This window comes from Eubalaena glacialis, chromosome X, assembly GCF_028564815.1.
Source record: "Eubalaena glacialis isolate mEubGla1 chromosome X, mEubGla1.1.hap2.+ XY, whole genome shotgun sequence".
NCBI classification, from domain to species: Eukaryota; Metazoa; Chordata; class Mammalia; order Artiodactyla; family Balaenidae; genus Eubalaena; species Eubalaena glacialis.
The window spans coordinates 118,212,792-118,284,880 of NC_083736.1; the positions used below are offsets into that span (position 1 = coordinate 118,212,792).

The window sequence follows — 72,089 nt, forward strand, 5'->3', positions numbered from 1 at the left end:
TAACTGCCTATAATAAGCTTAGTACTGACTGAGATGTTTTATTTAAATGAAGTAAAAAAATGATGCTATGGGACACAGAATTTTAAGAGCATTATACTTTAAGAAAATGAACCTAATATATACTGTAAGAAATAGAATCCTATGGAAGAACACAAAGGTTCACCCCTGCCTAAAATATTCCTATAGCAAGAATGTGGTTTATCGTATTTGTGAACTATGACAGAGGCAGAGAAAATATCGGTATATAAAAAGAGAACCTATGTTAAAACCACAAAGAAGTTATTTCTGGGCAAAAGTTTAAAGCTTGGTGCAATTAATACTGATGAATTATTCACCTGAAAATGGTTAAAATGGTAAATTTTATGTTATATATTTTTACCACAATTTTTGAAAAGTAAAAAAAAATGGATAGAAAGATGGTGAATGAAAAAACATCTTAGAGACAGATATGGAAATAAAGACTAGAAATATCGCCAAGTCCACTACTAAGAAACAAGCAACTTTTGGAAATTTTGGAAAATCATTTACAGCAGAAATCAGTCTGGAAAATTAAAACTAATAAATTCAACTCTTTTGACTATGAGTTACAAGTAGACTACATAACAAGTGGTCCTTGAAATTGGCTTTCAATATCTTTCTGCTATAGGCTGAGTATTTGTTTCCCCCTCCTCCCAGCCAAATTCAAATGCTGAAACCTAATCCCCAATGTGATGGTATTTGGAGGTGAGGCATCATTAGGTGATTAGGTCATGAGGGTGGAGCCCTCATGAATGAGATTAATGCCCTTGTAAAAGAGACCACAGAGAACTCTCTTGCCCTTTCCACCATGTGAGGACACAGAGAGAAGACGACTGTCTATGAACCAGGAAGCAGGTCCTCAACAGACAATGAATCTGCCAGCACCTTGATCATGGACTTCCAGCCTCCAGAACAATGAAGAATAAATTTCTATTGTTTATAAGCCATCCAATTCTGTTATAGCAGCCCAAACGGACTAAGTTTCAAAGTACAATTCAAGAAGTTCTAATGTTAAGAGGAAAAAAACCACTCATGATTGAGCCAAACAACTTCTGAGCCTGCCCACCTTTATGGTTATTAGGATTACAAAGGGACTCTTGCCACCCTTTAAAGTTCTAAAAATTAGTAAACTATACATAGTGAGCTTTTAACTGTGCTGAAGGAAAAACCAGAAGATGGATTCAACAGATAAAGCTCTCAGTCTATAGGCCAAGTAATCAGGCTTCCATGTAAGAAGCAAAGCAATGCTCCTAGTTGTATGGCAAAATCTACAGCTTTTATTCGAAGTTATTTATTAGAAAATAATTCCGGAGGCACTTTAACAATACAACTTTTATTAAAAAAATAAGTAATAACATCAAAACTGTTCAGCAAATCTATATTCAATGTAACCAAAATAAACAAACACCAAATAAAAAAAAAATATACATCTATATATATATGGGCAAGAAACAAGTGCAGTTTTTGGTCCCAATATTTTCTGGATATATTATCTTTAACCAAAGGAATTACATTAATGGCTAAGAAGACATTATGTGTTAGATGTACAGAAAATGTAACTCTAAAATTTGTTTTAAGGTCTGTAGGAAGTGTTTTTTGCCAATTCTTTATGTCTTTGACCTCACAATCACTAAGATAATGTTAATGATAGTCCCAAGATAGACAGAGGATATAATAATGTCTAAGGGTCTGAACAATTACCAAATTAAGAAGCTACCAATAGGTAGCTACATAAAATCTTGGAGAATTGTAAGGACTTTTTGGGGAGTTATTAATGAAACAAAACAAACACGAAACAAGTTTTAAAGACAAGAAATAAAAGAGGACATAACAAAATGGACGTTAATAAATTTGGTGAAGACAACATAAAACCAAGACAACAAAATTAAATTAGACTTAAAAAAAATTGAATATTAGTATTGCTGAAAACTCCTAGGGTTTAACACTGGATAAAACTTTAAATGACAGTAAAAATAACTAATTTTAGAACTGTAATTTCAGAAATTTGTTTTCCAAGAACATGAAAGTAACCTTGGTTCCCTACATAACCAGTTTTTATATTCCTTGGACTGCATGCATGCTAGAGAAAGATTAAAGGGCAGCAGCCAAAATGATTAAACTTCAACTTGGATGTTGAAGCATTGATTTGATGGGCTTTTTTCTTGGTCAGAATCGACCCATAAGCTTAAGATCAAGAACCAAAGCCCCCAGTGGGAAGTTGTGCTCAATTTGGTGGGCCTTGAGGTCATCTCTGGCCACATTAGCATCAGTCTTATGGGAGGCCAGGCATGAAGGAACGGACTCTCCCTAAGATCTGATTTCTTAAGGCCACAACCTAGAGGAGGTCTCACAGTCAAACAATTTACATTCCTTGGAAAGAGAGAACAGGCATCAGATGTGTCCATCGAAGGGGGACACTGACCAGGAGTACCCTGGACTTTTTTTGAAATTTCTGTGTTGCTTCTGCATCTGAAAAATATGAAAAATAGAACAATGACAGCCAAGGAATGAGGAAAAAGACAGCTATCTGACCTAAAATTTTAAGACTTATAAGAAATTAACTAAGAAACCAGACAAAACAGACAAAAAACGATGAACAGTCACATCTTTTGGAATGCAATATTCTGAAAGCAAGTATAGCAGAGAAAAACACAAATTATTTTAAGCAAAGCAAGAAAAGACCATAGCAACAAAAGTTATTTTTGAAGAGAGCCAACTGGAGAGAAAAGCATATGTTAAGATATGTTAACCTGACACAAAGATAAGGTGGAATAAGACTCTAGTGCCATCTGAAAGCTGAAAAGAGCTGAAAAATGAGAACTAGTGTCATGAACTTGGCTGTTTAACCGCCTTCGTATGAGAAAACACTTCAGAACTTTGAACTTAGGAAACTGCCTTTGTGTAAGAAAACACTTCAGAACTTTGAACTTAGGAAATTCCAACTTGTCTTGCACCAGGTTGCACGAGCTCCATAGAGCAGGAATCTATTTCAACAAGCGGCTTTAAAAACAAAAACAAAAACAAAATACTTTAATATTTTTCATTTCTATTAATGATACATTTAAAAAATGCAACAGTGCTAAAATCCATCAAAGAAAAATGCGCTGAATGAATATTAAACTTACGCAGAAGTGGGTCCAGAAGCTGATATACTTCCAGGAACTGAAATTAGAAGAGTTTTACATTTAAAATAGAATATATGAGGAGTGAAAAGGGGAAAGGGGGGAAGGGATAAATTAGGAGTTTGGGATTAGCAGATACAAACTACTATATATAAAACAGATAAACAACAAGGTCCTACTGTATAGCACAGGGAACTATATTCAATATCTTGTAATAAACTATAGTGGAAAAGAATCCGAAAAAGAATCTATGTATATGTGTATAACTGAATCACTTTGCTGTACACCAGAGACTAACACAACATTGTAAATCAACTATACTTCAATAAAAAAAATTTTTTAAAGAATATATGAGGAATGAAACTATCATTTTAATACGTAAGAGCCGTATTGTGGCTGATCAAAAACACTGGAATAAGTATCAGAAATCCAAAGTAACACAATTATATACGTACCATTCTCCACTATAACTTGGCAAGTATGAGTTTTACGTTGACTTAAGTGTTTAGCCATAAGATCTAAACCAGAAGAATCAGTTAGGAAATCACATTTAAGGCACACCAGAGTAATGCCCCTATGAAAAAAAGAAGACAGAAAGGTTTTTATCTTTTATGAAAATCCATATACAAGTTCAAGCATTAGTTTTCCATGTAATAACTTGATTTGTTTTTCATGTGTCATGATCACCATTTGCAAATTTTGTTATATAAGCCCGATATATATGAAACGGTATAACCATGTCTCTAGAAAATGGCATAGCCATGTCTAAATTATGCTAGCATTTAGTGCTCTATAAGCTGTTCCCTCTCATGCCGGTTTCCAAAAGATATGAGTGAAGAGAACGAAAGCCCAGTCATGACTCCACTAACTTATATAACTTGTGCAAGGTACAATCTTTCCATGCCTTTGCCCATCTGCAAAGCAAGGCTACAATATTCATCCATTCAATACACATTTTCTGAGAACCTTCGTTACATACTCTGTACTACTAGGTCTTATGGATACAAGAGTGAACAAAAAAGGATACACTCTGTGAAGCCTACAATCTAATGTCTTATTTAATTGATGATAAAATCAGAAAAGAAAGGAAGCCTTAAAAATAAATCATGCAGGGAGTTTCAGGAGGCGGAAGAGTAAGAAGTGGAGATCACCTTTCTCCCCACAAATACATCAGAAATACATCTACATGTGGAACAACTCCTACAGAACACCTACTGAACGCTGGCAGAAGACCTCAGACCTGCCAAAAGGCAAGAAACTCCCCATGTACTTGGGTAGCGCAAAAGAAAAAAGAAAAAACAGAGACAAAAGAATAGGGACGGGACCTGCACCAGTGGGAAGGAGCTGTGAAGGAGGAAAGGTTTCCACCCACTAGAAGCCCCTTCGCGGGCGGAGACTGCGGGTGGCGGAGGGGGGAAGCTTCGGAGCCATGGAGGAGAGCGCAGCCACAGGGGTGCGGAGGGCACAGCGGAGAGATTCCCGCACGGAGGATCGGTGCCGACCAGCACTCACCAGCCCAAGAGGCTTGTCTGCTCACCCGCCGGGACGGGCGGGGGCTGGGAGCTGAGGCTCCGGCTTCGGTTGGATCCCAGGGAGAGGACTGGGGTTGGCTGCGTAAACACAGCCTCAAGGGGGCTAGTGCGCCACAGCTAGCCGGGAGGGAGTCCGGGAAAAAGTCTGGAGCAGTCTCTTTTTGAATTATGGTTTTCTCAGGGTATATGCCCAGTAGTGGGATTGCTGGGTCGTATGGTAGTTCTATTTTTAGTTTTTTAAGGAGCCTTCATACTGTTCTCCATAATGGTTGTATCAATTTACATTCCCACCAACAGTTCAAGAGGATTCCCTTTCAGAGCCCATATTCTTAAATGTGACATGACACCACCTCGCCACCTTAACCCAGGTTATCTTATTAAATCAGTGTTAACTACTGTAATAGTCTTAACCAGTCTATGTGCCTCATGTAGCTACAAGTCACCTTGTATACCCCTCCAAACTGATCTTCTTTCAGTACCCTTGATTCTACACAAAACCCCAATGGCTTTCCCAACATCCTCAAATTAAAATTAAGTCCAAGTTCCCCAGCCTTTTTCAAGGATTCTGCAATCTGGATCTCAGCTCAAAACGATTTCCCCAGACTCTGAACTTAATGCTATGTTACATGAACTTCATGCTCCATTCAAACTGTACTACTTGTCATTCATTGTGTATGTCTTCTGCTTTTTTCCTGTCTGCATTTTTATTCATGCTATTTCTTCCAACTAAAATGCCCCGTGCCTCTTCTTATAAGTAGAAACCTTTCTTTCTTTTGAAATTAGTAACTCTCATTGCACTTATTACAAACCTCCTTGCATTAATTTCTGTAGTTATTTATGTTCACACCTTACTGTAAATGGTACATTCCTTGAAGGTTGGTACCAAGCCTTCTTCATCACTGTCATCTTTATAGGACTTGCTACATTGTGTTATACATAATAGATGTACAATAAATAAAGAATGAACACTGCATTTTAACAAAATATTAATTACAAAATTTATTGCTTTGTAAAATTACAAGTATGAAAACTCCCATACACAGAAAATAACCAATTTTCTGTTTAAATTTGAGATCCACCCAAGGTAAGAAAAAAGCACCTCGGATCTTTAAAGTCATACAGTTAATTTAAGAACCAAACACAAAACTGTGTTTGACAATAGTGAGGTAAAAATCACATTAAATTCTCATCTTTACAAATCCTTTTCATTACTATAAAAATTTTTAGTACAGGTTAATACCTAAATATAGTTTATCAGAAACTTCTAATGCCTTGAATTTAGTAATATTTTAAAAATAGCACTAATATATTTTAAAAATGGAATCAAACTTTCCTCTGCCTATGAGCTATTTGTCTATCATCCACAGACTCTACATATGTCACTTTCAATATTAATTTACTCAACAAATATTTATGGAATGCCTATCATGTGCCAGGCACTATTCAATGCCCAGCAAATGTCTGGCATAGCTCAGTATCTGAACTACACACATTCTAGTGAGAAGATATAGACAATAAACAAGAGGGTGAAATATACAATGTACAATACATTGAACAGTAAAAAGCTGCCATGAAGTAAAAACAAAACAAGAAAGGGAGATAGGGAGTGCTGGGGGTGGGGCCCGGGGAAAGGATGCTACTTTAAATGGGGCGGTCCAGGAAAGGCTCACTCATTGGAGGAGAGACCTAAAGGAGCTACCTAAAGGTAGCTACCATGGGAGCTAGCTACCCATGCAGATATCTGGGGAAGAGGAAATGAGGCAAAAGGAATAATAAATACAAAGGTCCTGAGACACAGCATCCCCTCTTCTACTTTTCCACTAACCCAAAGCATCAAAACAAGTATTGGCTAAACTTAAAGTCTATGTCTTAGCCTCCTGCTACAAAGATCTTGACACTGGTATTTTAAATAGCAATGAGAACTTAAACAAAGGAATATGGAGTGAAAATGAATTAGAAGAATGTGAAAAAAAATGGTGCTTAGTGGATTCTGAGCTAAGTGTGTGTGGTATAACCAAAATGAATTATCAATGCCTTTAGAAATGTTCACAACAATTCCTCTGAACAGTAAACAAGTTGTGTACTTTTATTTCAAAAATAAAAAAGCCCCAAGGATTATGAAGGCTATATATTGATCACAACCAAAGTAGTGTTAGTCACTTTACTAGGCATCTTAAAAGTCTTTTAAATTTTCAAATATTGCTGGAGAGCCTTATTTTTTTAATTTTATAATGCAAATTCATGAAAGTTTCACCTTAATGCCTGACATCACTGAAACAAGTTTAGCTAGAGAATATAGGCAATCCCCTCTTTGAGCTAAGGATATAAAGTACAGAACTCTATTATGTCTAGTAGCAATCATTTCATTTTCCAAACTAGGCACTCCAGCATCAGGTTAAAAAGCTACTATAATTTTTCAATAGAGAGAATGAAAAAAGATCGAGCAGTTACCTGAGAGTTCCAGAATGCTTCTTAAAAATATAAAACCGTTTAGTTGGCTGGTTGCTATGAGAGCTGGAGAGACAAAAGACAAATGAGATTTTATTATACAATAAGTCATTAATTAATTTTATGACCAGTTTTCAAGCCTATGCTTAGTTTCTTAGTTTTGAATAAAAGACCATGATTTAAATTATAAAACTCTATTAGCATCTCTGTTTAATTCAAGATTTTTATCTTACGTTTCATTTTCCCTGTGTGTTTTCGAACAACATATTTCCCTGAGAATAATCTTAAATGATCATACCTCACCATTATAAAAAAAAAACCTTTAGAGTTAAAAATGCAAAGAGCATCAAATTAATTTTTTCAACTGTTAAGAGTTGAGAACAACTTAAAAGGTATTGGCTAATGTGTTTTGCTGTAATATAAATTGTTATGAATAATAATTATTACTTTCTAATCTTGATATACTTAGCCCAGGGGACCAATCTGAATGATCCTGGAAGTAAATGTTTCTTGGGCTAAATGACATTACTTACCATCAGTAAAATGAAACATTTAAAGAATCTTTTGCAATTACTAGGAGAGCTTTTAAAGAACGCAAATTAAAAGCAGAGCTCATGAGTTAAAACAATACTTTCTCTATGCACAGAACATAAAACCGCTAACCAAATTTTGCAGCCAATGCTAACAGCTTTTATACCCCCTTTTAAACTGATAAGGAAAGCTTTCCTGTATTAGAAAGTCAGGCAGAATTAGCTGGGATTAGTGTAGCACAGTATTACTTAAACTGTGGTCCATAGACCAGCAGCATCCGTATCACCTGGGAGCTTATTAGGAATACAAAGTCTCAGCTCCCACTCCAGACCTACTGAATTAATCTCTGGTGGTGGAGCCCAGAAATCAGTTTCAACAAGTTTTTCAGACGATTCTTATGCAAGATAAAGTTTGAAAAGTACTAGCCCTAGCTTGCACTGACAGATCCAAACCAGACAACACATCAAGTCAATGGTTACCCTTAGACACACAGTAACTATCATCAGCATACCATGTATACATGGGAAAAGAATGGCTACCTATAATCCCAAGAAAAAATCCTCAGAATAGGTGCTATGGTGAATACAAAGAACTACTCTCTCAAGTAGGTAAGACATAGACACATATTTAATATGAGGCAGAATAGCTGAGTAGTACAGAACTCAAAGAAACAACTGATTCCTACGAGTGGCTGTGGTGATCAGATACTTCACAGAAGGTAAAATGAAAGGGAAGGAGAAGGGCATTCCAAAGAATAAGGAAAAGTCACTTTAGATATTGAATATGGGACAAACTATACATTGGGGAAGATTAATTAATCTGGGAGGCTTGACTTCTGTATGATTACAGAGTTGGTATGGGCTGAGAATAAAGATACTCAACCTCTGAGAAAAATGAAGCTTCTGTATGTACAGAGCTTAATCCTATGACAAAAGTCCACATGGGTCGGAGTGAGGGTATCCAATTAACGTGGAGGTACTTGAGGCAACCAGGAAAGCAAGGCACCAATGAAGTAGGGGAAACACAGAGAGAGCTTCAAGGCCCTTAGAAGAGCAGAAGTGGAAGATTTCAGTTCTATATGAGGCTGACGATGAGTAAGCAATCAGTGTGCATGATGACAATGCAGTGCAGGGTTGGGGCTAACTGGAAATTAGAAAAAGGCTACGAAGGAAGCCTGGAGCCAATTGGGAATATTTTGGCATAGAATGGGGTTAGAGGTCCTACAGGACAGTTGAGGAGCCTATGGAAAATGGGAAAGGAGAGGACAGAATGATCCATGGGTTTAAGAAACACCAAAGATAATTTCCAATTTAATCTCTTGGAAATTAGGGGCAGAATTAAAGCCCCATCGGGGCAGCCATGTGCTTGGCACAGAATAAGAGACCAGCATTCTCCCCAGCAGTATACTGAGAGAAAGGTTGGCTGTGGTCTGGTGTGGAACAACTGAGGTATGGGTGCAGAACCACTGCAGTAGTTGTGAGGCAGAGTGGTAAATTACAGAAGATGGACTTTCAGGAAGCCATGATGAATGGTGGCAGATCAAGAGAACTCCACAGGCTTCAGAAACTTAAAGTGTATTATTTCCAGGTGATGCTCCACATTTATGGAAATAATGCATGGAGACAGACTGAGCTTAAAGGGTATTGAGGTGATAAGAGTTTGGATCCCAGACAGACAAAAATGTTTGACTTATTTGTGTCCTGTATAAATGCCACTGAGTTAAAGGTGAAAATATCTATCAAATAGTTAGAGATGAAGAGTTGGATCTCAGGAAAACTCAGCATTGAAATTGGAGGATTTACAGTTGAAAGGTAAAAGATAAAACTCTGAGAGTGGTTGAAGTACCAAGAAAAGAAACGTAAAGAGGCAAGAAGAGCTGAAGAAAGAAAAGGTAATGAAACAGAGGAGTAGCAAACAAGAAAAAAATGGTGGTAATAGTTTAAGAGAAGTTGAGAAGAGTTTCAAAAGTGAGTGATCGAAAGTATCAAATACTCTAAAGAAGTCATGGAGGAGTAAGAATGAAAAGCAGTGAGTACACTGAGTGATTAGGACATGACTGATAACCTTCAAAGGGGCAGCTTGAACTGATAGATGGGGGTGATACTCAAATTACAAAGGGTAAAGAAATGACAAACAAGATAGTAAAGAATACTCTTTACAAATGTTGACAGTAAAAGGAAGATAAGAAAATATGCAAAGTAAAGGCAAATCTCCCTCATCCTAAAAAAAAAAAAAAATACCTGAAAATATTTGCAGGCAGAAGGAATGTGGTAGAGAGAAAAAGATGAAATGAAGGTGCATAAGATTATGGAGGAAATGGAGGAGATGAGGGGCAGGATTAACTTTGAAAAAGAGGACATATCTTTTTCTGAGATTAATGTCTGGATAAAGGGAAAAAAAACGAGGTAGAAAGAGGTTAACCTTGGGAAAAATGAAAAGGATGACCTCTGAGTAACTAGTAGGCAAGGTTAACAACTGAGAGACTAGAATAAAATCTTGAAGGTACTGAAAAGGATTTAAACATGTTGTAGATAAAAACAAAGGGGTATTTTTAAAAAGACAGGACCACATTAAAGTTAAAGATCAGGAATTCAGAGCTGACTGAATCAAGCACAGTTTGGTGGTCTAGAATTGAGCATAGAGAAAGATCAAAAAGGATAAGAGAGTCAAGGATAGCAAGGTTAAGCATGATTGAAGATGTAAAGGATTCTAGAACAAAAAACAAAGCAACATTCAAAACAGATGAACTTGAGGGTGAAGTTGACTATACGATTGGATTGGTGATGCTGGACTGGAAAGAGGGGTCAAGACTGAAAGTCCTGGGGTAATGAGATTTCAAAACGAATGAATATTGTATATGATGAGGTAAAATTGGATGGTGGTAAAGAAGGGGGTACAACACATCAGAGGTGGATGTGAAGTGCTGGCATTAAAGAAGTCAAGGCAACATGATGACAGGCTGATCATCAAGGGGAAAAAAAACAACAACTGAGAGCTAAGTTCTGAAGGCATTAAAAAATGTGGGCAAATCCTTGAAAGTGGTAGTTAACTATGACCATAAAGTAATGTAGAGGTCTTGTTATGATTTGCAAGAAAACCACTTTTATTGGTTATACCTTATTTCTGACTGAAAATAAATGGAACTACCTCAATCCGAATAATCAACTTAGTATATTTATATCTGAATAATTTTTGTCTATTAAAAAAAATCTATCCCGGAGGCATAAAGTACCAATGAGGTTCAAATGAAAGTAATGTGGCCTCTGAAGTCTTTCTCTAGCAATAGAGTACATGGTAGGTGCTCAAATAATGTAAATAGAATTGATATATGAAAAGAAATTCCAACAGTAGCGTCATGACCGGAATATCCCTGTACTCCCTCATTTCACATTCATCAAATGAATGCAAAGATAGATGGCTTGAAAGACAAATGGACAGATGGATGAGAGAGAGAGCGAGCGCGAGAGAGCGAGCACGAGAGAGCGAGCATGTGAGCACCGATGACGTTCCTGGCGTCTCTGACAAAGCTGAAGTCTCTAAAAGTTGACTGCTTTGAAGTGCATAACACTCACGTGGTTACATGTATTTATTTGATAAATATTTTGGAAACATTTAAAATTTTATGGACCACTTTTTGAAAGACTTCGAAAAATAATTTCCCTAACAAACCTATTCTAATTTCATTAGTCTAACTGTTCTTGAAATTTTTGTTCCACTAATTTCATGAGTTATTATGCTGGAAAACAGTATTGGGTAATATCCTAGAAGTTCCCTGTTGCTAGATCTTTTTAGATCCTTGATGTGACAAACTGGCTTTGTTTTCAAAAACCAAATATCTTGAATGGCAGTTTTGACTGGCAGTGTACATGTTTAACTCACCTCACCATATGGTTTACAAAGGCTTTGTTACAGTTTGTTTTGTATCTGCAAAAATTACAGTGCATATATATTGAAAAGTGGCTTGCAAAATCTTTTATTCTGGAACGACACTCAATGCACTTGTGAACTCCCCGAAGACACCTTATGGAGACAGAAAAAAATGATAAAAATATATTGTAAAACAAAAAAATAAAGTAAAGCCTTATTAATGTTTTATTAATTGAAGCCAAGGTGTTTAAATTAAATCTTTAAATAGAGACTTATAATTTGAAAATTTGCTTGGAAACAACAGGCTAGAATAAGTAAAAAAGTCTAATACCAGTTAATGTTTCCTTGGAATAAAAAGGATCACATTAACAATTCAACTATCACAAGATATAAGCATAAAATATAAGATTAGTGTAAAAGATGACAATTATACAATAAACTCAGTAATTCAAGTTCTGTTCAGCAGTTGTAAAAAGTACCTTTTTATTATCTTCTTGGCCTTCATGCCAGATAAGTGATTATCATGTAAACGTGCATACCTAGTGATATGCTAAGCTATATTAAAATAACCTTTAATATTTAATATTAAATTAGGATTGTATATCAGGAATAAAAGATATTACCTTAAGTTCTTCAAAGCTATGCTGATTTTATTCTTCCTGTTGCGCTCTTTCTTTTGCTTGTAATAGGTTTTTGCTTTATATTCAAATGCACCTCTACCTTGCTTACTTGCAGTGGACGTAGCTGCACAAGGCTTTCTTGTCTTATATTTACTTTCATTAGCTCTTGTAGGATTTTCAGCAGTTGTACTTGTAGACTTTGGAGGTGAGACCTGAAGAGAAGAAGTGCCTGGAGTATTCTTGGAAGATGTAGTTGATGACCCTGAATGAAGAGGTCCAACTGAAGCTCGAATAGTAACCTATAAAAATGAAGGCAATATACATTTTTAGAAAATTAAGCATCACATTAATATTAAAAAGATCACACATTATGCAGGCCATAATTGGTTTTTGACAAGGATGCCAAAACAATTCAGTGAGGGAAACAACAGTATTATCAACAAATGGTGCTGGGACAACTGGATATCTACATGCAAAAGAATGAATTTGGACCCCTACCTCATACTAAATACAAAAATTAACTCAAAATGTATCAAAGACCAGACTGTAAGAGCTAAAACTCTAAAACTCTTAGAAGAAAACATAGGAGTAAATCTTCATGACCTTGGGTTAGGCAATGATTTCTTAAATATGATACTGAAAGCACAAGCAACCAAAGAAAGAATAGATAAATGGACTTGGTAAAAATTAAAATTTTTGTGCTTCGAAGGACACTATTAAGAAAGTTAAAAGATAACCACAGAATGAGAGAAAATATTTGCAAATCATATCTCTAATAAGGGACTTGTATACAGAATATATAAAGAACTCTTACAACTCAATAAAAAGACAAATAACCCAATTAACAAATGGGCAAATGATCTGAATAGACATTTCTTCAAAGAAGATATACACATGAAATAAGCACATGAAAAGATGCTCAACATCATTAGTCATTAAGGAAATGCAAATCAAAACTCCAGTAATGTATCACCTCAGACCAACTAAATGACTATAATGAAAAAGACAGGTAGCAGCATGTGCTGACAGGATGTGGAGAAATTGCAGCCCTCATATATTGCTGGTGGGAACGTACAGTGGTGCAGTAGCTTTGGAAAACAGTTTGGCAGTTCTTCAAAATGTTAAACATAAGAGTTATTATATAATCCTAGGTGTTCCACTCCTAGCAATTCCACTCAAGAGAAATGTACACACAAAAACTTGTACATGAATTTTCATGAGAGCATTATTCATTACAGCCAAAAAGTGGAAACAATCCAAATGCTCATCAACTTATGAGTGAATAAATAAAATATGGTATATCCATACAATGGAATAATATTCAGCCATAAAAAAGAATAAAGTACTGATACACAAGTACTAATACAGCCTTAAAAAGGAACAAAGTACTGATACAAGCTACAATATGGATGAACCTCAGAAACATTATGCTAAGTGAAAGAAACCAGTCATAAAAGACCACATATTGTATGATTCCATTTGTATGAAATGTCCAGAATAGGAAAACCAACAGGGATGGAAAACAGATTAAAGTTTGCCTGTTGCTGGTGGAGGGGAAATTGGGAGTGACTACTAATGGATATGGGGTCTCTTTAGGGGGTGATAAAATGTTCTAAAATAGATTGTAGTGATGTTTTCACAACTCTGTGAATATGCTAAAAACCACTGAATTGTATACTTTAAATGGGTGAATCGTATGGTATATGAATTACATGTCAATAAAGCTGTTACCAAAAAAAAAATCACTGCAATACAAAAAGTTAAACATCAGAGTATAAACTACAATCAGGTAAGTCTCGCATTTATTCTAAATGGTCATACCAATTAAATGAAATTTACCTCAGTATTTATTTACTGTTGTAATACTAGTTTTGTATTGATAGCATTTATATGTTAACACAGATAGTAATGGGTCAAAAGAGCACATTCCATGGCTATTTTATGCTCTGATATAACTAAACAGCTTTGGCAAATATAGAGGTCAAAATTTAAATCTCAAATCCTGAAATAACTCTGGAAAGGCATGCATTACTCTTTGGTAACTATAAGACAGATCTCCAGAATCACTGTTAACACCTGAAACTTATATAATATTGTACATCAACTATACCTCAATTAAAAACAACAATGCACCCCCCCAAAAAAACCAGATCTCCAGTAAATGTGACCTTCTCTCTCTGGGGGTTCTTCAGGCAAAGGTTACTACTGTGGAGGTTACATCAATTCATCATACAGCATGGAGAATTTAATAATATTCAGAATTTTCTTAGAGGGAACTAATATAAAATTTCTCATTTAATATTCAGAAAAAGAAATGTCTGATTATACCCATTGCTTGATAATGAAAAACAGTCACCTATATATTTGGTATCATACAAAAAGCACTGAACTAGGAGTCAAAAGACCTGAGGTTAAATTTCAGTACTACCTCTTCCTAGCCATGTGACCTTGAGTAAGTAACTTATCCTCTCTAAGTCTCATCTGTAATATGGGAATAATACCTGCCTTCTCTACCTCACTGGTTTGCTACAGGGATTAAATAATAGAATGTATGAAAAAGCACATGGAAAGCTTAATTCTGAAGTGCTAAGAAGACATTTAGTATCATTTATTAATAATATCATAATTATAGTATACTAATTATTACTATTATTATTAATAAGGGAAGATACGAGAGAGGATTGCACTGCTTATGTTAGTATTCTGCGTGTCTTGTTCCAGCATGGAATGAATGGACTACAGGGAAGGATACTGGATAGCTTCTCTCCCTCTAGACCTTCAGAGCATTGCTTTACATTATTTTAATGAACTCAAATAGCAGACATACTCACATCAAAGTTTAGTACTCAAATATAAGTACTAAATGCTTGGGAATTATTTCACTTTGGATTGTGCATCCCTCTACTGGAGCAAATAGCCAAAAGCTGACTTTACATAAAAGAAGTCAAAGAAAACAGATGTACATAAGGCAGAGGGAAAATGAAATTTGTAGTCAGATGTGTGTTTGCTCACTTAACACTGCAATGCTAATCAAGAGAATTTGCTTCTCTAAGAGTAGACTCAGTAATACCAACTTCAACAAACTACGGCATTCAAGGCATTATGACAGATGTTGGAGACACAAAGATAAATTAAACATGATTCCTCACCAGCTGAAGCAGACATGTACGCTGCCAACTGGAAAAGCTAAAAAACAGACTATAGAATATTTTTTTTTAAAGTTAAGTTTTTTTTAAAATTAATTAATTAATTAATTTATTTTTGCTGCGTTGGGTCTTTGCTTCTGTGCGGGCTTTCTCTAGTTGCGGCGAGCGGGGGCTACTCTTCGTTGCGGTGCGTGGGCTTCTCATCGCAGTGGCTTCCCTTGTTGTGGAGCACGGGCTCTTAGGTGTGTGGGCTTCAGTAATTGTGGCTCACGGGCTCTAGAGCGTGGGGTCAGTAGCTGTGGTGCATAGGCTTAGCTGCTCCGCGGCATGTGGGATCTTCCCGGACCAGGGCTTGAACCCGTGTCCCCTGCATTGGCAGGCAGATTCTTAACCACTGCACCACCAGGCAAGTCCCCAGACTATAGAATATTGAAACAGGGCTTCCCTGGTGGCACAGTGGTTGAGAATCTGCCTGCCAATGCAGGGGACACGAGTTCGAGCCCTGGTCTGGGAAGATCCCACATGCCGCGGAGCGACTAAGCCTGTGAGCCACAACTACTGAGCCTGCGCATCTGGAGCCTGTGCTCTGCAACGGGAGAGGCCGCGACGGTGAGAGGCCCGCGCACCGCAATGAAGAGTGGCCCCCGCTCGCTGCAACTGGAGAAAGCCCTCGCACAGAAACGAAGACCCAACACAGCCAAAAATAAATAAATAAATAAATAAATTTATTTAAAAAAAAAAGACTATTGAAACAACACAATGACTCAGTCTACAGTTAATATAGTTGCACTCACTGCAAAGGAATATGCTCCAATATAGCACATTTCAATCAACTCAAAAAACAATGGATAAAAAATTTTCTTTCCAAGCATAAGAATGATAAAACCTAAAATTAAAATTTTAATGACAACCAGAAGTCAATTTTTAATATTATATTGAATAGATAAAAACAGGCAGGGGTTTATTTCTATTATCATACAATGTTAAAATACAACATATTTAAAACTCACTTTTGTACCAGGAGGCAATCCTTCTAGCTCTTTAGGCTTTATAAATGTCCGATGCTGGGTCTTGTGATCCAGTTTCTCTTTGTAGGTCAAAAATTGTAGTCTGCATTTTGTACAACGATGAACTCCTTTCTTCTGTTTACAATAAATATTAGAAATAATATTAGAAAATAATTTCTACCACCACAAATCCCGAGACCTGAAATTGCTCTTTTTTTTTTTTTTTTAAACATCTTTATTGAAGTATAATTGCTTTACAATGGTGTGCTAGCTTCTGCTTTACAACAAAGTGAATCAGTTACACATATACATATGTTGCCATATCTCTTCCCTCTTGCATCTCCCTCCCTCCCACCCTCCCTATCCCACCCCTCTAGGTGGTCACAAAGCACCGAGCTGATCTCCCTGTGCTATGCGGCTGCTTCCCACTAGTTATCTATTTTACATTTGGTAGTGTATATATGTCCATGACACTCTCTCACCCTGTCACATCTCACCCCTCCCCCTCCCCATATCCTCAAGTCCATTCTCTAGTAGGTCTGTGTCTTTATTCCCATCTTGCTGAAATTGCTCTTAATTCTAATAGCTAAAGAATTTTAAAACCAGAATTTTACCACATCCTATCATAAATAATTCCAAACTATTTCATTTTTTACAAGTACTTCTTGCATTAGTATTTGAGTTTCAAAAGTATTTGTTATCATACAGGCAATCAATATAATTATATCAATTAGATTACAATGGGACAAGTCCTATACTATTTGTAGTGTGAGTTTATCTAATTATTAATTTGAAGTATAAACTATTCAAACATATGATACCATGAAAATGAGCTATATTTTTATTCTTGGAAAGATCAAATAATTTTTGTTATTTCCATTTGTTTCACAAGTTAGTAAACTGAACTTTCTAAAACCAAACAAATTTAACCAGACACTCCCAAGAAAGTTATGTTATAGAAATGGTTGTATATGTCAGTGTTTGTCCAATAGAACTTTAAACAGTGATGATAATGTGCTATACTGCACTGTCTGATATGGTATCCACTGCCACATGTGGTTATTGAGTTCTTCAAATGTGGCAAGTGCAACAGAGAAATCGATTTTTAAATTTTATTTAATTTTAATTTTAAATTAATTTAAATTTAAATAGATGCATGTGGCTAGTGACTGATATTGGACGGCATGGTTACAGAAGCATAAATCAGAACAACTGATCTGAATTTACTATTTGAGAACCCCTTGACTATGTTCCTTCTGAAACCTGGTCATATTATTACTTTACCAATAGGAAACAGGACCGAAGAGAGATGTAAGGCACTTGCTCACAGCTAGTTAGTGTTCTTTCTACTACATATTAGCAACTGCAGTTTTTTTGTATATGCTGTCATCAATTAAAATATGTATTGTACATTCATCTGTAAATTTGGAACAACGTACAAATATAAAAATGTTTTATCTAAAGCTGTATCTCCACAGGTTCATCACTATTTGCATTTAAAACACAAATAAACATTTAGGAAAAATCAAATGAGGTAACATACATTAAAGTACCTAGCCATTACTGGTGCACAGCAGGCATTTGATAAATAAAAATTCCTTACAAAGTTCAAAGCAATAGGTAAACATAATGTACTTGTATTACTATTTTAGTTTCATCTTAAGAAGTATGGTTAATGGGATCATATCATAGGTACAGCCAACATAAACAGATTCACCCAAATGAACTCGAGAGGGGAAAGAGGGGGAAAAAAAAACTCAGTCAAGAAGCTGACAGCAAGGTAACATGACAGAAAGTTCCCCAGATATAGTTCCCAGAAATCTTTTCTCTACCTGTACCTATATCTCATCCAGTTTCATGACTTTAAATAGTATTCATCCAACTGCCTACTCAACATCACTACTTGATATCTAACATGCACTTCAAATCAACATGGACAAAATTAAACTCTAGATTTTCCCCCATCCACCCTGAAAAAAAATCTGTTCCTTCCCTAATCTTCCCAATATCTCAATAGATGGGAACGTCATTCTTGCAGCTGCTCAGAAAGAAAGAACTTGGTCACTCTTAACTCTTTCTCTCACACCCCACTGATAAAACCTTTTAGCTCTACCTTCAAAAGCATAATCTTTCCACTTGTCATCACCTCCGACCACTGCCACCAGATCAGTCCAAGCCACTCACCCGCACTCTCACAATAGCCTCCTACCTTCTTGTTTCCACTCTTTCCTCCCAACAGTCTATTCTCTCCATAGCAGCCAGAATAATCTCTCACATGCCTAAACACTCCAATGGCTTCCCATAACACTCCAAAATCCTGACTCTGGCTTACAAGGCCATATACTATCTTCCCCGCATTCTATTGATACAACCTCATTTCCTACTACTCTTCCTCCCACTTGTTTACCATGCTCCAGCCACACTGGCCTCCTTGTTGCTTCTTGAACATCTAGATATATGCTCACCTCACTGCCTACTTACTGTTCCCTCTGCCTGGAACATTCGCTCCCAGATAGCCACATGGCTTAATCCCTTATTTCCTCTGGAGAGGCTTCTTTGACCACCCCATATAAAAAAACGGAAGCTACTCTTTCACCTCCTAAGCCCTGGCATTCCCTATCCTCATGTATTTCCTTCCTATGGTACTTATTACCAGCTGGCATACAGATATATTCAGACATAATACACATTCTCATTCTCTCTCCCCCCTGCCACCATAATGCAAATTCCAGAGGGCACAAACTTTGTTTTGCTCACTTCTGTAAAACAGTCCCTGGCATATATTAAACAGTAAATAAATATTTGTTAAATAACCAGTAAGGCAGGCAGCAAGAGACTGACAGAGAGTGCACATGAGAAGCAAGCACAACTCAACTAGTTCAAAATGTCTGCCATTCCATTCAATGAGCATTTGCCCAGAGCCCTGAGATGGGGACATTAACTTACTGTTCCCTTAGATGGACTCAAGTCTTTCATATCTCTCTTATGCATGTATACCTGTGATGTGCTGAGAATAATACAGTACGTTTTTTATTTTTATTTTTTTATTTTATTTATTTATTTTTTAATTTTTTTTTGGCTGTGTTGGGTCTTCGTTTCTGTGCGAGGGCTTTCTCTAGTTGCGGCAAGCGGGGGCCACTCTTCATTGCGGTGCGCGGGCCTCTCACTATCGCGGCCTCTCTTCTTGCGGAGCACAGGCTCCAGACGCGCAGGCTCAGTTGTGGCTCACGGGCCTAATTGCTCCGCGGCATGTGGGATCTTCCCAGACCAGGGCTCGAACCCGTGTCCCCTGCATTGGCAGGCAGATTCTCAACCACTGCGCCACCAGGGAAGCCCCCAGTACGTTTTTTAAATAACATGATGTTCAACCAAAAAAATGGTGACCTATTCCAAGGATAGAGAAAAAAATTGTGTTGAACTTTTTGACAAGGATACTATATCTTTTGGGTGATTTGAGGGTTTTCAAGGCTAATTCTGACTCTCCGTAATATCTGCCTTTAGACCTAATGTCAGTGAAGAATGACTCTGTGGTAAAAGCTTGGGCCCTAGGTCAATTTTTGGCTCTGCCAACTATTAGAGAATGTGACACTGGGCAAGGTAACTTACTTACTTTCTATAAAGCTTTGTTTCCTTATCTATGAAATGGAAATGATCGCATACCTGCTTTGTAGAGTGGTTGTAAGGATCAGACAAGATAATGCAAGTAAAAGCACTAGTGGCTGTCATACAGCAAGTGATTAGTATATGTTAACTGCTTGTTATTACTATAAAGATCTAATGAGGTTATTTAACACATCTGAAATCCTTCATCCTTTCTTAAAAGTTGTACAAACTGCATTGTTAGCTCTGAAATCACTCAATACATAATAATCTATTCTTTTAAGGAAAAGGTTACAACCAAAGTCTTTAAAAAGAATAAAATGAGCCACAGACTCAACAATTCTTATGGTCTAAAATTGCCCTAGTATCATCTCAATTACAAGCTTATAATCTTGCTCAGCTATGGTTTTTCAGTCTTTTGTGAACAATTATATACAAACTGAAATACTTTGAAGGATGCCTGACGACGCTTCTTATTGATAGAGTCTTTCCTCTATTGATTGCTGACTGCCTACCTCTTAGGTACTCCAAACTTACAAAAAAATTGGGCACCCATGGTGTGTCAGTAGTCCCAAGACTACTCCCCGGTTTGATGATTCAATATAAGGACTTATAGGGCTTAAAAGCTGTTATACTCACAGCTATGATTTATTACAGTGACAGGATACAGAACAGGATTAATAAAGGAAACAAGTGCATCGGGTGAAGTCTGGAGGATACTGGCGCCAGTCTCCAAGTGCCCTCTCCCAGTGGAGCTGCATAGGACATGCTCATCAATCCCCCAGCAACTAACTGCAGCAACAGGTATGAAGTTTTTTGGTTTTGTTTTGTGTTGTTTTATTTTGTTTTCCAGGGAAGCTCTCTTTGAGTCTAAGAGCCCAGGTTTTTCATGGGGTTCAGTCACCAAATCTTCAGACTCCAGAAGAAAAGCAGGCGTTCACCATAAGCATATTTTTGCACAAGATCTAGAAAAGCTGGTACCACATGGCTCAAGGTTCCAGGCGTGTAAAACACTCATCAATTAATAACAAAGGCTCAGTTTCCAGAGTTAGCCAAGGGCTAGTTATGCAAGTAGACTCTTCTGAAAATGTGCATGATTTGAGCAACTCAGACCTGCTGGGTTAACGCTTTCCTATATATGTGGCAAGTTAAGACATACAACTCACGGTAGCAAGAGTGACTACAGATCAGGTTAAACCATTTAGGAGACACAGTCCACATAGCAAGCCCATCCGTCTCTTTCTTACCTTTCTAAGCATCTATTACTCCCTCCACATCTACACCTCACTCTGGAGCTTAGTAAAGCACAAGAGAAAGAATTATGTTAAAAGCTTCATAATAAAATAGAGCTACTGCTTTGTATCTCGTTCTTTCTTTCAAAATCAAAGGTCAAAAGATGAAATATAGAGCACCAAGATCAGTGTTTCAAAAACTCTATTCCTCAAGAAATCTTAATATGTACTGTGCAAATAAAGGATTCAATGGTCAAATAAGTTTTGGGAACAACATATACAATATCACTTGCTTGGAGATTTATGATCTTTTAAGCATGTTTTAGCATGTTAAAAGCTCTGAAAAATCCTATTAAAAAATAAACAAAAAACTATTCATTTTGTAAGTGCAGCCATTTACTGAATTTCTTTTTCCAGGAACAATTTTAGAGTAGAACATCTATTTGACATCTGATGGAACACGGGGGAAACTCTAGAATAGAAAGATTTTTGCCAGAGTTTAACAGTGAGGTGACATACCAGGATAAAAAAATAAGCATGTTGCCATAACACAGGTGATCTTGAATGTATTTGGATATTCTATATTTATGATTTTTTCCAAGTAACAACTATAAGTTGATTTCATGATTATCTAATGACTGGAACTGAAAGCAATGTTAGCACAAGTGCTGAATAAAATGGCGATGATAACGCATTCAATAATAAGGAAATGTAATGAGCTGATCAGTGAGGAGGCAAAACTTGATTACATAATCAGATTCAGTAAATTCACTGACTTCTGATTTTGGCAAATGCATGACTGCTCTTTCAAGCACTCAAGAATAGGCTCACTGTTTTATCAAGTTTTCAGCCCAAATAAAGGATGGTCTAATTGTGTCAGGAAAAGAACCAGCAAGCATAAAATGAAAATTCAAGGGAAAGGTGCAAGCACTAGTACTGATATTCCAGAAATTACAAAAGCAGAACTGGTAAAAGTCATCTAAGAAACAAGTTATAACCTAAACACTGTTCTTTGGCATAGTTCACATATCTAGAAATGTGTCATTGCTGTTTCCTTTGTCACTGCACTGGCTGCTACAAGAGACCATCCTGGATCACTGATGACAACCACATGTCTTCTCATAATAAAAAGTGGGCTAGGGAATTCCCTGGCGGGCCAGTGGTTAGGACTCTGTGCTTCCACTGCAGGGGCCCCTGGTTTGATCCCTGGTCAGGGAACTAGGATCCACAAGCCGTGGGGCCAAAAAAAAAAAAAAAAAAAGGTGGACTAGAAAGTGGAGATAAAGTTTGAAGAGAGAGGAAAACAGAAGATTGTGAATCCTCAATCTTATCTTCCTTAGTTCAAACTTATCCTTTCCCCTGCTCTTTAAAATCATTCCCATTCTCACCACTCTTAAACCCTTGAAATGTCCAATGTAAATATTCCACTCATCTTTCCTCTTCCCCTCCACACTAGGCTCCTATTTGTACCTACCTTTCAGAATTTTCACTATCCATGAGCCTCATCATCACCAGGAAGCAGACAAGGAAAAGAAGTGGAAGTTTCACAAGTATTTCAGCATAAATTATAAATTAATGGTGTCATTTGGAAAACTTTGCTTTCCTTCTAGAACAAATCTAACCAATGTTCTAAGTTTATATATATAACCTTTACACTAAGACAAAATGAACAAATAAGAACTGCTAAATCTCACCTGATGCTTCATGTAATGATTCATGTAGGGGGTTGCCATTCTACTAACTTTGAGGCAAAATGGACACAGCAAGTTCTTAGTATTTTCATGGGATGCTCTAAAATGAGTTTCTACATCAGAAAATGTTGATGATCTAAACTGGCAAACCTAGAAACATAAAGAAGATTTAATTTAACTTGAAAATTTATAAACGGTATGCAATTATATCAAAGTAGCAACAATAAGTCATTTGCTTAGAGTAACATGATGTACTACTAATTCAGCTCTGCTGCCTATACAACCAAGGATTCTGATACTGCAAGTAATACAGATAATCTCTGTAGCAGAAAAGCTGTCTTTCAAAGTTTAGGGATATATTCCTAAACATCAGTAGATTTCCTTCTTTTCAGATCTACTATCCCCCATCCTGACTTGAATTTTCAAAGTCTGACACCTCTTGACCTATAAAGTTTTTCCTGTTACATCAAATGAGGATTCTCTTCTTTGGATTTTAAATAGCATCCAGGCTGTAACAGAGGCAATTTATCTTTATCTTGCTATCTTACTGGGAACCACTTGAAATTCGGGAAAAATACTGGCCCCAAAGCCTTTAGTTGAGTTCCCCGTAACTAACAGTATTTCTTATTCTCTAACACGTCTATATTCTTCCCTACAGGGTAAGAAAGTCAGTATGTTTGTCTTTCTCCAGCAGGGCTTTTTGTTTGTCTAGTAGAGGGGTCAGCAAACTATGGCCCACAGGTCAAATCCAACCCACCACCCACACATACATGAGTTAAACCAAGAGTTTCAACTATTGAAGAGGGTCTTCATTTTAGTAACTCATTTTTATTTAAAAAAAAATCAAAAGAACAATACTATTTCATGGCATGTGAAAATTAAACACCTAAATACACAATAAAATGTGTACCTGGCAAACATATGGCATTTCACCGGGTTTATGAGTGTCCTTCATATGTTGTAAAAGAGTATGCTCTGTTTCAAATGATAATTCACAGATTTTACAAATAGCTGAAAGTGGAAAAAAACACATTACATCATTTTAAGGATGTATAAATCAAAGATTCAGTTTGCACATCCATAACAACAGCAACAACAAGTAATAATAATAATAATAATAACAGTGGTGATGGTGGTTCCAACAATTCTACAGTGGTTAATTTTGTAACGCTGTTCTAAGGACTTTACTTAGTATTAGCTTGTTTCATTCTCATACCATTACTGAGAGCTGTACTGTTAATTTTTATCCCCATTTTTCAGATGAGGAACCTGAGGCACAGAAAGATTAATTAACTTGACTGACATCTCACAGCTGTATTAAGAGGCAGAGCTGGGATTTGAATCCAAGCTAACTCCAGACTCTGTGATTTTAACTATCACTGCAGTTACTTTTCTTATTAGAGTGTAAATGAAGACCATTAATTTTATATTTGCAAACCAGGGAATCTGAGTTTTATAATTTACTTCCTACATACAATGCATAAGTTATGCCAAGGAAGCTTCAATTTACAAGAGGGACTTCAATTTTAGTAAGTAATTTTATTGAAAAGTTTATACAAGTTAAAATATGCTTTCAACTTTGCCCCCAAATTACAAAATCTATTTCTTATTCTTATTTTCCCATCAGAATTCTTAAGGATTCTTCATAGGTTAGATAATCAAAATCATTAATGTTCAGGATTTTAATAAAATTGTGACTTACTAGAAAACTCATGGGGAGTGTGTGTGCTCTCAATGTGACACTGCAGCTGGAATGGTGTGGGATACTGACGGTAGCAGTGCTGGCAGGTGGTGTGGTTTTCCCAGCTCTCAGTGTTCTGTTTCTCAAGTTCCAAATGATGTTTCATGTGGTTCATAAACCTATAAATGATTGTTAACAGATGCAAATATTCAAATTTATAACCAAAGACAAATCTCACAAATAAGTATCTGAACCTAAATGCTAAAAACGCAGTTGTATTACTCAAAATAACACCTCCAAAGCCATATAGTCCTCTGGAAAAGTGTGCACTTCAAATGATCACTTTCATTAAGTGCATCAGCAAACATTCTTCTTTGCATCTTTGTTTTAAAATAATCCATTAATATAGTTAATACGAAATACTGCTAATTTGCTTCTTCACCATTATTTCAGATTAAAATTTTTTTGTAAAGAAAAACAGCAGGCTTCTTTACCATACATGAAATACTATTTACATTTTAAAATAAAATACTTAAAGGAAACTCTACCACCAAGAGCAGCTACAGAATCATGACAGAAATCTTTTGACGGCCTTGCGATATACAATAGCTTTCAGCTGCTCAAAAGACAAATTGTTAGCATTTTTATTTGTGCCTTGGTTTCTACATGCATGTAATAGCAATTTTAATACCTATAATTACAAGAATCTTTTGTTTTATTTAATGATACAGGTTTACTGTTAGCACAAACAGTTCATTTTAACTCGCAGACTGCGCCCTTTGTAGCACAGTCCATTTTTCAGTTCTACATTCTGCTATGTCAGATTCCCTAAAAGGCTTCTTATGAGAAGGAACTATGACCTTTAATGGCAGAGAGTACAATATAAACAGGCATATCTATTTCAAACGGCTTACTGAAATGTTCTACTGAATTTCAAAGTAAAGTTATTTAATCAAAATTACAATCTCAAGTCTGGGTCAAATATTAATAGCTAGTCACTATGAGTCCCTAAAGGAAATAATCTTGAAATGAAGTAATAATGTCAGCAACCTAGGCAGCAATTATTACAGAGGTTTTAACATTTATCTCTTCACACCTCCAAAACACCACTTCTCTTTAGAGCTGCTTATGGTACACTTTGAAATATCGTTTTTTCTCCTTTCATTTTAACATCATCTCTATTAAATCTATTTAAAAATCCTAGTCTTGCCTAAATATTTACATATAAAGGTCATGAGCCATTAACCTTTCAGCTCACAACTTTAGTAAAATTTATTTGTATAAAATAATCTGTTAACCAACTAGCTATCTCTCAGTTATTACCCTGCCCCCATCAGCAGCTCACACTTCTTAAACCAGTAGATGGAGATGTGGAAAAAAGGAAACCCCTCACAAGGCTATTCTCAGAATAAAATAACCCTAACTGGTTTTGGTGACACTCACTGTAGGGAAAAATATACTACAATATGTTGACAGGGCTGAGAGGAGAAATCTTGAGCTATTAGCGTCTACCATCCCTTAAAACCATCAGTTTTCCATCCTAGTTTTTACCATTAAGGTAAAATGTTATTTAACACATGTAACATCTTCGGTTATCCAGTGTTTACTGTTCTGGTTTCATTTACTAAATAGTATGTCAAAATGCCACAAAATTCCTAGGTATTACAAAACATGGTTAGTTTAAAATTTCTAGATATTCTGATAATCTACAAATCTGTAGCCAGTCTTTTGAAATGAAAACAAAAAAACAAAGAAAATTTCATGCATAATATTAAATGGGCTAATCTTAAAGAAAAGCCAAAAAGCTAATGCTGGAAGAACTTCTAACATCATATACATAATATTTAAGTATAACAAGGAACTTAACTAGTGAACCACTTTTCTATGCATTTTACAAAATTTACCAACACTATTTTCTGATTTTTTTTTTTTTTTTGGCTGCATTGGGTCTTCGCTGCTGCGCGCAGGCTTTCTCTAGTTGCAGTGAGCAGGCCCCTCACTGCGGGCTCTAGGCACATGGGCTCAGCAGTTGTGGCTTGCGGGCTCCAGAGCGCAGGCTCAGCAGTTGTGGCACATGGGCCCAGCTGCTCTGCGGCATGTGGGATCCTCCCTGACCAGGGCTCGAACCCGTGTCCCCTACACTGGCAGGCGGATTCCCAACCGCTGCGCCACCAGGAAAGTCCCTTTTCTGATGTATTTTACTATAAGAATGATAATATGGAATGAGGTCTCAGAGTTGGGTGTTTTTTTTTGGCATTATTTTATTTTTATTGAGATATAATTGACACATAACACTGTATAAGTTTAAGGTGTATATCGATTTGATAATTTATATATTGCAATATGATTACCACAGTAGCATAAACTAACACCTTTATCACATCAGATAATTATCATTTCTTTTTTTATGGTGGGAATAATTAAGATCTAGTCTCTTAGCAACTTTGAAGTTTATAACACAGTATTGTTGTCTATAACCATTATGCTGTGCATTAGATCTCCAGGACTTATTTATCTATAAAAAGTTGCAAGTTTGTACCCCTAAATAACATATCCCCAATTCCCCCATCCCTGGTAACCACTGTTCTACTCTGTTTTTATGAGTCACAGAGTTTTATCGTAACGTTGTTTCAGTGTTATATCGCAAACAACAATTTCTCTTCTGTTAAGCTACTGGGACCATTAGCAATTGACGGCTGGTAGGGCTTGATAAAAGGAGGTAAAGAAGTGTGAAAACTCATATGAATAATATAAGTGAAAGGTCTTTGAAAACTATAAAATGCTACCATAAATGTAGCATTCACAATTGTTTTAGGCTTATATTACAGTGTATTTCAGTGTTTTTCTATGTACTTCATTTTGGACCCAAGAATTCACCAGAAAAAATAAATGCTGAGCTTAGAAATGACCTACCTATAGAATGTTTAAGAATGCTAGTTATAAATGATGGTTTTCAAGGGTAAAAATTTTTTAAAGTTTATAAGCATGTATGTGTCACAATATAGGTACAGACATACATATACATATATGTATCTCACCTAAGGGAAGTGCATTGATGTCTGCAATTTACTCTGAAAAGTATAAAAAACTCAGATGGGTCTATGGATAAATAGATATGTAGTAATGCAAGTAGAGTAAAATATTAATGGTAGAATTGAGGTGGTAAATATATAGAGATGTTCACTGTAAAATTTTCTCAACTTTGCTATCTGAAATTTTTTATAATAAAATATTGGAAAAACAATGTCAGGCTATATAGCCAATTAAAAAATACCAATCAATACATCTCGTTACTTTGTTCTTGTTATATCTCACTTAGGATGATAGATATGTAATATGCCGTATAACTCAAAGACTGCAAAGTGTAAGTTCCTAAAATTTGAAGCATACATGTGTAACTCCTCAGAATTCCATTGAGAATTAAATCTCTACTTTGAAAATGTGTTAAATTATAAAATCAAAGCAGACATGTTGCATAGAACTGGTACTTCTGGGCTTCCCTGGTGGCGCACTGGTTAAGAATCCGCCTGCCAATGCAGGGGACACGGGTTTGAGCCCTGGTCTGGGAAGATCCCACATGCCACGGAGTAACTAAGCCCGTGCACCACAACTACTGAGCCTGCGCTCTAGAGCCCGCGAGCCACAACCACTGAAGCCCGCGCGCCTAGAGCCGGTGTTCCGCAACAAGAGAAGCCACCGCAATGAGAAGCCCGCGCACCGCAACGAAGAGTAGACCCCGCTCGCCGCAACTAGAGAAAGCCCGCGTGCAGCAACAAAGACCCAACACAGCCAAAAATAAATAATAAATTAAAAAAAAAAAGAAAGAACTGGCACTTCTCTAAAGAAGATGATCAAAAAAATCACTTTTTCTGTAAGGAAAATGTACTAAAATTATAAATATGAATTGTAAAAGAGAACATTAAATAAGACAAACATGGAGGAGGTAAAATTGGATAAAGTGGTTCTTCTTGTGATAGGAAAAATAAGATTCAGAAGCAGTTAAAAAATAAAAATATCTCATGGAAATTCCTAGTTCAATGATACAGAGAAAAGAATGATTTTCCCCTAGTTTAAAATAAATTTTGTCCTTTCTTAAGCTATCTGAAATACATACAACTAAAGTGGATCCAAGTGTCAAACTCCTAAAAATACAAGAAAAGATAAAAGCTTTTCAACATGAAAATCTGCCTTTATTCTTAGTAGAAAGTTAAAATTGCTTATCTAGGATGGACAGAAAAAGAAATACAATATTTACATCTGTAGCATCCCAATTTTCAAATAGAAATAGAAATAAGTATTTACATACCTAATGTTATTTTTAAGAACTTTCAAGCAACTGAAGCATTTAAATGTTGTATAAGTCTTCTGTTCCACATCAACAGCTCCTTCATGTCTTCCATAGTAAAAGTCACTAACTAACATAATCAATTTTCCTTTCTCTGTACCAGTCTCATTTTTACCTTCAGTACTGGAAAGTTCTACTTTAATCATTTCCAAAAATGCATTTACCATGTCTGGACAACAACGCTGAAAGAGAAAAAAAAATACAAGCCTTATTTATATTTCTTTTAAAAATTAGACACCAAAAAATGATTCTGTGTTTATAACTAGGGCCAGCTCATGTGGAAAGACAGTCTCACATAGTTTTAATCACAAACAATAAATAAAAGCTACATTTTAGAAAAAGTCTGTCACTTTCTCCAGGTGCAGAAGTATATATAACATGCTATGATTTGTGTATATTAATAGATGGAAAATAAGAACATTCACGTGTGCCTGTATATGCAGAAAGAAAATCAAAGAGGATACAAAACAAGTTAATAAAAAATGATTCCTTTGTGAGTTGTATTGAAAACTAGGCAAACAGGAGTCGGGGTGAGATTTTTCACTGTATTCCTTCTTATACTTTTTGAATCATGTGACTATAATTACCCCCAAATTAAATAAACTAAAGATAACTAACAAACTCATTCCTTTCTTTTCTCTATCTATGATGCAAAACATAAAAACATCACTTGATTGTGTATCTCTACACAATATTACATAAATAGGAAACCTGAAAGCATTGTAGAAGTTACTTCTTACTTTTAAAACCAAAGCCCAAAGTCCAGTTAACAGAAGTCACACTCAGGGAGATGGAAATAGTAATAGATCAAATACAGTTTTGCCCAAGAATAAAGAGACTGTTAATTGGAATTCTAGGATGCTCCTTTTCTTTCTACATCACACTCAGGGAGATGGAAATAGTAATAGATCAAATACAGTTTTGCCCAAGAATAAAGAGACTGTAATTGGAATTCTAGGATGCTCCTTTTCTTTCTACATCACACTCAGGGAGATGGAAATAGTAATAGATCAAATACAGTTTTGCCCAAGAATAAAGAGACTGTAATTGGAATTCTAGGATGCTCCTTTTCTTTCTACATTTTTTTGTAAAATGCTGAATTTCAATGAAAAAATTGCCAATCTTTGAAATAGTGAGCAATAACTTTTACTAAATAGTTTTCTTTACCTTGCATTCTTCTCATCCCTTGTTTCCTGCATATATTCTACACTACCTTTTTTCTTGCCCCCTTCCCCCCTTCCTGCCATTTATACTGGGCATACAAAAAGAATACGGACTATCTTTCCACAGACACAAAGGACACTGTAGTATCTACTAAAATATTTTTAAATATTTTCATTAGTACTTTGAAAATTACCTAAAACCTAATTTCAAGAGCTTCTTACACCAATATAAATCTAGAATTAATTTATAACAACTACACATACTATATTCTGGATTGAGTTAAAATTATCATTTCATATGAAATGTTCCACCATTAGTTGTTTATGTCTAAGTGCTAAAAATTAAAATGCAAGGCTAAGATTTTCATTGAGTAATGTGACATGCATATATCACCATGGACAAAAAATAACGTAAAAAAAAGGAATTAAGTTACATGAAAGATTAAGCACCTAATAAAATGCCTGCTTAACAAGAAGTTTGAAGAATGGCATGACCTACTCAATAAAATATTCTGATTAATATATTATTTCATTAAAAATTAAAATATAATATGTAGTGTTTGTAAACTTAATTTTAATAATTTAATGATTGGGAAGGATTTTTAAATCTCTTATAAAGTTAATCATTATGAGTATCAATTTTTACTTAAGTTATATGAAAATACCAATGAGAAGATTTCTTATCTAAATATCTGGATAAACTAGCATTTACTATATATCAATCCTTAATATTTTAATATTAATATTTTCAGAGATTTGTGAATATTTTTAAAAATCAGATTTTGAAAAAGTTTTACCTTCATGTGATATTTCAAAGGATCCAAAAGATTGAACTGAACATTGCACTTTGGACAAGATCTTAGAAAAGGTGTTCCAGTTTTATGGAGAGTTGGTGAGGTATTTGTACCTAAAATAAATTAAGGAGTTTTCTGAGTCAAATTCTCCTTTTTTAACCTTAAACCCAACCAGTAATAACAGTTTTAAACTTCATCACAATTTCTGAAATTTATGTATAAATAATACAATTTCTTTTTTATACGCCAGATTCATATTTACCTTTTGATAGCAAGACATGGGAGGATGTCACTGAAGGAGAGTTAGTTAAAGACAATGAAGCACAAGGATTTATGTCAGAAACTCTTTCGCTGGTCTTTGGCTTTTTTGGAGTAACACTGTCTACTTTAGAAACAGAAGAACGTTCTATTATAGGCGGAGTTTCATCTAGACCTACAATGATTAAAATAGTGGGAAAGATATTTGAAATTGCTTTAGTATAGAGTATTGCTTACAAATGCTACTAAAATGGCCTTACATTTAAAATTAAGTAAGAATACTTTGGAGATAAAGGTAATATAATTGAATTACCATATCATACAACTGACAATGATGAATGACCAAAATTTATATATGATCAATAGGTAGAAAGAAACTGCACAAATAGCCATTATGGACTACACAGTTTGAACAATTCATGAAATAAACTTTTTATGCAAGAAAATTCTAAAGATGCTTTCAAATTAATATATAAATAGGTTATCATGAAAGAAGTCAGACCAAAAAAACCCAAGCCCCCCCCCCCCAAAAAAAAGGCAGCAGAGAGAATACTCTAAAAGCTCAGTTCCAAAAAATGAATTTCTCTTCAGATGCTTAAATGCATTTGAGCTTGTAAACAAAAACAATTTATATTCTAATCTAAAAATTTAGAGAAACTCCTTAAGATACTTTAAAAAAAATCCTAAGATATCTAATGGAAAACCAAGCTGTTTCTTTTCCCACTTAACAACCTGATGGGTAGTTTAAATTATCTATTTAATTCCTACATGCAAAGTAGAAACAACTAATCTTAAATATCTTGAATGACAATACCTCACTTATTCATATGAAAAGGTTTGGAGTTAGTATGATGGCTTTCAAACTATGTTCCCCTGAGCCTAACGGTTCTGTTTTAGGGAATTCAGTGGGCATGTCAGATAGAGAAATTCTCATTTTACTTTAAAAAAAAAAATGAGACTTTTACATATTTTGTTTGAATAGAGATTTCATTGCTAAAAATAGTTTTAAGTTTGAAAACCATCACCTTAAAGGCTGAAGAATTATGCAATTCAGGGTATTTGCAAGAGAAGTGGGGCTATTTAGGCTATAACCAGACCCAGAAAAAGTCCCTTTTGAAAATAACACACAATTGTACTTTGTGATAAAGATTCTAAAACTGCACATGTTTTAATGCTCCCAACTGTATACTAATAGGAGAAGCAGAATAGATATATGCCAGGAAAATAAGAGTATTACACCAGTGGGCTCCTCTGTCAAATCTGCGTTTCATTCTCTGAGATAACACAGAAATGATTTTTTTCCATCTTCAGGCACATGATTACTGACAGCTATATTGCAGACACTTAGGACTGATTTCTGTGTAATCACACTAACATTCTTCTCAGTTGCTTAGGTTAACTGAACAACCAATGAGTGCTGGTATTTTGGACTAGGCAACTAGTTATCTAATAGGCTGTTTTATATATAATTTTTTAAGCATGCATAAATCTCCAAGTTAAATAAAATCACTCTGAGCTCAATAGTTTTAAATGCTGATTCTTCAACTTATTTATCTGCGTTGCCTTTGGCTTGTGCTGTTCGCTATCCTCAACAGTGCCAATAAAAATCCCATTCTCCTTCTTCAAAATCAAGTTCAAATCCAGCTGTCTCCAAGATCTTATGATCATCCTAGACAGGAGTCCATTAATCATGCTTCTGAACATATAGTACATATTATTATTCATAATTATCATGCTAACAATGTTTATTGTCAAGTTTTTTAAAGTTTTAATGAATTTTTCACTTCTCACTTATCTCATTTGAGCCTCAAAAAAGCCCTGAGATAAACAGAGCAAGAATCAAAATTATATAGCTAAATGGCTGATTTCAGGTCTAGAAAATGAATGCATTACGTGAGAAAAATAAAAATATCTATTTTAATAATATGAGAAAATTGAGGTGTAAAGAGGTTAGGTGATTTAATAAAGGCTACAAAAATATTTAGAATAGAGGCTCAAGCCTACATCTTCCTAATCAACTATAACCTTATTTACCATCAGGGCAAAGTTCCACTCTTTGCAGTGTAACAACTTAGAGAGAGAGAGTGGAAGCTTCAAGAATTCAGATTTTTTCTATGAATAAAGACTGTGTGCATTACAAAATCAGATTTCAGACATCTATTTCATCTTCTTATTTATTTTGGTTCTTGGTTATTTTACTCACTAGATAAGTGGCGCCTAGATAAGTGATTATCAAACCAAGTATTATCAAGGGAAAATGTTTTTGGTGCACATATTACTATAAATTTCTTTCTATTTTGGTTTTGTAAATATACACTAATTTGTTAGTAAACAATTTAAATATTCACAAAAATTTTTGTGTACCTTTCTCCAGTTAGTGAAATACATCAAATTTGCTAACATAGAAACAATAATTGCTTTGATAACAGGGAATTTTTCAACTAGATAAAACTCCTTCATGGCATACTATTTCAGGTTAATGAAGAACTTTGTTATGGTATACAATCAAAGAATTGTTAATTCTTCTTTAATTGGAAATTTTCATTATTCCTTCAATGGATATTTACTGAGTAGTTACTATGTGCAAATCATTTATTTCTTTAGTATTGCCATTTTATACTACTACTCTATAACCATATTTAACTATCACATCTACAACATTAATTTCGATAGAAAGACCCTAGCCTATTAAGAAATCAACTATAACCACGCACTTTTTCTCATACTAATTACCAAGTAATTCATACTTTTTTTTTAAACCATAGTATTAGGGTATCAGGGAACTTCCCTGACTCACAGAAATTATATTAAGATTTTTCAGTGCATGGCTGGTTCCAAGTGAGAATGAGCTCAAAGAATATGTTAGCCAACTTAATAAAAAGAAATAAAATATTCTACCATTAAATACGATTTTATATAAAATCACCCAAGAAAGGCATTCAGGAACGATTAGCTTCCATTTTACAACATATGAAAAACATAGAATGAAGATACAGGCTTCAAAATAGAAATCCATCGTATATGTATATTCATCAAGTCTCTTTTTATTATATTTATAAAAACTGCCAAACCAAACCTTCTGTATAAACTGTTGATCCATCTTGGGATAGTGGTATTGTAACCTGGGTCAAGTCGAACACTGAATCTGAAGAATCATCCAATTCATCTTGTGATGAATTCTTTGTAAAATCCTGTAATAAGTTAAAATTATTTTGTTTTACAAAGTTTTATAAAGGTAAATTTAACCGTATGTCAATACTATAAAGATAACCTTAATGATTCAATTACTAATAAGTTATAAAACACAAAGATATTTATTACTTGCTGTCAAAATCAGCATCTACTAGGTAAAGGGTACATGAGAACTCTCTGGATTATTTTTGTAATTTTTCTGAAAATCTAAAGTTAGTTTTAAATAAACAGTTAACATTTAAAAATAATGATAATATTACTAGCAAAGTAGAGGTTATATTTTGGTACAACTTTTCTGCAAGAAAATTTTGGGAGTATCTATCAAGGGCTTTAAAAAGTTCATATCCTTTGATCCAATTATTCTAAATAGTCCATTTCCAAGAATTTATGCTAAGGAAATGAAAATATTTAATGGAGAATTATTTATAATAGCAAAAATTTAAAACCTGTATGTCCAACAATGGTGGAATGGTTAAATAAATTAAATAATAGACTATCATGCAACATTAAGTTTTTCAGAAACAGCCAATGACAAAGAAATGTTTCTAATATAAAGTTCAGTGAAAAAAAGAGGACCAGACATCTGTGTATAAAATACAGTCCTGATTGATATACTCTATATACCACACTAACCATCTGCAGAAAACAAAACTCTCTTCCGTTTCTTTTCAACCCCTGCCCCGCTCCGCACCAAACCCCATACATATTACCTTTATCATGGGAATATAAGGATCCTGCTTGCATGTTTTGTGCTTACAAGTTGAGAGACAATCAGGTATTAAGAATTTTACTTTGCTACTAAGTTTTCTGTTGACAGAGACTTGTTAAGAAGTTATGGAGACAGATATCGAAGTGACACAAACCATTCTATTCCTAGAATTTGAGGCATAACAGGCAGATTTCTGCATTTGAGCCTTACCATGTATTATATAAAATCAATAATAGCTATATGACTTAATTGTAACCAAGCACAATCTAACTACAAGGTAAATATTTTCTCCAAATATTTGCACTTAAAAACGGAAAATATTCACTAGCAATTCCCAAAATAGTTCTTTAACAGAAGTTCCTCCAAACAAACTTAACACTTTAAATCCTTTCCTAGGTGATAACTCTGGTCAATTAAGTACCACCGTTTCAGAGAGCAGATACATTATTAAACAAATAACTTGTTAAAATAATTCTCCAATTGGGATTTTTTAATATCTCATAAAGTAGTTCAGAAAGATACCAAATACAATGGTAAGGTACAAAAGGTGATAGACTGGGATTCGGAAGACTTGTCCATTTATTTAACTATGGAACCTTGGATAAGTCACTTATGAGATTCAAGTTATTCCTTTGCAACTGAAATAATAGCCACCAATTATTGTCTATTTAAAATGTACTTGCCTCTTTCACAGTACACATGGTCCCAGACTTAGGATGGTTCAACTTACGATTTTCCACATTACGATGTTGTGAAAGCCATACGCATTCAGCAGAAATCATACTTCGAATTTTGATCTTTTCTCAGGCTAGTGATATGTGGTTCGATGCTGGGCAGTGGCAGCAAGCCACAGCTCCCAGTCAGCCACGTGATCACGAGGGTAAGCAATCAATATACTTACAACCATTCTGTTTTTCACTTTCAGTACAGTATTCAATAAATTACATGAGATATTCAACACGTTATTATAACATAGGCTTTGTATTAGATGATTTTGCCCAACTACAGGCTAATGTAAGTGTTCTGAGCACGTTTAACATAGGCTAGGCTAAGTTATGATGTTTGGTAGGTTAAGTGTATTAAATGCATTTTTAACTTATGATATTTTCAACTTACGATGTGTTTATCAGGATGTAACCCCATCATAAGTCAAAGAAGATCTGTACTACATGTATTCTATTAAGAAGTTGTCACAGCAGTACTAATGAAGACCTAATATGATCTCCCATTTTATAAATAGGTAAGCTAAAGTTAAGTACGGTTAAGTAAGGTTCCCAGTACAACCCAGCTTGTTATTGATGATGAAGCTGGAATTAGAACAAAGGTCGGCCTTATTACGAAGCCTGTGCCTTAAGCTATATCACACTTACTTTAAAACGGATAATAATAATTATGTCCCTGCCTGCCGAAAAGAGTTATTGAGGTTAAAGAGAATGAAAAAGTTTAAGAATTTCAGAGAAAATTCCCTAACATAGGATTCTCAATTCATTTGAGAATATATGTCATCCTCAACTGTGGCTGCATAATAGAATCACCTGGAGATTTTTCTGTTTTAATCTATTATGCCCAGGTCTCACCCAAGACCAACTGACAAAAATCTCTATTTTTAAAAAACTCCCTAGGATCGGGAACCTGATTGAGTAACTTTGATTAAACAACCATGCCCACAGAAACAAAATTCTGAGTTTGGATGAGCTCTAGTGTCTAACTTTCCTAACACGAAAGATATCCCTCCTCCTTATTATTCTTCTTCCCTGGGTCCAACATAGGAATGATTTTCATCTATCTGTATTTAAATAATGATGTTTCCTTTATTGTTTTTTTGGTTTGTTTTTCCTTTTTTTCCCCCCCTTTTTTTGGCCTCACCGCATGGCTTGTGGGATCTTAGTTCCCCGACCAGGGATTGAACCTGGGCCCACTGCAGTGAAAGCGCCGAGTCCTAACCACTGGACTGCCAGGGAATTCCCTGGTTTGTTTTTCCTAAATGCCAAACAGCTTATTACAGTATGAGAAAACCACTGAGTTAATCTGATTCCAGCTAAAATCAAATAATTTTTGCATTTCTTGTAGCCTGCAATCATCAGGTGCACCTATTAAGTTTATAAAAACATTAAGAACAGCCTGTGGATACTTAGAGAATCCAAGTTTGAGAGCCAGTGGTCTGGGTAAAGGTTCTCATTTTAGAAATGAAGAAAGTGAGGCCCACAGAGGTTGTGACAATGCTCTACTTAGGAACAAAGACAGAATCAGCATTCAAGTCTCATTTTCAATCCAGGTTTCTTGGACTATTAGTCCAGGGCTCATATTATGATTGATAATAATTTCAGAATACAGATATAGGTTTTCCAAAATTGAATTTTTTGCTTGAAAGCTCAAATTTTATCATTGGCAAGAATAGTATCAGTTTTCTTCCATGATAGGCATGCTTTGTATATTTCTGAGTACTGAAAAACTGTGTGTGGCAGATAGACTCTAAAGGTGGCCCCCATAATTTCCTCCTGATATTTACACTTGTATAATCTCCCCTTGAGTGTGGGCGGGACCTGTGATTGCTTTTAACCAAAAGAATATGGCAAAAGTGACAGGATGTACATGATTATGTTACATAGGCCATCTTTCCCTTGCTGGCTTTGAGGAAGCAAGCAAGTCATGTTAGGAAGGCCCACACGGCAAGGAACTGAGGACGGTCTCCAGCTGACAGCAGCAAGAACTGACACCTTCAGTCTGACAACCCACAAAGAACTGGATACTGCCAACAACAATGTGAGCTTGGGAGCAGTATTAACTGATACTGCAGCTCTGCCTGACACCTTGATTGCAGCCTGGCCCAGCAGAGGACCCAGTTAAGCCATACCCTGACTCCAGACTCACAGAAACCATGAAATAATAAGTATATATTGCTTTAAGCTTCTAAGTTTGTGGTACTATTGTTAAGCAGCAATAAATAATTACTCCATGGTGCTTTGTCAGTCATCCTTTCAAGTAAAAATGGCATTCTATTTTAAAAAAATCAGCTAGTTCAGCTTGCAATTCAATCTCACAAGTGCTTTTCCTCAAGAAAAACTTTAAACTGCAGATACAGAAATGCTTTATGATGCATACTACCCATTTCATCACACAGAATATTTAAAAAGAAGTGTATTCAAGGGTTGAGAGTTAATAAAATTAGAAACAATTTATTACTTCTTCAAGAATATTCTTAAGTGAAAGTGAAATTTTTCTACTGTGAGTGCTTGGTGGCCACCAATACAAAAACTACTAGTACAGTTGGGTGGCACTGCCTTGACTCATATTAAGGCACCAGCAGTTTCATCCTCCATTGCCTTTGTACCACTAGTGCAAATGTTAACAGAGTGAAAAGGGCAAACGTCTTAGTGTTAGTATGACAATGGTTTTGACCTCACAGACTACTGAGAGTCTCAGGGAACCCCAATGGTCTGTGAAATACACCACTGCTCCAAGGCAATGCTTCTATTTTTAAAAGCACATACTTAAATGTATGTATGGATGTGTGTATGTGCATATTTTAAAAACTCTGGGCTAACCTGGATTGAAATCCCAGATCCATCATTACCAGCTGTGTGGCCCTGAGTGAATCATTTAGACTCTCTGAGCCTCAGTTTCCTCAACTATAAAATGGGGGAAATAACTGCGCTTACCTCATAAGAAAGTCATAAGAATTAAAAGAGATTAATTTATATATAGCATCTAGAACTAAGACTTACCCATGTTGACAGACTAACAAATGTTAAATATTACCATTATCTATTATTTCTGTTAAAAGTTTTAAAAACTAAACTATGAAAGTATGTTTTCAAAATAAACAGCAATAATGACCTTGGAAAAATCTTCCCAATTAAGAATACCTGGTTCAGTTTACTGTCTTAAGAATTTTGCCATTATGCAATATTCATTACTGATTATACTTTTTTACTCACCTTTAGATAGCATAGTTTTCAATATTATACCTATTTAATTTAAGCATATTACCTGATTTATTGACAGGTTGGATAGTTAGTTCCTGCAGCTATTATTCTGGGTATTGGCTGAGCCATCATAAAGATGGTGACATTTTCTTTCTCCTTTTTTTTCTTTTTTTCTACTCTAATAAAGATGTTAAAAAAAATGGTATATATGTGTCAATCCCAATCTCCCAATCACAGACTCTTTGTTTATAATAGCCCTTCCACTTTCCCTTGCTCCTTTTTTAAACATCTTTATTAGAGTATAACTGCTTTACAATGGTGTGTCAGTTTCTGCTTTATAACAAAGTGAATCAGTTATACATATACATATGTCCCCATATCTCTTCCCTCTTCCATCTCCCTCCCTCCCACCCTCCCTATCCCACCCCTCTAGGTGGTCACAAAGCACCCAGCTGATCTCCCTATGCTATGCGGCTGCTTCCCACTAGCTATCTATTTTACATTTGGTAGTGTATATATGTCCATGCCACTCTCTCACTTTGAAGATGGTGACATTTTCTGATAGTGATTATGTTTCTACTGGGATGGTGACTAGCTATGACAGTCCACAATTCTGACTGGGTATTATAATATCCACTGTGTCCCTGATCTAATTCTGTAGTTTTAGAAACACTTACAGGTTTAGACATGTCCTGAACAATATCAGGGCTACGTGAAGATTTAGATTCAGGATGAAATCTAGGCAAGGCAGCCACTGGATCTGATGTCGGGTCTTTGTAGTGTTCACTTGTAGGCTTGAAATCATCAGTAACACCTGTATTTTAAAATTACACAAATACTGAATATTTCTCTACACAACCAATTTTGTCAAAATATTTCACTTTAAAATTAAAATAATACAATAATACTATACCTTGACTGACTGTCTCAATCTTTATTCCCTTTGAAGATGAGCTGGGATTACCTCTGTTCAAAATATCTGTAAAAATTATATTTATTTAAAAAATTTTTATTTGAATGAAATATATATTAAGATAATAGAAAAAACTTTCCCAAAATATATCCATATATAACTAATAGTTGAAGTATATTTTTTTCTCTTAATGGTGACAGGGTTGTATATAGACTTGGGTTACTGTGACTGGAAATCAAGCCCTTCCCCAATCTCCATGCCACATTCACACCCCTAAAAGCCTGGAAGTTTCATTATGGGCAAGCTGATGGATTATCTGTACCATTACTCTTGACTTCTGAAAGGGATACCATCAGAGACTGCAGACTAAATTGAATCTAGAGTTTACAAAAGTATCTCTTATCTACTTACTACACCAAAAGTCAATTTGAGCCTGACATGACCTTTTGGATCAGTTTAATATTGCTCACTCTTATACCCATGTGAACCCATAACTTCTAGGTTATTGAGAAATCAAATGAAAATTTGGAAAATTGCTAATCAGAAGAAGATACAAAGCAGACAAAAAAATCCCATAATACATCAGAACATTTCCTTTTTCCCCTCCTAGTAGAAAAGAACCAGATCTCATAAAATAATTCTATAAAGTAAAGGGTCACACAGAAGTAGAGTTTCTGACTAAGCGCTACAGAAGTCTTCTAGGAGAAAAATCTGCTCATTCAAACAACTTGGTATTGTTTTCGTTCAGAAATTCAAGGTAAGTATTTACCCAAGCCATTAAAGAGCTATTCCTATAGTACTTTTTTGGTGATTGCAGTGTATCAAACACAAGTTTTTATCCCCCCTCTTATAGTGGTTCTTTTTAAATATTTAGCTCATGTTCCATATGCTAAAATATTTTATGGCTCACACATAAAACATCAATAAAATCATTTATATTTTGAGTTATTTAGAAAAGAAATTTCACTGGGGTCAATTTTCTTTCTGACAGAATCACTTAAAACTAATACAGGACTTCCCTGGTGGTGCAGTGGTTAAGAATCCGCCTGCCAATGCAGAGGATAAGGGTTCGAGCCCTGATCCCGGAAGATCCCACATGCCGCGGAGCAACTAAGCCCGTGCACCACAACTATGGAACCTGCACTCTAGAGCCCACGAGCCACAACTACTGAGCCCGTGTGCCACAACTACTGAAGCCCGCACGCCTAGAGCCCGTGCTGCACAACAAGAGAAGCCACTGCAATGAGAAGCCTGCGCACCGCAATGAAGAGTAGCCCCCGCTCGCTGCAACTAGAGAAAGCCCGCACGCAGCAATGAAGACCCAATGCAGCCAAAAATAAATTAATTAATTAAAAAAAATGGATATTAAAAAAAAACTAATACACATTATTCTAGTTGAGTACTAGTCATCTATAACTGATATAAATCCAATGTGAACTGTCATGCTTTCAATAAGATGATTTGAATAATATTGAAATATGGCAATATTTCAGTATAAAAATAATCACAGTGACTAGGAAACATTAAGAGAATATAATATTCTGTTCCTCTATCAGCAGCAAATATGCCAACATGCCTACTTCTTTGAAGTGGCACTCCACTTAGCATCTCTCAATTTGCTACAGGAAGTGATACCGAGAATTAAACTAATTAAATTATTCTACCTTTTATAAAACTGAATAGAAGTGCTATTCTAAGTTTAGAGTCAAGAGAAGTAAGAACTAGGCTTTCAGAAAGTTACAAACTTTTCTCTAAACTACACTATTATGCACTGCCATAGTAAGTAAGAAAACACTGGTATGCTGGCTACATTCTTTGGTAAATTCTCCTGGCTTAACAAAAGTAAGTATAATGAGAAAGAATCTGTTTCTTCATTCTCCGCTGAAACTCAGTATGTTGTTCCTCTGCATTTTACATATTTCTGATTGGACATCTTAACAAGTATCATTAATATCTTCACTTTAACATTATAACAATGTCAAGTCTAATTACTCTACCAGAAATCCACAAAGGTACTGGACATATTCTCCTAGAAAGTGTGGATTAAGGATTAAGTGTGCTGACTGCCTGCATCATCCCAATATAGTAGCTGAAGATCAGGCCACTGTATATTCTTCATGAATACACAGTCATCAGGAGTTGCTGAAAGATGGGTGCGGCCAGAAGCTACCGGCCATGTTGGTACACAGACCAGCACCTTTTTATTTTTGTAGCCATGAGTCAAGATGACACTGATGAGGCACTTGCCTGGGTGTAAGAAATTCCATCAGAGACTAACACAAACTTATTTAGTAGTCTGATATTTTAAGCAAAGCATTCCAACACTTCCTTTTCCGGGTACATTTGGGCTTAAGGGGAAAAAAGAAAAATTAACAAATAAACAAGTAAATAGGCTACTTGGCTCCAATAAAGTTATGATTTCTAATCTCAAAAGGCCTACAATGTTGTTAGGTAATCTTAACCTTTAGGTGATTTAGTTAACATTTTCCTTTTCTCTCATATGATATTTTTACCTCTCACACCTCCTTATTCAACTCTCCAACCACATTCTCCCTCTGATTCTCACAAATTCTTACTGACCTCTATGCTCTCTCTCTCTCACCTCCAGATCCTTATAGAGTAACAAGGACATATAAGACAGCCCCAGGTTTTCCATTAGAAGCAACATCTTATAAAACTTTGCTTCACTGAAAGTGAATGCTTACTTGAAATGGCTGGTTTTGAACTTTGTATCTCTCCAACAAAGATCAGCTCATCATCATCTTCATCCTGAATTCCTTCTACTTTCTTCTGCCATGGTTCCAGCTCTTCTTCTTCACATTCCATGAACAGTTCTGCCATTTTGGAATTATCTAATTTTCAAAAAGAGAGAATCAAATTTTATTTTTTTAAATACTTTTTTTTGCAATACATAGTATGATATTTAAGATGTACTTTAATATTCTGATAGCAATTACTAAACTGATATTTGTCAGTAAATGGTAACAGAAGTATGAAACTTGGAACTCAACCTCTAATATCTAAACTAGTAAAATTAATCTAGCTAGATAGATAATGGATGACAGTAGTTATTTACAGCGGCTAATAAATTTTAGGAACAATCAAATCCAATCAAAGTGAGTTTCAGTTTTATGACTAGAATATGATTATATCCATGAAAAGGACTGTACCTATTATCTGAAAAACCCCCACAAACTTCTGTATTAACAAAAGGGAGATAAACTGAAGAATAAGAAGCAACAGGTGGGAGATATGCTAGAAAAACTGAACCAGATTCAGGGATACCAGGCACAGGACAAGGCAGGGATGAGATGCTGGAACGAAAATAGGATAATTAAGTGAGGCTTATTCCATCCCAGAGCAGATTACGCATTTCTCACCTGAAGAAACTAAGTAAAGAACATACTGTGGATACCACCAGCCTACAAGTGCTAACCAATCACACAGAGCTACCAGGAAGCATTTTAGTGCCTCATTCTTAAATATGGATAGACACCCAATAAGCCCCAGAAATATGACTAAAATCTCCAGTGTGAAAGACCAAAGTAATAAAACGGACCAAAAGATATTAAAGAAAACACAGATAATACAGAGGACAAGAGAAAACATTAGAGACTGTAATTAGCATTTTTAAAGAGATAAGACAGGAACGTTATAAAAAGTAATATTCACAAAGCAAAAAGATTAAAAATAAAATAGCCAAAATTCAGTAAAGAAAAATAAAATGCCAAAGTTGAGTAAACAGCCCATAAGTGGAACTAAAAGTCAAAAAGTATACATATACTAAATAAAGACAAGTTTGTTATAAAATCAATTTCAAAGGTACAACTCACGTAATAAAGGCCCAGAAAAGAACAGAGAAAAAAGTGGATATAATCAAAGGAAAAATACAAGAAAAATTCCCAGTTCTAAAGGACATAAATCTCCAGATTGAAAGGGCCCACCAGCACCTAGCACAATGATCAAGAAAACAACCTACAGTAGATGGACAAATCATGAAATTTCAGAATGCTGGAAATAAAGAGAATATCCTAAAATCTGAGAGAGAGAGAGAGGGAGAGAAGAAAGTTGGAATAATGTTTTCAAAAGTCTTAGTAAAAATAATTTTCAATTTAGAATTCTATACCCAGCCAAGATTTTCATCAAGCATGAAGTTACATATTCTTTCATCAAGAATAAAGACCAGTGGGACTTCCCTGGCGGTGCAGTGGTTAAGAATCCGCCTGCCAATGCAGGGGACACAAGCTCGAGCCCTGGTCCGGGAAGATCCCACATGCCACGGAGCAAATAAGCCCGTGCGCCACAACTACTGAGACTGCGTGCCACAACTACTGAAGCCAGTGCATCTAGAGCCCGTGCTCCGCAACAAGAGAAGCCACCACAGTGAGAAGCCAGCGCACTGCAATGAAGCGTAGCCCCCGCTCTCCATAACTAGAGAAAGCCCATGCGCAGCAACAAAGACCCAACACAGCCAAAAATAAATAATGAATAAAATAAATAAATAAATAAAAATGTAACCTTTAAAAAAAAAAGACCAGCAACATCACACAAAATTTACCTCCCATTCACCCTTTCTTTCTTAGGACCCCATCAAAATATGAGACTTAAGGAGGAAGACACAGAACGCAGATAACATGACATTCACACAATACAAAGACAAAGGGAAGTCCCAGGACAATAGCTGTTCAACAGGTCTAGAGAGCAACCAGCCAGAGGAGAGACGACCATTACTCCCAGGAGAAATGTCTCTAGGAGACCAAACACACACACATACACACACACACACACACACACACACAGATTAACAATCAAATTGTTAGATTACCTGACAAGTTTTACCATATAGAAAATCAACTTAAGAGGCTACAGAAGGGTGTGAGAAGACTTGGTTATAAATTTTAATAAAATTTAGCAAATTTTAAAAACCAAAAAATTTAAATTGCTGGATATATAAAAAAAAAGAAAAAGGAAATGTATCCATAATATATTATTACCATCGTATCAATACTATGCTCATCAGCAAACAATATTTGTTATAGTCATCACAATAAAAACATCAAATATGATTTAACCAAAAATTGAGATATAACTACATTGGGAGGTGCTTGGGGGGGTGGTGGTTAAGTGTACGAAAACTAAAATCCTCCTATTCCTTAATGGAAAAATCATTAGATAATGGCAAAAACTGATGATTCAAGAGACAGCAGTACATATTTCAAAAATTTAGAAATATGAAACTAATTATTAGAAAAACAGCTAAACTATTCAAAGTGGATGCCTTGAAAAAACAGGGAGTACGTAGGCCCAAAACACACGCACATCTCTCTCTTGCTTGCTCTTTCACTTTTCAAGAATCTGTGGGTATGCAACCTATAAATTTCTGATTGTCTTTTTTAAACTATGTATTATTTTTAAAAATGCACCCAAATTAAAATAATAGCAATGAAGATGGATATAAGTGGCACTAGATATATGGAGTGAGATGTGGATGGGGTAACCACTTTGAAAAAATAAAAACAAAACAAAATAATAACTCTAGAGTTCTGGCTTAGACAATGATATCCTTTTTTTATTAGACAATGATATCTAAAATTTATCTTTTAAATTAAATAATTTCTAAAGGTAATTTTACTAGATTACAACAATGTCATTTCTACTTTTGACTCAAAATTAAAAGGTACTATGTGAATATAATGATTTGGGGATGGCATACAAAAGAAACACTTTAATAAATTGGTGCTATTTTCTAACAAATTTTTAAAATATAGTTTCCCCTTCTATACAAATAATTTCTTAGCATAGTGTTGTTTAATGCTTAGTAGTTCACCTAACATAAAACAAAATAAAAAAATCTTCCACCCTCCCAAATGTAACCAATTTTAAGAACTGATCTCTTTTCTAAACCTTACTTAAAAAAATATATACAGCATGCTCTAAGTGAAATAATTAAGAATGTAATTCATAGTTTAGCATTTGCATATTGTGTCCCTCAGAGCCCTCATTTGTACTGTTTTTTCCATCTAAAATACCCTTCCTCCTTACCTTATACTGTCCATATTATTCAAGTATAGTAGAAAGAGCATGGACTTGACATCAAATTGAATAGTTCAAATCTTCATTGCACCATTTCTAATGTAACTCTGGAGAAATTACTTGAATCTGTTTCCTCACCTAAAATATGGGTGTAATATCTACCTAATAGAAGTGGTAATGTAGATTTAGGGAAAAGCTATATGAAGTATCTAACTTCAAGCAATACTCAACAAAATATTAATTCCCTACTCCTTCCCAACTCTTGGTTCAATTGTAACTCCTCGATAAACTATTAGACCCTGTTTTTCTTCCACCTTTTACTACACTGACAGCCTATGCCAGGCAATTCAGAATACACTATATATAATCTCAAACTGCTATTTCTTAATGTGTCTTAACTGTACATGTGTAACTCCAAAGTAAGCTCCTTGAGAGTAAAGAACATATTTTCTTCTTCCTTTACATTTCCTTTTACACACAGTAGTCTACTAGATATGCAGTATGCACTTAACATATGGTAATCTAAGGGCTAAGGAACTAGGCAAAGTCAGGCAATGCCAAATTTAAAAAAATGAGAGACCCATGTATACTGATAATAAAGAAATTTATATCTACGTTAATACCATGGTCTTAATGCCATGTTGATACATAGGTCTTCCTCATTCTTTTTAACTGGGTACCGACACTGTCAATATATTCAAGATAGATGGTTGAGTAAAAAATTTTAAGGGCACATAACAGCATATATAGTATGATCTTATTTAGAAATAATTTATTTTTTTGTCTATGCATAGAAAAAAGTTTGTGATTATGTATACCAAACCGATAATAGTAGTTATCTCTGGAAATGAGGAAGAAACACTTCATTTCTACTTTACTGACATTTTTATTGTATGTAGTTCTTTTTTACTATGGTATTACTTTAATAAATTTAAGTGTTTTTGTGTGTTTTTTTAACGTGCCCACCTCTGTCTCTCTCACCTTTTCTCATGAAGCAAGGTTATCAGTACAAGACCCAAGTACACTACTATCACTTGCAGCAGCAATACTTACTTTTTGGTTGAAAAGGGTTGTTGTTGTCCATCAAGCTGCAGAGTCACCTAAGCATTAACACATGACATCAATCAATTTTATGAGTCACTTTAACACCAAATATACTGAAACATGATACTTGGGATTCAGAAATCTTTGGGTCTAATTTCAATCTCCAGAAACTCACCATGTGACTCCAGACAAGGTAGCAAGTTAGGTCTTAGTTTTCTGCCCTATAAAATAAAGATACTTACTATTAGGGTGGATTTGTTAAATTAAATGTACACACATTAAATATTTTTCTCTACAAAAAGTTTACCTGTTGAGTTTGATATACACATGCTACTCACTTTCCATAACTGGTTCATTCCTGAATGAATGCAAATTTCGTAAATAAAATGCTGAATGTGATAAGCATTTATTATTTGAAGAAATCTGAAATTATTAAATTACAAATAATTTTTGAAAGACACCCTTCTGTAAATGAGTAATCACCCTGTAATACATGCTTTAGTAAATCTGCATTTTGAAATGCTAAGTAACATTAATCTTTAACTGTTTTTCTTTACATTTCAGAAATAAATTAATATTATAAAAAAACACATTCAAAGAAATTTTTAGGTTTTTTTTGTTTCTTATCAACGCTAACTGAAAGGAACAGAAAATTAGTTGGATACATTTTATCATAGATTAACTCATTAAAAATAATTACTCATTGCCTTCTGTACTCAATGTAATGTGCTCAGTTCTAGGGAAAAAATTAAGATGAATAAATCATAGTCCTTGCCTTCAGAAGTTTACAATCTAATGTCTATGTTTCTTTGGGCTTTTTAAAAAGCTGTTACATTAAACATTTTCAAAAAAACATTTAAATTGCTTTCTTTAAAACAGGAATTTCTGTTCTGAATTCTCATGCACATACATATTTTTTTACATACAAGATAAACATGCTTAAAAAACTATTTCAGCTATTTAAAAAAGTTAAAACTTAAACATCAATAATCTAAAGTATTAAGATAAATAGAGTTAACTGAGTTTCCACATTTGTCTTTATCCTCAGAGTAGCAAAAGCAAGCTTTCTTGCTTTTTCCAATTCCAAATCATTTAGACTGAATTAGATCAAAGGAAAAAAACGACTTTAACTCCAGAAGAAGTTACTGGTATAAATGTTTGAATTACTATTACAAGAATCTCTAGTGAATTCTGTACTTAAGTAAATTCCCCTATTTCTGAGGTTTGGCTATTGAAACCTCTGAACTCAATTATTTGAATAGTTATTGCTTGTCCCTAAATGAGAATTAAGGTAATGCATATGTCAAGTAGATAAATACATGACAATTCTTGCTCAGCATTAAGGACCTACTGCTACGAAGAATACAGAACATTTTTTAAGAGTCACAACTGTACAGCATTTGAGACTCATATAGAATCCTTTTATTAAATGATCATATACAATATCTATTGGTACAAATACTCTAAATTGGTACTAAATGTTCAAGTAGTCTATATAAACAAGTCATATCCACTGCCCATGACTACAGCGGTACCTTTTGAGGCTGATAGCAGCCACCAAGGAGCCTCAATTGGTACATTCATAAACACTCTCAGATGCCATTAGAACCACAACTTCAGTCTAAAGCTGTGCTATCCAATAAGGTAGTTGAGGCCCCCCAAAACTAACAGTTCTGGTGGCAAGGCAAGGAATTCCATGGGACATTAAATCATGTTAGAGAAATGGAATATCTAGCAAAATATGCAAGAAGTATCTTAGAATCCCTGAAAGAGCAACTCCAGAGGGTCTCTAGGTTCTGCAACTCAGAGCTGGCACCAAAATAAGCGGAAAAGAACTCTCCACCTCAGCTATTGACAAGTAACTGACTAATTCCAAGTAACTGACTAAAGAAAGACCTCTTCCAGCACAACCCAATCAGTTTTTGGAGACTGCGTGTATAAATAATTATAATTTACATATATATATTTTGTTTCAGCTTTTATACACCTAAAATTCAACTATCTTTTAAGAGTTAATTCTACAAAAATTAAAAAAAAAATTAGAGGATTAAAATAGTTACAATAGTAAATTGTATGTTATGTGTATTTTACCACAAAATAAAATATTTTAAAAAGTAATAGATACAATAAATATAACCATCCCACTAGGATGGTTATAACCAAAAAGACAGACAATAACAAGTGTTGGCAAGGATATGGAGAAACTGGAACCCTCATACACTGCTGGTAGGAGTATAAAATGGTGCAGACACTGTGGAAAACACTTTGGCAATTCCTCACAAACTTAAAGTTACCATATGACCCAGCAATTCCACTCCTAGCAAGAGAGAATTGAACACACATGTCTACACAAAAACTTGTAGATGAAAGTTCATAGCAGTATTATTGATAACAGCAAAAAGTAAACAACCCAAATGCCTGATTAATGGAGAAACAAAATGTGATATATCTATACAATGGAATAATATTGTCATAGAAAGGAATGAAGTACTGATATATACTACAAAATGGATGGATGGACCTTGAGAACATTATACTAAATGAAAGAAACCAGTCAAAAAGACCACATACTGTATGATTTCATTTATATGAAATGTCCAGAAATGGCAAATCCATAAAGGCAGAAAGTAGAGTAGTGGCTGCTTAGGGCTGGGAGGGTTGGGGGAAAATAAGGAGGGACTTCTAATGGGTATGGGGTTTCTTTACAGGGTGATTAAAATTTTTTTTTGGTTTTTTAAAAAAAATTTATTTATTTATTTATTTATGGCTGCATGCGGGCTTTCTCTAGTTGCGGTGAGCGGGGGCTACTCTTTGTTGTGGTGTGCAGGCTTCTCACTGCAGTGGCTTCTCTTGCTGCAGAGCTCGGGCTCTAGGTGCTTGGGCTTCAGTAGTTGTGGCTCATGGGCTCTAGAGCACAGGCTCAGTAGCTGTGATGCACGGGCTTAGCTGCTCCGCGGCATGTGGGATCTTCCCGGACAAGGGCTTGAACCCGTGTCCCCTGCATTGGCAGGCAGATTCTTAACCACTGCACCACCAGGGAAGTCCGAAAATGTTTTAAAATTGATTGTGGTGATGGTTGCACAACACTGTGAATGTACTAAAATCATTGAATTGTACATTGAATGGGTGAATTGTATGTTATGTGAATTATAGCTCAATAAAGCTGTTAAGCATATAATAAGCTGGTAGGATATAAGCCTGGTGGTGATGGAAGTCCCTATGTGGAGAAAGACTACCTAAGAAAGACGCCAACAAAGAGAATAGCAAAACCATAAGATTATGGAGTAGAGAAAAAGAGGGTAGGACAGGGAGACATTCAAGTTCTTTTGCTAACATTTAAACACCTAAGCCATGCTTGGAGGCAAAGTAGCTACTAGAACTTTTCAGTTAAGAGAGGGAATAATTGTTCATTTCTGGTCAAACTACTTTGAGTTAAGTTTCTGGTATTTACATTCAAGATTAATAATACACTTTCCAACAAATTACCCCAACATTTTTGAAACTAACAGACCTCTGGGAAAATACTTATAGTCCAGATGGTACAAGAAAGCTCTAAAACAATACATTGTTTTGCTATCTAAAAAATTAACATAAGCATACTCCAAGGATCATCTGAATGACTACCTTATAACTAAGCTCAGTCACATAATTTCAGTACTCACATTTTTAAAAACTGAGATATAACTGACATACATTATATTAGTTTCAGGTGTACAGCACAATGATTTGATATATGTGCATATTGCAAAATAATCACCACAGCAAGTCTAGTTAACGTCCATCACCACATATAGTTACAATTTTTTTTCCTGTGATGAGAACTTTTAAGATCTACTCTCTTAGCAACCTTCAAATATACAATAGTCTTATTAACTGTAGTCACCACACTATATTACATCCCCAGGACTTATTTTATAACTGGAAGTTTGTACCTTTTGACCACCTTCACCCAATTTTGTCCCCCCCTCCCCCAACCACCAATCTGTTCTCTGTATCTATGAGGTGTGTGTGTGTGTTTTTAAAGATTCCACATACCAGTGAGATTATATGTTATTTGTCTTTCTTTGTCTGACTTAGCATAATGCCCTAAAGGTCCATCCATGTTGTCGCAAATGGCAGGATTTCCTTCTTTTTTATGGCTGAATGGTATTCCACATTTTATTTGTTCATCCAAAGATGGACACTTAGGTTTTCCCATGTCTTGGCTATTACAATAATATTATAACATTATATTACAATAATGCTGCAATGAACATGGGGGTGCAGGTATCTTTTTAAGTTAGTGTTTTTGTTTCCTCTGGATAAATACTCAGAAGAGGAACTGTTGGATCATACCAGTTCTCATGTTTTTGTCTGTATTTACTACTGCATTGTCATCAAGTACTATCACTTTTACTGCTGCTGGCTAATAATAAAAGAACAGAGGGAGGGAATATCTAAATGATGCATTTGTACTAAATGCAAGGAAAATGACAGTATTTATGGTTAGCTAGAGAAATGAAGGTATTGATAAAGTTTAAACAGAAAAATCTTGCTACTGTTTAGATAGATCTGAATCATGGATATGAAAAACTCAAAAAAAGTAGTCAGTGACTTTGTTTCACCAAAATACATTATTCAATGTATTAAAGTTGATTCGAATGGCATTGATTTTGCAGTTTTGATTATTTTGCTTTATGATTGTACAAGAACTCTAAGAATATTTAAACATTTTAAGTAAGACGGTGTCTGTGAAAATGTTTTCCTTATAATAGGAATTAATTGGTACCGTACTCAAATCCAAGAAACACTGGATTATACCTTGGTTTCCTAGACAATTTCACTGGCACCTAAACAATTCAAACTCTCAAGCCAGGTTTTGGGAACAAATCACATATAATTTAGAAGAAAAATATAGACTCATCATCTTTTCTTTGTCCAAGAAGTTTTTATATTGTGGAAATTATTTATTTTTTTGAAAGCCTGAACACATGAAGTCCAGGTACATTTTGAGCAGATCTTTAATAACTCTACTATTTCCCCCCTAATATAAGTTTTCAACTTTTGTCTGTTGACTTTCATACTTCATCTATATGTAGAAAATAGTTAGTTGACGCTAAGATTTAAAATTCATCAGCATAATACTTTGCAAAGATTGTCTATATTTTAAAACATTTTAAAATTAGCTCTTGGGATGGACCACCCCTCTAATAAAATTTACTTTCTGCAAAGTAATTTTTAGGTCATACTCAGGGTAAAGATTTTATCTATAAGATGTTTTTATTGTAATTGATATGTAAAAGATATAACCTGGAGAAAAGACAAATGCATAATTGGCCTTTCAAAGACAAACTATATAATAAATGTTTTAATAAGTTTCGTAAGATATTCTTTAAAAAAAAATTATTTATTTATTTGGTTGCACCGTCTCTTAGTGGCGGCAGGTGGGCTCTTTAGTTGCGGCACGTGAACTCTTAGTTGCGGCATGCATGTGAGATCTAGTTCCCTGACCAGGGGTCGAACCAGGCCCCCTGCATTGGGAGCACGGAGTCTTATCCACTGTGCCACCAGGGAAGTCCCTTTCATAAGATATTCTATAATCACTAATTCCTAAAGTAACTTCAGGAAGTATATATTCTTAATTATTTCACATTTTATAGGAGTAAAACTGATCCACTGGGAAAATATCAAGTAAAAACATGGAGCACAATTATGGGAATACTGGACATAGGGGCTGAATAACTGAGTGGGAATTTGAAGTCTACCACTTTCTGGTTGCCAAACCTATAGGATATTTAACTGGCCTCTTTGAACTTAGTTTTTCTATCTGTAAAATGAAAACAGTAATACCTTCCTTGCAGCACTACTGGAAGGTTAAATGAAGCACATGAAAAATTACTACACAGTACTTTGCATTATTTTGCTCAACTTTTCCTTCTTTACTGAAAATCATACAAGTTGATGAATATAAGCACTAAAAAGAAACAAAATTCTAGTTCATGTATAGAACTGTTAAAATACTGTCACAAAGAACACCAGATCAGTAGTTCTCAAACTTTTTTGGGCTCAGGTCCATTCTTCATTCTTACAACTTATTGAGGACCCCAATGAGCCTCCTGTTTATGTGGATTATATCTATTGATACTTACCATATTAGAAATTGAAACTGAGAAAAAATTTAATATATATTAATTTATTTAAAGTAATAAGCCCATTACATGTCCATATAAATATTTTTAATTAAAATAACCAATTTCAAAAACAAAAACTTTAAGGAGAAGAATGACAATGATTTACATTTTTGCAAATGTCTTTAATATCTGTCTTAATAAAAGACAGCTGGATTCCTTTATCAGCTTCTGGAATGTATTTTTTTGTTCTTCTAAGTATATACAAAGAAGTACACCATGTCTAAACACATTAAATATCTAATAAAACTGGTTTCACTATTTCTTTATTCTTATGTAAATTATTTCTAAAATGACTTAAAATATAAAAGATGAAATAAAAATTGTCCATTAGACCCAGATGGTACATAGGGATGACTACTTTTCCTGATATACTGAGTATTATTAAAAACACTCCTTAAAAGAAAACTGCTTTGCAATGAATGAATTTAAAAAGTCTAGACAAGTGTTTGATACAAATTACTGAGTAAAACAAGTCTTCTGGGGTCATTATTTAAAACAACCTGACTGAAAATCATATATATTTTAAGTCCTTCTCTGAAGCAAGAAGAAAAAATATTCAGAGCTACGTATTTAATTAGTCAATATGTCAAATATTTCTGATCTTTGAAAAGTCACTTTTGAAATAAAACACATTTTCAATATAAATTTCCAATATCCTATCTGTCACTAAAACTATGGGTTACTTTCTATTCACAAAAATTGCTATTCATTTAGGTATTGCCCCTGTCCAATTGGTATAACAAGAACAACAGAAAAATTTGGGTATGGTTCTAAATGTCCTCTTGAATAAAGAAAACAAATTGGATAGAAGAGGAGGTACAGAATTATATATCCTTTCCCCTTACTCTCCTCTTCCACTAAGAAAGCTGATGCTGAGAAGTAAAACCCTGGGCTGAAAAAATCAGATTGGACTAGAAAACTTAACTGGGGAAAAGGGGTTGAAGAGAAGAAGCTGAAATTTGGACCCCTTCAACGTAGAACTTTTTTCAACTTTTCACCATGCTTGGAAATAATAACAATATTATTTAAATACTAAAAAAGTTGAAAAGATATGAAATCTTTTAAAAATATTTTACTGAAGTATAGTTGATTTACAATGTTGTGTTGATATGAAGTCTTAAGTATTTTAAGTATAAAGGAAAAGAGAATTGAAAAGTGTTACTTATATATTTTAGGTGAGTCTCCATGCTTATTCTCCTTGACCACCTCACTCTCATAAAAAATGGATCATAATATAGTGAACTGAGCATTGGGTGAGGAGTCAGAAGACCTAGGTTCGAGAATTGGTTCTATCACTCCTAGCCACATGACCTCGGTAAAGTCTCCTCCTTGAGGCTGTTTCCTCACCTAAACAGTTCTTTCAACACCCCACAGCCCACCTCAAAAGAGGTGATAGCCATGAAATATACAAATGCAAGATACAACTGCATTGGGACTTGTACAAATGTTAAAACATCAAGGGCACACAGCCTTAATTTTATAAGCAACCCAGTGTCTTCATAGGCTTAGTAAAGTTTCTGCTTAAGGAGACAGTTTGAGTTTTCACTGTAACCCCCCCCAAAGCAAGACACATCACAAATTCTAAGTCCAGACTTCTGTAGTTAAAACTCTACTTGTTTGTTTTAATTTTATGTTTATTGGCACTAAAAGGCATTAAAAATCACAGTTCAAACCTGAAAATAATAAAAGCAAAATTTAAGTTCACAGATTAAAAAATCTTTGCAAACAAAGAGAACTCCTTGGATGTAGACCCCCTGTGCTTGTAGAAGCTGGTTCACTTGACATTTTCTCCTCTGATTTCTCCTTTTTAAAAAAAGCATTAAAACTTGAGATAAGAGGAACTCCCTCCGTGTCTAGAGAAGGATAAAACCTCAGAATGAGATAATTTTTTCCGTCTCATTAAGTAAAACCTGCAAAGATCACTGTTAAAAAACTGTGTCTCTAACTCCACGTTTCTCCTCAGGGCTCTTCTCCTCTAGACAATAACGGAACGGAGCACGATTTCTATGACGGAGGAGCGAAGTCCCTTTGGCAAGAACAAGGGTGTGAGCACTGAACGACCAGTAACCTGGGTGTTGTGGGGGGTTGGAATCAGGACAGAAAGGAGGGGCCCAAGAGGCCCTGAGGCCAGAAAGTTCGGAACCCTCTCTGGTCTCTATTCCCATGACTGAAGAGCCGTGGGGATGGGCGGGTCTCGCCAAACATCGGCATCATATATACAAAAGACCAAAGGGAGTTGCCTCCAGAAAGAAAAGCCAAAACCAGGCTGGGAACGACCGACACATAGGCCCCGGAAGGTTAGGAGGCAGCAGTGGCAACCCGCGCGGCCCTGGCCCTCAGGCCGCCAAACGCCAAACGCTGCCGCCAACCAACTACCTTTCCGAGATGCCTCCCCTCGCCCGGCTGGTGCAAGATGGTGGCCCACCCGCCACCGCGCCGCCAAGTCCGTCCCCTCCCCCGCGCCCTGGGCCATCCTGGCGACGCACGCCAGCATCCAGACCCTCGACCTGCAGTCCTCACGGCCGGGCCACCTCAGCTGTCCTCAGAGTACGGTGGCCATAGCCTCGCGGGAGAGCCCCTGCCTGCTTCCGCGCGGCTCAGGCGGGGGCGGGGGACACTTACCGCGAGCAGAGCAGGTCGGCCTGACTGGAACTCGGAGGAGGAGAAAGAGGAGGAGGAAAGGGAGGAGCGTGAAAACATTAGGCGGCGGCCACAGCCAGAGCCTGGGGCGACTCTCAGCGTGGAATGAGCGCCTCGGAAGAGGGCAGAAATATATAGCTACGCGCGCTGATTCATGGGTAGACGCCAGCTTCTCCCCCGCCCCCCAAACATCCGGGTTTCTTTTCTAACTGACCAGGGAGGGCGGGCGCCGACATGTGCGCGGCCTTACACATTCTCGAAGGCAGCGGTGCTCTGCCTGCGGGTGGTGGGCTGTGGGCCACATTCCGCGGGTCAGGACGAGGGTCTGGGCTGATGCCTATCTTCTCGGCCAGACCACTGTCTAGCCCGTGTTGCAATCCCGAAATCAGGGCTACACATGAAATGTGAGCACATGGAAACATGAATTCTGGGTCCTCCCAGTGTGTAAGGGCTAGAAGCACCAATTAAAAAAAAATACTGTACCCAAGAGGTGAAGACATAAATCAGATGAGTAAAAGGAATAAAAATCAGGTTATTTAAAATAATTGGTTAATTTTACTAAATTTGTTTTTAAAAATATGATTTTGGTTGCATCTCTGTTATTCCTAACTTGGTCATATAGTCGTCTATAATAGTTATTAAAATGTTAAGAAAAAAATACATTTACAAGAAAAACACTTGCAAGATACTGCTTGCACAAACATATTCTAAACAATGTGTAATAAACAGTATAGAAAATTTTCTCTCCCAACTTTCCTCACAAGGTCTATGGCACTAGTGTTCCTCCTCTCAAGACTTAAAATCTTGCCTCAGTAGTTCCTTAACACACATGTAAGTTCAATCAGCCACTGAACTCTACCAATTCTTCTATTTGAGCTAGTTTCTTCTTTCTCACCTATACTGCTCTTTGCTACTGGCCCTGATAGACAGAGAATAATCAAAATAACAAACATGTAAAGTTTAAAGTTCAAAAATCTTAAAGTATTCATAGATTGCTCCCCACTTCTGGACAGGCTGATAAGAAAGCCCAGCTCCCTCTTCCATGTTGTCAGTAGCAAACTTAAAACTAGCAAATTTACAGTCCTGGCGCCTTCACCCTCGTGGGAAATTTCAAACTCGCAACTCTCCAGCCTGACTCCTCCTTTGGTGCAGGTGGGAAATTTAAAACTTGCAAACCTATAGCTAATGAGGGAGTGCTTTTCCCCAGTCCCCTGCCTAAAGACTACAAAGGCCCAACGCACTCCCTCTGCCTCTCTCTCAAGACAGTCCTAACCATTTTGGCCCCCCTGCTTTCCGTGGGGGGGGGGTCCCTTGAGTAATAAAATTTCTCTCAAATTCTGTGTATAGTGTCATGAGCCTGCACATCTGAACTAAAATTAGGAGGAGGGAGAGTCAATCTGCCTCAGAGGGAGGACCAGAAATTGTTTATAAAACAAACCAAAATTCCAATCCAATTTATTCTTTCTTCAGGAAAAATGTAACAGCCAAGAAGACTGGAAAACTCTGGTCAGCAAATTTTCTTTCAAAAGGAAATGTACATGAGAAGCCAAATTATAATAAAAAGGACGCCTGGTGAGAATGGAATCAGCACAAGGGAAATTGTTTGGATGATTTTGACTACTCTATCCTTAAAACTCCTCCCCAAGCTTCTAGGAAACCACTCTTTTGGTTCTCTTGACTTAACTGTCCACGTGTTTTTTTTTTTCCAGGACCACCATTCATCAGGATTTACTCCTGTATAGCCTTTTGTGGGCAATTTTTAATTGAGATAAGTTAACATAAAAATACACCATTTTAAAGTGTAAATACAGTGATTTCTAATATACTCACAATATTGTGTAACCATCTCCACTGTTTAATCAGAACATTTCCATCATCCCCCAAAAGAAACCCCATACTTGTTAATAGCCACTCCCAATTCCCTCCTACCCACACCCCGTGGCCTTTTTTAACCAGAGGAGGGAAACAGAATCAAGGGTATCCCACAAAAGATGCAACACTCACATGTTTTTCTACTTGAGTTTGGAATAATTTTTTATCATCTTTTTATCAATTTTGTGTCTCTACAGATCTGCCTGTTCTGGACATTGCACATAAACAGGATCACAGTATGCAGCTTTTTGTGTCTAGCTTCTTTCACTTACCATAATGTTTTTGAGGTAGGTTCATCTATGTAGTAGCATGTATCAGTAGTTCATTCCATTTTTATGGCTGCATAATATTTTATTGTATAGATATACCAATTTTTGTTTATCCATTCTTCAGCTGATGGATATTTGGGTTATTTCCACTTTTTGGCTATTATAAATAATACAGCTGTGAACATTGGTGTACAAGACTTAAAAAAACAGCTTTACTGAGATATAGTTCTCTATTGAGATACAGACATATATTCAAATGAAAATAAAAAATTATTCCAAGCTCAAGTAGAAAAACATGTGAGTGTTGCATCTTTTGTGGGATACCCTTGATTCCATTTCCCTCCACTGGTTAAAAAAAGGCCATTTCTAAGCAAAATGGTGACACTGTGAAACAAGTTTGTCTGCTACTCCTTTTCCATGTTTCTTCCCCTATTGCCAACACACTCCAGTACCCTGGAAATTCATGATGCCTTTGTGTGTTTATGATACCTACCTGAGCTTGCCTTCTCCAGAAAGTGTCTCATTCTATTTCTTTTTATTCTTATCTCTTGCCCTTATTTTTCTCTGAAACCTTACTTATCTCTAGCATAACCCTCAGAGACTTGCTCTTTGCTAGGTAGCTATTGTAACTGACTGACCTGGGCTAATGGACTGGTTTTGCTCCTAAAGAGTGGTTGCACACAGAAAAGTATGGCAAATTTTAACCCTTTAAAGTTGGCCATGGTAGGAAAATTACTAATCAGGGCTCATTGGTTCTAGGAGAACTGATTTACCAACACAACACTGATTAAATTCTGTGGTTTCAATGCCTGTGGCCCAGTGCTTAACTAAGAGGTGCCTCAGGAAGCGCCTCATCTTCTTTTTAACCAAAGGAGCAACTCCATGTTTATATTTTGAACTCCTACCTAATATTTATGTGAAGAAAAGTTTCCACTGATATAAAATAAATAATAAACATTTGAAAACTACTGTTCTAGGCCAACCAACTAATTTTGAAGATGAGTCAATAGAAAATTAGAACGGTTAAAAAGAGTTGTCCAATATCACACAAAGGACAAGAGGAAAATGGCAGGGCAAGTACTAGAACCTAGGTTTCCCTATTCCCAGTCTAATGCTCTTCCTATTTTTACTCAATGGTCCCCCATTAAAATTTCCCTGTTTTGTTTCTCATCCCATGAAAAAAACAAAGATGTCAAGTAGTATATCTGATAGACTAACCAAAGTTCCCAGTAATGTATGCTGATTATGAGTGGGGCCTTCTAGAGAAAATGCCCTCTCAGAACATTTTAGTGAATGGAAGAAATTGAATGCAAGAAAGAAAGGAGAAGTAGCAGTAGAGGCACTGGGTATATAGTAATGATTACAATTGTAATAAAAAAATTATAAAAAATTATATAGCACTTAGTGTGTGCCAAGCACTGTTCTCAGTACTTTATAATATTAATTATTCAATACAACAATTCTATCGGGAAAGTACTCTTTTTATCATCCCCATTTACAGATGGCACAAAGATGGTAAGTACTTTGTTTGCAGTCGTACAACTAGAAAGTGATAAAGCCAGGATTTGAACCCAGGCATTCCTGCTCTAGCATCTGGAATCTAAGCCATTAGACTGACTTATCTCTTCAGATGTTCAATAAATATATGTTGAATGAATGAATGACTGAATAGATAGTAGATACTGAGATCAGAGATTCTGGGGGACATATCAAATAACGGGAATATCAAACAATGCTGCCTTCATGTAGAATAAGTGCAATAGAGTAAGTCGAATGAATCTTTTATTAAGAAAAAGTCACTCTTGTCATAAATTTTGGTGGGAAAAAACTTGTTTAATCACCTAGGCCTCTAAGATTCTAGTTAAGCCTTTCTATGCCCTAGCTCATTTTATAAGGCTAGTATAGCCTTAATACCAAAACAGGAAAAAGATATTATAAAAAAGAAAATCACAAATCAATATCCTTCAGAAATATAGAGGCAAAAATCCTTAACAAAACATTACCAAATAAAACAGTATATAAAAAGAGTCATACTTGAAGGCTAAGTAGGGTTTATTCCAGAATGCAAGGTTAATTTAACATCCAAAATCAACCAATGTAATTCACCATATTAACAGGGTAAAGGAGAAAATCTATACAGTCATTTCAATAAATGTAGAAGGAGCACGTGACAAAATCCAATGTCCATTCATAATTAAAATTTTCAGAAAATTAGAAATAGTAAAGCACTTCCTCAAATGAATAAAGGCCATCTATAAAACACCTATAGCTAGCATCATTATTAATGGTGAAGGACTGAATTGTTCTTTCTTAAGATGGGAACAAGGCAAGGATGCCACTATCATCACTTATATTCAACATGGTACTGGAGGTCCTAGCCACTGCAAAAAGAAAGAAAAATAAATGGAAGGCATTAAGATAAAAAAAATCCCTATTTGTAGATGATATGATTATTAATGTAGGAAATCCCAGAGAACCTAGAAAACAAATATTAGAACCAACGGGTGAATTTAGCAAGGTCACAGGATATAGGGTTAACACAGAAAATCAACTGCATCCTTATATACCAACAGTAAATGATTGGAAAATGAAACTCAAGGGTTTCCTGGTGGCGCAGTGGTTGAGAATCTGCCTGCCAATGCAGGGGACACGGGTTCGAGCCCTGGTCCGGGAAGATCCCACATGCCGCGGAGCAACTCGGCCCGTGATCCACAATTACTGAGCCTGCGCGTCTGGAGCCTGTGCTCCGCAACAAGAGAGGCCGCGATAGTGAGAGGCCCGCGCACCGCGATGAAGAGTGGCCCCCGCTTGCCACAACTGGAGAAAGCCCTCGCACAGAAACGAAGACCCAACACAGCCATAAATAAATAAATAAATAAATAAATAGAAATTAAAAAAAAAAGTTAAAAAAAAATGAAACTCAAAAAACAAGTCTATTTACAATAGCACTAAAATATAAAATATTTATAAATAAATCTAATTAAATTCCTCTACGTGGAAATTAGAGTTGAGAGAAATTAAAGAATACCTAATACAGAAATATAGCATGATTCAATATTGTTAATGTGATAATTCCCCCCAAATCTATAGGTATAACACAAACAAAACTCCAGCAAGCTTTTTTTTTTTTAATGCTTAAAATACACCATTGAGAAAAATAAAAGGCAAGCCAGATACTGGGAAAAAATATTCACAATACATACATCAAACAAAGGACTTATATTCAGAATATACACACAGACATACACACAATAATAAGAAAACAAAACAATAATGGGCAAAAGATTTGAACATACACTTAACAAAAAGAAGACATATATATATATATATATATATATATAAATGGCCAATAAGGTCATGAAGAAATACTTGATGTCACTAGTCATCAGGGAAAGGAAATTAAAAGCCACACAGATACCACCACATACCCATTAGAATAGATAAAAAGTTAAAAACTGACCATATCGGGACCTCCCTGGTGGTGCAGTGGATAAGACTCTGTGCTCCCAATGCAGGGGGCCCGGGTTCGATCCTTGGTCAGGGAACTAGATCCCATATGCATGCCACAACTAAGGAGCCCGCCTGCCGCAATTAAGAAGCCCACGTGCTACAACTAAGGAGCCGGCAAGCCACAACCAAGGAGCCCTGGAGCTGCAACTAAGGAGCCTGCCTGTGACAACTAAGACCCGGCACAACCAAATAAATTAAAACAACAACAACAACAAAACTGACCATATCAAGTGTTAGCAAGGATGTGGAACAACTGGAAATCTTATACTCTGCTGGTGGGAATATAATATGGTACAAACACTTTGGAAAACAGTTTGACAGTTTCTGAAAATTTTAAACATAAACCTACCATATGACCTAGCAATTCCACTTCTAGCTATTCACCTATGAGAAGTGAAAACACAGGTTCATATTAAGACTTGTACACAAATGTTCATAGCAGTTCTATTTGTAATAGCTAAAACTGGGAACAACCCAAATGTCTATCAACAGATGGATAAACAAATTGTGGTATACAATGGAAATTGGGGTATACCTATAAAATGAAATACAGCAATAAAAAGGAACAATTATTAACACAAGGAACAATATAGATGCATCTTAAAATCATCAAGCTTTGTGAAAGAAGCCATTAAAAAAGTGCATAGTGTGTGATTCCATTTGTTTAGAATCCTAGAAATGCAAAGTAATCTATAATGACAGAATGCACAGAATCAGTGAGTACTTGAGTTGGGGATGGAAGGAGAGATTCACAAGGTTGAGGCACGAGAAAACTTTTGGGAATGATGGAAATGTTTTATATTTTTCTTTTTTCCCCTTGAACTTATATTTCCATTCCACTTCTCTACAGAATTTTATCCTAATAAAATATATTTCTATTTTTGAAAGTCTTTAATTAAACATCCTCGAATACTTCTATGCAACAAAATCAGAGGCATATTCTTAATCTGATAAATTTTAGGGAAGAATTCAAAATGAAGCAGAGAATCTGGAAATTCTAGTTTAAAGATGATGGACTATAACATTCATTTGGCATTTACTACGTTAAATTACTACATAACTTATTATCTATATGCCTTATTTGACTAGATAATTAGTTCGTTGAAGGCAGGGATGCATCTCACATCTTCTATAGCACAAGACCTGTATAGCATACAGTAGATGGCTCACTGATTTATTTTCTTATTCATCCATGCAACAAAGATTTCTTGAGCATTTGTATATAAGGTGCTTACCAGGCCTTGAGCATATAATGAAGGGTACATGCAGGGCTCAGTAAACTCCTCTTGATAACTGATTGATAATTATTAGGTACATTTCAGAAAGGGTGTAATTCTCTTTTCTCCTGTAAGTACAGGTGCATCACAGGTCCTATTAACCCTGTTGTAAAATCAAGGACTCCAAGACACAGAGATTAAGTGACTCACTTAGGGTCATGCGCTTCGTTGTGAGTGAAGCAAAGATTAAGACCCTTACAGATTCCTTCCTGAAGCAAGGTGCTAGAGGAATTCATTCAGATTGACTGGGGTTCACATTTCATTTAAACGCTCTCATTTCACTTCTGCTACATCCACCTTCTCAGACTCATATTTCTGAATTGCTTTACTTCCACTTTAGACACTGTCAGGATAAATTAGACACCAAGGGTCCATGATATCCTCGGAAGCAGAACTGCTATATAACAAAGGAGTTTTGTATTTCTATATAGTGTAGCACTTTTTTGGAGATTTTTTTCCTAAGAGCAAAAATGGAAATGATAACTTGGGTGAATTTTGAAGCATAAAAAAAGAAAATAAATTTTTACTTTACTACATATCCTCCAGCAAGTGTAGCCAAAGGAGTGTAAGTAATAGTAAATATTTTATCACCTGACAATGCATCTACAAATCGTTCTGCTGAATAATCTGATAGATTCCTGACGATGAGCGGAGAAAGGAGAATGACTCTGATGATACATAAACTTGGATCAGATATAGGCTCCATTTTTGCTGTTATCATCCATCCATGGCCTAGCCCACTCAGTTGACATGGCATATTGTTAATAAAGCATTGGTACAAGTACATTGCCCTACACTGTGTTTATCTTGTTGGAAACTGTAATTGTGTGAAACAATGGCCTCAGTGAAAACTGTAATACATTATGAATTATATAAAGATCAAAAGAATTTAGACTAATAATAATAGTTGTTCGTGAAGGATAAAAACATGGGTTATACTGTGTAGAGTTTACAACTCAGCATTGCTCTTAGGTTTTGTTTCCATTCTAGTCCCTGTGAGAGAGCCATGAATTTCAAGCCGAGCCTTGTGGGAGAAACAAAGTTCCCGGACCAGAATGTGAGCTCCATGAAGGTGGGGAACCTGATTTATTTAGCAATATCTTCCTAGCACATTGTTCTTAGAACAGAGTTTACTATCTGTTGAATGAATAAATGCATAAATGGGAGTGTAAAAAGAAAAACAACTTTCAGTTTCAAGCTAAGTCATTCTCTGATTTCCTCCAGGATGAGACACAGAAAATTAGAGTGAACCCAATCTCCAGGGGACTGTGGCTGGTGGGGGTGCAAGGGAGCTGGCACTCCTACATCCCAGAGTGGGACAGAGAATCCTTGCGTATAGAATCTTGGTAGGAAACAATAAAGCATGCTCTTGGTTCTTGCCTCCCTGTCCCCACTCCTGCCCCACCTCATAGAGTTTGAAAGAGTTCTTGCATCTTTAAATTCGGATTCCTCTGGGACAAAGAAAAGGGCTTCAGATCTCGCCTGATTCTCACTAATATAGTGCCAGGTGGAAAAGCCTGCAGGTGTGGTTCAGGGATCACTGTAAGGGGCTAGAAAAAGAGCAAGGTCAAGGATCAATCAGGTAGACTGATAGAGGGTCAGGTTTTGAAATGGATGGGAATTACCTCTCTGATTGAGATAGTACAGAATCTGGGTGAAGACAGAACAATTCAGAGGTGACTAAAAGGGAGCAGATACAGAAACATTTTGCAGTAGAAGGGAGTATGTACAAACATTTTGAAGTAGAGGAGAGAAGATGAAGGAACTTGTTGGGACCTAAGCCACAGACACCTTTCCTTATTTCTTTCTGGTAAAATTTCATGTTTGAGCCTACTCTGCCACATCTTCTGGGAAGGTGATTTTCCTCCTCAGCATGAGGGATGGATTATGAGTATTGTCATTACCTTGACAAGGAATGAGTTTAGCATGGGTGTGTGACACAATTTTGCCCAGTGGAACCCAGGGGCAATTCTGCTATAGGGCTCCTGAAAGGGTTTGTCTTCCTTTGCGGGGGGAGAGAGAGAGGGAGAGAGAGAGAGAGAGAACATGAATATCACAAGTATGGGAGGCAATATCCCTGGTCTTTGCTGGATGCCCCCATTTGCATCTGACATCAAGGAATGCTGAAGCCATGGTGCAGCCTTGCCAGGAAGTGACAGGAAATATACCATCATGCTGAGGATGGCAGAGCAGGAAGAAGAAATCCACTTGGGTCTTCGATGACATACTTGAGCTACCCAATTAACCAATCTTGGAACCATCTTCCCCCAAACTTATTTTATGAGCTAATACATTTCTTTATTTTTAAAAAGTCACTTCTGGGGACTTCTCTGGTGCTTCAGTGGTTAAGAATCCACCTTCCAATGCAGGGGACGCGGGTTGGATCCCTGGTCGGGGAACTAAGATCTCACATGCCTCGGGGCAACTAAGCCTGTGCACTCTGGAGCCTGTGCATCACAACTAGAGAGAAGACCACTGTGCCACAAGGAGAAGATTCCGCATGCCACAACAAAGATCCCACGTGCCGCAACTAAGACCTGACAAGGCCAAATAAATAAATAAGTATTAAAAAAAAGATTTATCAGAACACAGCCATTAAAAAAAAAGTCACTTCTAGTCAGGTATTCTGTTGCACTTGTACTGATGCCTTCCTTGATCCCTTGGAGTAAAGTAAGAAGTGAGAGCATGTGTGATAAATATGAGGTGTGGGATTTGAAAAGTTTGAAACAGATATTTCAGCTTTCACCTTGGCCCCTCTTCCCTCACACCATCCCTACCCCACCTCCCACTGGACTCAGACAAGGGCCAGGAAACACAGGACTGGAGTCAGAGGTTCTCTCTCTTCTGATGACATGGGCTTTGCTTTTGGCTCAAGCTTATTGTGTTTGGCTCCTTCTTCCTTCAGGACATGTTCTCTCCCAGGAGGCTCCTCAGTCACTGAGGTAATCGGACATACCTGAACCCCAAATCACAGCTTAGGCTCAAGTGGGGGACCCCAACTTCAGCACCATTTTGTGCATTATCTAGAATGCTCTGCTGCCTTTGAGCATGAATAGAGTGAATGAAAACAGCCCAGACTCAGGGCTGGGAACTGGCACAGGCTTGGGAGAAGGTCAGAGTACGCAGGAATGAGCGTGGCTCCACTAGATTATAACGTCTATGAAGGCCACATACCACACAGCCCAGGATGCTGCATGTACAGAGTTAGTGCTCAACAGATGTGTACTGAATTTATCTGAAGTTGATTGGTTTCTAAACTGAAGGTCAAAAGGCTTCTTTCTACTGAATCTTCATTCAGAGAGGCTTTTACCTGCCACTCCCTTCCCTCCCAAAAAAGAAACCTTCAGTATTTTCACCTCAGATATCTGTTTACTTTATGACATTATTTGTGAGATAGGGAAGGATAAGAATCGTCTAACTTAATTTATGAGAAAGCAGCAAAGACACAAAGAGTTGATCTAACTTGGCCAAGGTCCCAGAGGGTGTCTGTGGCCAAGCTGGGATCACCCACTAAGTCCTCAGGCTCTAAAGCCATTGTACTGACGTCCCTGTACGTACTTTTTTTTTTTTTTTTTTACTTTATTGGAGTATAGTTGACTTACAATGTTGTGTTAGTTTCAGTTGTATAGCAAAGTGATTCAATTACGCATATACATATATTTTCCTTTTTTTTCAGATTCTTTTCCCATATAGGTTATTACAGAATACTGAGTAGAAGTCCCTGTGCTATCTACTAGGTCCTTGCTGGTTGTCTATTATATATATAGTAGTGTGTGTATGTTAATACCAAGCTCCTAATTTATCCCTCCCACCCACATTTCCCCTTTGGTAACCATAAGTCTGTTTTTGAAATCTGTGCAGACAAGCAGATTAAAATTTTACTGAGCTCTGCCCACCAGAGCAACACCCAGCTCTACCCACCACCAGTCCCTCCCATCAGGAAGCTTCCACAAGCCTCTTAGATAGCCTCATACACCAGAGAGTAGACAGCAGAATCAAGAAGAACTAGAATCCTGCAGCCTCCGGAACAAAAGGCACATTCAAGGACCTAGAAGAACTAAAGAGCAAACAAACAGTGAGGAACAACACAATAGATGAAATTAAAAATTCTCTAGAAGGAATCAACAGCAGAATAACTGAGGCAGAAGAACGGATAAGTGACCTGGAAGATAAAAGAGTGGAAGTAACGACTGCAGAGCAGAATAAAGAAAAAAGAATGAAAAGAACTGAGGACAGTCACAGAGACCTCTGGGACAACATTAAACGCCCCAACATTCGAATTACAGGGGTCCCAGAAGAGGAAGAGAGAAAGAAAGAGACTGAGAAAATATCTGAAGAGATCATAGTTGAAAACTTCCCTAATATGGGAAAGGAAATAGTTAATCAACTCCAGGAAGTGCAGAGAGTCCCATACAGGATAAATCCAAGAAGAAACACACCAAGACTCATATTAATAAAACTATCAAAAATTAAATACACAGAAAATATATTAAAAGCAGCAAGGGAAAAACAACAAATAACACACAAGGGAATCCCCATAAGCTTAACAGCTGATCTTTCAGCAGAAACTCTGCAAGCCAGAAGGGAGTGGCGGGACATATTTAAAGTGATGAAGGAGAAAAACCTACAACCAACATGACTCTACCCAGCAAGCTACCACCTTTTAATTCATTGTTTGCAAGCCCCTCTCTAGAAGCAGATATCTCTAACAGGTGAATGACGCACACTAGTTTATGCGTCACGCCCTAGGTGGGTCAACTGACTAGGCTTTTAAAAAATATTAAATAATAGAGAAAACAATTGTAAGGTCATCATCACTCACTTATATATACTATTTCTATAAAACATCTCAGTATTTAATTTATAATAACAGTTACAGAAACTTTCTAAAGCTCTTTCCCTCCAAATAGTGGACTGGTTAAATAACTCGTACATACATAAGATGCAGCCATTAAAAATCACCTTTTCCAGGTTTTCTTGGGGATATAGCTGACTCTAGGATTGGAGCAGGAAATTACAATATGATTCTGGAACATCCTGTCATATCCGAAGTTAAATATCAAAGTTCACTGGATCATGCTAAAAAGGACTCAGGAAGCAGAAAAGTTACCTGGGCTGGACCGGGAGTCCGGGTGCGCCGCGGCGCGGAGAACGGGCTCGCGGGCGCGTCCTCTGCTCGATGCGCGGAGGATCGGGCGTGGAGAGGAAGCCGCAGACGCGGGCCGCTCGCCGAGCTCCCCGCCCCCTTTTGCAGGAGCCACGGGCGCTCCTTGGAGCACACGCCCAGAGATGGCACGTGGCCAGGCTCGGCCGCCGCGGGACTTCAGGACCGTTGCTCGCCTCCACGGAGGGAGCGCCGCGGCACTTCAGGACCGTCCCGCCGCGGCTGCCTTCTCTATCCTGGCGCAGAGGCGCGCTCCGAGTCCGCGCGTCCTCTGCTCGCTGCGCGGAGGCTCAGGCGTGGAGAGGAAGCCGCAGACGCGGGCCGCTCGCTGAGCTCCCCGCCCCCTTTTGCCCGAGCCACGGGTCTCCGCTGAGCACACGCCCAGGAATGGCGCCCGGCCAGGCTCGGCCGCGGAGGAGGGGGCGCCATGGGACTCAGGACCCTCCTACCGCGGCTGCCTTCTCTATCCGGGCGCAGAGGCGCGCTCCGAGTCCACGCCTCCAGACCGTTGCCAATCGCTTGAGCCTTTAGATTTCCACCGCGATTTCCGCCTGGCTCTCTATCCCCCGCCCCTCCCAGACACGCCGCCCCCCGCCCCCCTCGCCCCAGTGGGGGGAGGGTGTTCCTGACCTTCAGCCGCGTGGCTGACAGGGTCTCGGTGCTTCCGCCAGGTGTCACGCCTGTGCCTGTGAGGTGGGAGAGCCGAGTTCAGGACGCTGGTCCACCAGAGACCTCCCGGCTCCACTCCACGTAATATCAAACGGTGAAAGCTCTCCCAGAGATCCCCATCTCAACGCTAAGACACAGCTCCACTCAACGACCAGCAAGCTACCTTGCTGGACACCCTAGGCCAAACAACTAACAAGACAGGAACACAACCCGACCCATTAGCAGAGAGACTGCCTAAAATCATAATAAGGTCACAGACACCCCAAAACACACCACCAGATACGGTCCTGCCCACCAGAAAGACAAGATCCAGCCTCATCAAGCAAAACACAGGCACTAGTCCCCTCCACCAGGTAGCCTACATAACCCACTGAAACAACCTTAGCCACTGGGTGCAGACACCAAAAACAACAGGAACTACGAACCTGCAGCCTGCGAAAAGGAGACCCCAAACACAGTAAGTTTAGCAAAACGAGAAGACAGAGAAACACACAGCAGATGAAGGAGCAAGGTAAAACCCACCAGACCAACATATGAAGAAGAAATAGGCAGTCTCCCTGAAAAAGAATTCACAATAATGATAGTAAAGATGATCCAAAATCTTGGAAATAGAATGGAGAAAATACAAGAAATGTTTAACAAGGACCTAGAAGAACTAAGGAGCAAACAAACAATGAGGAACAACACAATAGATGAAATTAAAAATTCTCTAGAAGGAATCAACAGCAGAATAACTGAGGCAGAAGAACGGATAAATGACCTGGAAGATAAAAGAGTGGAAATAACGACTGCAGAGCAAAATAAAGAAAAAAGAATGAAAAGAATTGAGGACACTCTCAGAGACCTCTGGGACAACATTAAACGCCCCAACATTCGAATTATAGGGGGCCCGGAAGAGGAAGAGAAAAAGAAAGGGACTAAGAAAATATCTGAAGAGATTATAGTTGAAAACTTCCCTAATATGGGAAAGGAAATAGTTAATCAAGTCCAGGAGCACAGAGAGTCCCATACAAGATAAATCCAAGGGGAAACACGCCAAGACACATATTAATCAAACTATCAAAAATTAAATGTACAGAAAATATATTAAAGGCAGCAAGGGAAAAACAACAAATAACACACAAGGGAATCCCCATAAGCTTAAAAGCTGATCTTTCAGCAGAAACTCTGCAAGCCAGAAGGGAGTGGCAGAACATACTTAAAGTAATGAAGGAGAAAAACCTACAACCAAAATTACTCTACCAGGCAAGCTACCACCTTATAATTCATTGTTTGCAAGCCCCTCTCTAGAAGCAGATATCTCTAACAGGCGAATGACGCACACTAGTTTATGCGTCACGCCCTAGGTGGGTCAACTGACTAGGCTTTTAAAAAATATTAAATAATAGAGAAAACAATTGTAAGGTCATCATCACTCACTTATATATACTATTTCTATACAACAGCTCAGTTTTTCATTTATAATACAGAAGAGTTACAGAAACTATCTAAAGCTCTTTCCCTCCAAATAGTGGACTGGTTAAATAAGAACTCGTACATCCATAAGATGCAGCCATTAAAAATCATCTTTTCCAGGTCTTCTTGGAGATATAGCTGACTCTAGGATTGGAGCAGGAAATTACAATATGATTCTGGAACATCCTGTCATATCAGAAGTTAAGTATCAACGATCACTGGCTCATGCTAAAAAGGACTCAGGAAGCAGAAAAGTTACCTGGGCTGGGCCGGGAGGCCGGGCGCGCCGCGGCGTGGGGAACGGGCTCCGGGGCGCGTCCTCTGCTCGCTGCGCGGAGGCTCGGGCGTGGAGAGGAAGCCGCAGACGCGGGCCGCTCGCCGAGCTCCCCGCCCCCTTTTGCAGGAGCCACGGGGGCTCCTCGGAGCACACGCCCAGGGATGGCACGTGGCCAGGCTCGGCCGCCGCGGGACTTCAGAACCTTCGCTCGGCCGGCCGCGGTGGAGGGGGCGCCGCGGGACTTCAGGACCGCCCCGCCGCGCCTGCCTTCTCTATCCGGGCGCAGAGGCGCGCTCCGAGTGCACGCCTCCAGACCGTTGCCAATCTCGTGAGCCTTCAGCTTTCCACTGCGATTTCCGCCTGGCTCTCTATCCCCCGCCCCTCCCAGACACAACGCCCCCCGCCCCCCCACCCCACCCCAGTGGGGGGGAGGGTGTTCCTGACCTTCAGCCGCGTGGCTGACAGGGTCTCGGTGCTTCCGCCAGGTGTCACGCCTGTGCCTGTGAGGTGGGAGAGCCGAGTTCAGGACACTGGTCCACCAGAGACCTCCCGGCACTGATGAAAGAAATTAAAGATGGTACAGATAGATGCAGAGATATACCGTGTTCTTGGATTGGAAGAATCAACATTGTGAAAATGACTATACTACCCAAAGCAATCTACAGATTCAAGGCAATCCCTATCAAACAACCACTGTGATTTTTTCACAGAACTAGACCAAAAAATTTCACAATGTGTATGGAAACACAAAAGACCCCGAATAGCCCAGGCAATCTTGAGAGAGAAAAACAGAGCTGGAGGAATTAGGCTCCCTGACTTCAGACTGTACTACAAAGCTACAGTAATGAAGACAATATGGTACTGGCACAAAAACAGAAATATAGATCAATGGAACAGGATAGAAAGCCCAGAGATAAACCCACGCACATATGGTCACCTTATCTTTGATAAAGGAGGCAAGCATATACAGTGGAGAAAAGACAGCCTCTTCAATCAGTGGTGCTGGGAAAACTGGACAGGTACATGTAAAAGTATGAAATTAGAACACTCCCTGACACCATACACAAAAATAAACTCAAAATGGATTAAAGACCTAAATGTAAGGCCAGACACCATCAAAGTCTTAGAGGAAAACATAGGCAGAACACTCTATGACATAAATCACAGCAAGATCCTTTTTGACCCAGCTCCTAGAGAAATGGAAATAAAAACACAAATAAACAAATGGGACCTAATGAAACTTAAAAGCTTTTGCACAGCAAAGGAAACCATAAACAAGACCAAAAGACAACCCTCAGAATGGGAGAAAATAGTTGCAAATGAAGCAACTGACAAAGGATTAATCTCCAAGATTTACAAGCAGCTCATGCAGCTCAGCAACAAAAAAACAAACAACCCAAACCAAAAATGGGCAGAAGACCTAAATAGACATTTCTCCAAAGAAGATATACAGATTGCCAACAGACACGTGAAAGAATGCTCAACATCATTAATCATTAGAGAAATGCAAATCAAAAGCACAATGAGATATCATCTCACACCGGTCAGAATGGCCATCATCAAAAAATCTAGAAACAGTAAATGCTGGAGAGGGTGTGGAGAAAAGGGAACCCTCTTGCACTGCTGGTGGGAATGTAAATTGATACAGCCACTATGGAGAACAGTATGGAGGTTCCTTAAAAAAGCTAAAAATAGAACTACCATACGACCCAGCAAACCCACTACTGAGCATACACCCTGAGAAAACCATAATTCGAAAAGAGTCATGGACCACAATGTTCATTGCAGCACTCTTAACAATATCCAGGACATGGAGGCAACCTAAGTGTCCACTGACACATGAACGGATAAAGAAGATGTGGCACATACATGTGATGGAATATTACTCAGCCATAAGAAGAAATGAAATTGAGT

The 72,089-nt window shown here is 36.9% G+C and overlaps 1 protein-coding gene across 1 annotated transcript; it reads right to left on the reverse strand.

The window, feature by feature from the left end:
• Positions 1 to 2,842: 2,842 nt before the first annotated feature.
• Positions 2,843 to 55,689, reverse strand: ZNF280C (zinc finger protein 280C). Its single transcript, XM_061178416.1, has 20 exons — positions 55,665 to 55,689; positions 47,048 to 47,093; positions 46,882 to 46,928; positions 42,501 to 42,647; positions 39,796 to 39,861; positions 39,560 to 39,696; positions 34,132 to 34,246; positions 31,060 to 31,230; positions 30,801 to 30,910; positions 28,802 to 29,022; positions 24,517 to 24,674; positions 23,725 to 23,825; positions 22,818 to 22,964; positions 16,295 to 16,426; positions 12,142 to 12,437; positions 11,531 to 11,671; positions 7,124 to 7,186; positions 3,596 to 3,714; positions 3,144 to 3,180; positions 2,843 to 3,018 (listed from the first exon to the last, which is right to left on the reverse strand). The coding sequence occupies exons 3-20, from the start codon at positions 46,910 to 46,912 to the stop codon at positions 3,003 to 3,005; spliced, it is 2,208 nt and encodes a 735-aa protein (XP_061034399.1). The 5' UTR covers positions 46,913 to 46,928; positions 47,048 to 47,093; positions 55,665 to 55,689; the 3' UTR covers positions 2,843 to 3,002.
• Between the last annotated feature and the right edge of the window lie 16,400 nt (positions 55,690 to 72,089).

Excerpts from the sequence above, each read along its gene's own strand:
- ZNF280C (XM_061178416.1), bottom strand. The coding sequence starts at position 46,912 with ATGGACAACAACAACCCTTTTCAACCAAAAA. Across the intron at positions 39,862-42,500 it reads TTCAAAACCAGCCATTTCAA|ATATTTTGAACAGAGGTAAT; the intron begins GTAAGCATTCAC and ends TAATTTTTACAG. Across the intron at positions 24,675-28,801 it reads GTTCTTAAAAATAACATTAG|GTTTATGAACCACATGAAAC; the intron begins GTATGTAAATAC and ends AATCATTTATAG.